The sequence below is a fragment of the Prinia subflava genome, chromosome Z (assembly GCF_021018805.1).
Source record: "Prinia subflava isolate CZ2003 ecotype Zambia chromosome Z, Cam_Psub_1.2, whole genome shotgun sequence".
Lineage (NCBI taxonomy): Eukaryota > Metazoa > Chordata > Aves > Passeriformes > Cisticolidae > Prinia > Prinia subflava.
In genome coordinates, this window is record NC_086283.1 from 52,916,638 (window position 1) to 52,988,726 (window position 72,089).

Sequence of the window (72,089 nt, forward strand, 5' to 3'; positions counted from 1 at the left end):
TGAAATAAAGAGACTGGCCTGCCTGCCCATCCTTTGGAGCCATGTGTCATGGCAGAGCTCCATTTTCATAGACTCCTTCTGCTGGTCCCATGCCATCATTGACCTGGCCATTCTCAACCACATGGAACCATGCCAGTTCTGCAAGCTTGGCCTGAGGACAGTAATGAAGCTGGGGATGGTCTTCCACCAGGATAACCACTGGAGCTTCCCTCAGGAGTGGACCCAAAGCAGGGATGCTTGCTGGAAACATCAAGGACAGGACAGCGTAACTGTGATGTGGAGGTGCACCCCAGCAGCCTCCCAGACATGACTGGACAATGATGTGCTGCTCCTGGAGATCACCCACACCCTCCCATAGACACAGATGCTGTCTGGGTGCAACTTAAAGCCACAGCAGGAGCTGGTACAGTGGAGAGAGGTACTGGGAGCCTGTGGAGGTGGCCATAGAGTCAAGCTGGAGCTCCTGAGGGGCAGTGTCCCCTCAGAGCTGCTGCAGGCAGATGTGAGATAGGATGTGAGAACTAGGCCGCAGATAGGGAGGTTACCCCACCGTGTAAGCCCTTCTGTAAGCCCCTGTACTGGCAGAGCTGGACCTAGAAGAAGATTAATAGAACCTAAATGTCATTAATCCTGAAGATCCAGTGAATGTGGGGTCAGGAGCCCCCTGGATTACCCCAATCCTATCCAAAATGTTAAAAATTATTTGTTTTATCTAGCCTTGGCATTATGATTCTTCCATCCATCCCACAGAATGGGGATGCACCATCCTCAGTGCCTGACCCCAGAGGGGACTGAGCAGTGCTGAAACCCACCTAACGGGGAAGTTGGGGTATCTGGTAGTCCAGTGAGTTTGCTGTCATCTGGAGAATTAGATGGGCTGGAGAACTGGGTGGTGGATACCACCATGAACAGTGACATCCATTCAGGTCAGTGTTGGTTTCATGGTTGGATTTGGTGGTGTATTAGTCTCCTTGAAAGGGTAATTCCAATTATAAGTGCTCAGCAGTGGTAACTGGAGCTGAGGACATGGGAGTGTGAGTGGATAAGAAGCTCAACATGACTCAAAAATGAGCACTTGCAGCCCAGAAAGCCAATCACACCCTGGGTTGCATCCAAAGCAGCATGGGCAGCATAGTCAAGGGAGATGGTTCTTTCCCTCTGCACTTCCCTCTTGAGACTCCCACCGCAGTACTGCATTCAGATGGATCGTTAAGAATATTGCATTCACAAAATATGATAGCCTATTCTATGCTTGGAGTTCTGTTCCTTTACACCTTGAGTTTAGCTAATCTCATTACAGTGTAAGTCAAAAACATTTTTTTGTTTGTCTTCACCAGTCACTCATCTTGCCTTTGCAATTCTATATAAACACAGAAGGACCACTATATATTTGGGAGATAAAAAATCATCATGTCATGAGTGTTTAAAAGGGTCTACTTCTGAAGAATTAAGGAAACACAGAATATATGAGTGAGAGAGAGAAAGAGAGAAAGAGGAGAAATCATTGACTGATGGGATGAGTTCATCTTCATTGTTACTGATGAAAACCTAGCAGAGAGTGACTAAGTCTGTTTTTTACTAAAATGATTCATAACTCCTTTTATCATTTGCATAGAAATAAGTGGTGATTAGGATCTTGTTCAAGATCTATATTAGGAAATTAACAGCTTTGGCAATTATCCTGTAACAAATTTTCTTACTCTTCTATAAGCACTCTCATGAGATGGAAACAGATTCTTTTCAGTATGAGAGTCTTTACCAAAGGCATGTCAGTCTGGAGGCGTTAGTAATGTCTTTTCTGTTTAATGGTGTATCAATGTTTCCTTCTTAAAGAATAGTATTGTAGCAGTCAAAGAAGAGTTGTGCTACTTAGCTGCTGAGGCAATTTTATGACATGATACCTGTTAAAGTCACCCTCTAAATGTCCCCTTTTGATAAACAAACAGTTCAATTCCCTGTCCGTACAAAGTCTCTTCTGTTGAAAGTAAGCTAAGTAAGCTATGAGTAATGATCTCTTGAGATCCCTCTGGCTGGTAGCATAACTTTCTGCCCTACCTTCCAGATCATTCATCAGAGAATCATAGAACAGCTTGGGCTACATCATCTAGTTCCAACCCCCAGCCACAGACAGGGATGTCACCCACTAGAACAGATTGCTCAGAGCCCCATACAACCTGGCCTTGAATACTTCCAGGGTTGGGTATCCATTTCCCTAGGAAACACATCTCAGTGCCTCTCACCACTCAATGAGTAGAGAATTTCTTCCTAACAACTAGATCAGTCTGTCCTCTTTTAGTTTAACACCATCTTCTCTTGTTCTTCTATTAGTACCTGTCCATGTAAAAAGCTACTGTTCCCTCTTTTTTATAAGCCTCATTTAGGTACTGGAAGGTCTCAATAAAGTCTCCCAGGAGCCTTCTCTTTTCCAGGCTGAACTACCCCAACTCTCTCATCCTGTCTTCATAGGAGAGGTCCATCTCACTGTCTGCTTATCCAGGCCGTACTTCAACAACTTCTCTATGAAGGTTGGAGACTGAGGTTTTGTTTTTAAAATAAGGCTAATATGCTGGTTTGCTTGTAGCCCATTAACGGCCTTAAAAATTGAAGGGGACAGAGGCACTTAACTGCACTAACTTTACCCTGTGCTGTTGTTAATATATTGTATGCTATGTAAATCATCTCCTATACTGTAAAGGGTTTAGCAGTTTGTATTTTCCATAATAATTCTTGTCATTTTCAACTGCTGTAGCACACCAGTCACAAGCCAGAAAGTGAATCCTGATACAAATGGATGTCAACTGTTAACAACTATTGCTGTACATGCTTTTCAATAAAACAGATGCATTTGTTTGTACTTTTAACTTCTAGGAGCAAAAAAAGACACTGGAATTAATATAACTAAGCTTAAGCTTAAGCAAGTACTTACTAGCTTAAGCAAGTAATAGAAAATATTCCAATTTTGTTCATATTAGTTCTACTATTGAATGAAATTCTCAAATGAAGCCATAATGATTCATTAAAGAACAATAAGAGTTAAAGGAGAAGTTCTCTTTCTGTCACATTGGTCTACCTTTCCCCCTTTGAAGTGAATCAGCTTGTCTAATGACCTAAAATGATTCAATAACCCAGACCTTTTCTTTACCAAAATGTATCTTTTCCCTACACTCTATAAATAGATCTTGAAAAATATACCAGTTATCTTAAGACCCGATCCTGCTCTTCTCAGCCCCTCTGGGATTGCATTTGATGTCTTGCACATAATAAAAGAGGAAAAAAATGCTGTCATGAAAGAATTTATTAAAGTTATTGGGGGCTACTCCTGCATCTCCCATTTCTGTAGGCTAGAAGTTGCTACTGTCTCTACTGCTACAAATTGAATTGCAGAAGGTAAATGTGCCAGCACCTTAAAGAAAAAAAATGAAGTAACTGAAGAAAATGTATCTTCAATACATATAGTGTATAATAGGTCACCTGAAACCTCTTCTTTTGCCTTTTATAAGTACCTTAAATACTTTAGGAACCCTTTTAATTTTGCTTAGATATGACTGAGAGTGGTTTTTTGGTAGTGGTATATTTGCTGACAGTCAGCTTCAGACACAGAGCATTAGACCTAACATGTATAGATTTTTAGAGATCTGTCAAAGCAGTAAGTGCACTCTTCTTAACTCTTCCTGTGGCTCAGCTGAAGTTTTTCCCTCTATCAATTCTTTGCCCCTATTCACATTTGCATAGTAAGTTTTCAATTATTTTGGCATCATTCCACATTTGGAGGAAAAGGCCAGAGCAAAAATGGTTAATGTTACCCCAAAAGAATTAAGTTTGGTATTCTGTGAAAGAAGAGAAAATTGGATTTGTGTTCCTTCTCACCTCCTATTCAAATGATGGAAGTTCTAAAACTGAGGTGTTTGTTAGATTAGAACTTAAGCTCCCTAATTTATGTGTCAGAATCACCTAAAATACTATCCAACAATCTTTTAAACAGAAATTTATAACAAAATAAATTTCTTTAACCAAACAATCTGTCACTAACTAGAGTTTAATATGTACTCTATTGGAAGTGAATGTGGTAGGAGGGAGAATCAGCTCCCTCAAGGCTCTCTTTTAAAACAGTAAGGGATAATAATTAAAGCAGGCAGCCATAAGCAGTAAGACACAGGCACAAATCTGACCTACACTATAAGGAAAGTAGTATCAATGAAACACTGGAACATGGGAATGTTCATTTCAGTAGGATTATGTGATCAAGCACCTTGTGAAAGGGGATGGCAAGGAAAGTGACAAGTGACAAAAGTGACAAGTAAACATAATCATAATGGAAGCAGAGTCAAGAAGTAAACCTGGCCAACACACTAACTGATGGGCTACCAAGGAACTACAGCAAGAGGAGCTTTGCAGCTGACAGGAGTGAAAACCCGAGGATCCAGGAAGCTGGAAGGCTAGTGGGACTGTACAAACCGAGGGAGATCTGTGCAGCAGAAGGGGACTGGGAAGGAATGAAGGGAAGGTAGGCAAAAACATTATAAAATGGACTAGTCAAATGCAAAATGGGACAGTCAATTAAGTTTTATGACTAAGACCTGCATGTGATCACTGCACACCATCCTATCTTCTTAAATCATTTAACTACGTCTCTGCATAATATCACTTATCCTGTGTCTGTTAGTACTGCAAGGGCTAACAGCTTCGTGTCACTCTATGTGAATGAGTAGCTCGGCATCATCAGCTGGAGCAGGACCACAGTACAAAGTGCATGTGCTTGGTGCTGGCTGCTGGAAGGGGCTGAGTGTCTGTACATCTCCCCAAGAAGAGTGTGTCTGCATCCTCTGTCTGTATCATTTGATTGCAAATCATAAACAGGACAGTCCTTAACAATATGTCTGCTGTGAATCGTTTTATTCATTGTCCCCAGGACATCAGAACCTCAGTATTTAGTTAATATTGGAATAGTTCATGCTAGTAAAATCTTCTTCCAGATAAGTGTGAATTATTGAGTGCTCCCTTGCTTACCATCATATTTGTGATTCTCTAAGCATGCCTGCCTTTGTATGACGAACACAATTTGATTGTATTTGAGGTAAGAGAAGTTATTTTACAAATTTGTTTTAGTGATACTTTAATATAACACGGGAAGAAGTTTCAAGTGGATTGAATGAGGACAGACACAACCTTTTTTTATTATGCTTCGCCTTTAAGAACTTGAAGTCCTGACAAATACAATTACCTTCATGGATGACTGTAGTGAGTTTTATTTGTATTAAAGACTTTTATTATACATTGCTGCCAAATTAAACTGCTATGTTTGCCAACCATAATTCACACTTGACTTCTTAATTTCTGGTAGCTACACAAATAACTGATTTTTGGTCTTTAAAACAAATAAGACTTCTTCTGAGTTCAGCAGTATGATTCAAAAATAATATGTTAATACTAAATTTGCATATTATATGAAATTAATTTCTAGGAGTATCATTAAGATGCCTCATAGGACCAATTTTTTCTTTCAGTAGCCTGAAATCAAATTTTTTTTTAAATCTAGCTTAACTCTTTGCTCAAAATCCTAAGAATAGATGTATCAAGAAAAATATAATTCTTTAGATTTGTGGGAAAAAATTCTTTCCATCTTAATGGTTTTCCATTCCAATGTTTGGATTTGCAAAATAGAATAATAAATGGGAGGTATTACTTCACCTTGTGTATGAGGTGTATCTAAGACTACGTTGTTCCATCTCCTTGAGCCTCTGTTCATCTGCACTCTTCGTGAGTCCACAGTACAGTTCTGTACTTATTTACAGTCCTGCTGACTCCAACCCTAACTTCCCTTAACCCATGAGTGGGGTACTTGTCCTAGGTTCTTATCTCAGACATAAATCCTGGTGGTGTGTTTGACTTAAAAAATAGATGGTAGTGAGAGATTAGCTATATTAGTACTTACGTTGCTCTTTAGAGGATCAAATATTTCAATTTTCAAATAAAGTTTTATTTTTGGAGTTTTGGCTCGAGCCAATGAATGAGTACCTTTTCATTTGTTGGCTTGCTTTACGAATGGAAACCGATCTCTTTAGCTTTTACACCAACAGAGATAATTTTCAGTTTGGGAATTTTACATGTATTACTGAAGATATTATTCTACCTATGAGTACATTTTTTTCTTATTGTAGTAAGTTTCCTAGAAGGAGACTGTATTATGAATCAAATGGTATTGTGAAAACAATCTTTGTTTTACATGTCTACATATATAACCCCATACTCAGATGTAAAAATGTGTAAATTTAAAAATTAGAAGTATATCTGTTATGTATAATAGGAATATATGCATATTTTTACATATATTTTTATATAAACGTTGTGGATACCCATGAGTTAGAAATGTTGATTGAAATGCCACACTATTCAGGGTATGCTTCTTATTAATTTAATAGATATTTTATTTTAAGACTCACAAAGAGAGGCTTTTTTCTGTCCATTTCATCTTACTACCAAAACTGTCTGCAAACAGAAAACAAGGATACCCATTATTTTTTAAACTGCTGACAGCAATGCAACACACACATGCTGGCTATCAGAAATGAACACCATTCTGTATCAAAATGTGAAACTCCAGTAAAATAATCTCAGACCAGGTAAAAATACTATCTTACCAAAGAAAACAGATTATCTATTCAGAAAATTAACATCATTTGATATTTTTGATAGTTTTGCATATTTTCTTCTCCTTCAGACTGTAAAACAGTATGTAATGACTAGAGCTGGAATGCAAATGTTTTGTTTCTCTCTTCATATATAAGTTTTTTTAATAGGGAGCTTCATATTTTATGACCTTTTTAAGCTTACAGCATTATGCTGAGTCATGGAGTCTTTGTTGTTATTTATGTTCAGCTGGAGATTAAATTTCCTGTTTGTAATGATTAAAAAGTAAACTCCCAAAAAGCATTTGAAATATTTCAGAGGCAGTTCCATTTGCCAATCTGTACACTGTTTCCAAGTTTCTAAATAGAATCTGTTCGTTTGCACCCAATTCTGAATATGGATTTTAAAAATAATAACCAAAAAGTGTTAATGTAAATTAAATCCATCTTTATAGATTTATAATGAGCAAATCCATATATGTCTTAAAGTTCATGTAAAAACACGTATCTTCTCAAAATGTAAAGCAACATGGAAGGGTATGTGTCATCCTCCCATGCTGAACTTTGTATGGTAAAAACCTAGGGCTATATATGCTTATTTTAATTAATTACTATAATTTAAAATAGCTTAAATTATTTTAAATATATCTTTAAAACCAATTCAGTGAATTTAAAGCTTAAAAATTGCTATTTTTATTTTTTATTCTTGCCTCTGCATTTTTATAATACTAGTAAAAGAGAGAAAACAGATACTATTTTCAGGTGTGAAGATGACTGACCCCAAACTAATATGCTATCCTGACAGAGAACCTCTGCTCCTTTATGTTAATATTTTATTCCATTAGAGAAAAAAATATCCAAAAAATTAAACCTGCATTCAGGTAAAACCTTTAAAAAATGAAATTTTCATTTAATAGTGCATCTAAAAAAAATTCCATTGTAAATAGCAGAGAAGAAAATCTAAATTTAGGAGTAATTGGTAGATTAAAAATGCTGGACTGGTCCTGAGAAAAGGAGACTCAGGTTGCATGATCAATTGAGATAATCTGAATTGCTGTCCTGCAAAAAATAAAGCAGAGCATCCCTTCTCTGAAGACTTCTATCCTGAGCCCAATTCCATATCACATAATTTGAATCAACTGTACGTATATCTGCACTGTTGTCAGACATGGAAGAAGAACTGCGAGTCTTCTGAACCAGCAGTTCCACCCCATGAACAGAGAAGTCAGGTGTTCTGTACTGCTGAAGCCACCAGACCATCAGTACTCAAGCAAGATCTATCAACAAACCCCGAGTACATCCCACATGAGATCCTGTCACACCCTTAAATTGCAATGTAAAAACAACCTTAGCCTCTCAGTGTCCCAGTTACAGACACCGTAGCTTTTCTGTATACGTAAGTAGTATAGTACAGAGCAGCTGACTTTACCAGGAAAGTTTGCTGCAAAAGCAAAGTGCATCCATCATTCGTGGCAGAGCTTTTAAACTCTGTTAGGACACAGTTTAATCAATGACTTTTCCAGTTGCAGATTTAATTTGGAAGCATGTCATACCAGGGAGCAGAGCTAAACTTACACGGGAAAGGTTTTTTTTAACAAAATAAGTAACATGGAAACCAACATTTGAGCTAATTGTGAAAGTAAGTTACCAATACTAAGAGTAAATTCATTAGGTCATAGCAATGGAGGGGATACAATTTAAATTAAAAAAAAGGTAATATTAACTGGAGACTACACAAAAACATTTTATAATTGTTTCTATGATTATGTTCCTTTAGAAATACTAACTTGGAATAATACTTGTATTTTGTGCCTGAGGTGGGAGGTGGGTTCATAAACAGTGGTGTGCAAGCAACTATTCAGAACACTGAAGGAAAAAAAAAGTCATAACATTGACAGAACTGTTGATAGAGAAGTAATAAAACTTCAGCAGAACTTTGTAAAGTTGAAACTTCTAAAGTTGAAAGTTTACAACAGATTTAGTATAGATGCATCACAAATTGAGTGGTTTTGTCAATATAATTTTCTTGCTATGTAAATTTCTTATTCTGAATTTTTAAATTAACATTTCATTCTCGTTTTCAGTCTACCAAACCTTTTTTTTAAGACATAAAATTTATTATTTTCATTAAGACAGATAATAAAATAAATAAAAGAATTTACTTCCATGTAATAAGCAGGTGAAAATATTTAATAGATCATTTCTGAAAAAAAACCCAAGCCCCAAATAGAAGACTGCAAATTTAAGGAAAAAAAAAAAAAAAAGAAGACTGTAAGAAGGAAAGTGAGATATAATCATTAGAAATAACTTAAACCTGAAATAAAAAAGGCAAATTCAATATTCTCACAAAGAGCCAAGTAACTTGCTTTAGGAGGCAATATGTTCATGAAAGCCTGAAAAATGTATTGTCACTGAGGAAATCAAGATGAGATTTTTTTTCCCAGTTTGAAGATGTCATGCATCTACACAGTCACAATTCACTTACTTTTTATGCAAGAGATTAAAGAAGCAGCAGAAGTGTTGCAAATCAGCATTCCCAGTAGTATGATAATAATATGCAATCTTTTAGCAATAATTTTGCAAAGAATATGTACAGCATACTAGAAATTCTTGTCTAATGGATGCTTTATATGCATGGATATAAATGTACACGGTTGTGTTTCACCAAAAATTCAGTAATATAGTTGACTCTCTAATAATCCTATCCTAATAATAAATGCAAATTTGGAATTATGCTGCTTCTTTTTAAGAAGACTATTGATACATTTTCTATCATTTCAAATGTCAATCAAAAAGAAAATTTATCCTCAATTACACATGAAAACCAATGTTTCAGTTTGTAGATGGATCAAAGAGCTAGTCTTTTAAGACTGCTTACATTTCAATAAAACAGATGTCAAAAGCATAATGTATCATGTATTTCATAAAAGAAACTTTGAAAGTAAGATCTCAAATTACCTTAGAATTTTACTGTGACTAATTCTATATTTTCTCTAAAGAAAGAAATATATTTCACCCTTTAATTTGGGCACATGATTTAAGCACCGCATCCCTTCTTTTCTTGAATGCAGATTGGTGTTTTGGTAGGGTACTTCTGCAATTTTTCTTTCCCAGGGGAAATAAAAAGAGAAAATGTTTTAGGAAAGCCGATATGAACCATACCACAGGGAAAGTATTTCCCTATGGCTGCAGTCAGTACTTATCCCAGTGATTAACAACCGCAATGCCCAGTTCTTTGTAGGCATGAATGAAGGCATCACAGGTGCTGAAAGGCAAACAAGGTACCTCTATGTGCACCATTAGTTATAAGCAAATAGAAATAAGTATGCATGATGTCTTGATTTACAATCCAGATCTTAGACAAGGAAGTACAAGTACAAGTACTTAGACAAGTAGAATTTAGTGCAAAGGAAGATTTGAATGTGAGGCTAGTAATGAGGATGGAGTATAGGCTGCAGTGAGGGAAGCTTAGGATGCCAGACTGAATTTCCAGAAAGTTGATCATTCATCTGTCTAATCACAAGTTTTTGGGGCTTCCCAACTTTAAGTCACTTAGACTATCTCAGCACTATAGTGAACCCTTAGATGGGGCATGGCAAGGATATGTTCACATCTGTGCCAAAGAATAATTGCTAAAGGAGAAAGAAACAAAAGAAAACCCAAATGACTAATGGGACAACAAGATGAAAAATTTTGAGAGATTTCAAGGATGACTTTGAACTAAGAAACAGAACAACTATTGTGAGTATATGTGTTCAATATGAGCTGGCTAAAGGCAAATAAGGGAAGAATAATAACAATTAATAGATTCTTACTTCAGCAAAACATGCTAGAAGATTTCTGAACTACAATGCAATGCCTCATATATTCAATGAGAAACAAAATATACAGGGACAAAATTGTACACAGATGTAGCCTCTTCCTCTAATGGAGATGGTTGCCTAGCTGCTGGTGCTGATGGATGAAGTAGGATGCATTATAATGTCCCTAAATGTAGTTTGCCACAATTTCTGAATAGCTTGGCTTAGCAATTAGGCAATATATTGAGCTTTGTTGTTGAGGCCAAAGACGTGTACACCAAACACTATTTTAGGAGTTATGTTTCATTTTGTTTCCACTACAAACCTCTACATCAAACCTCCACATCTGCCCTGTCAGCAGAAAGGAGTCTGACAACAATTCACTCTACACAAGAATGTAGGGGACTGATGCACAAGTGTAACAAAATATTACAGCCCAGATTTCTAGGCTGTTCATCAGATTAGTTGTTAATATAATCTATAATATTGCTTATGTCAACAATTCTGAATAAAGTAAAATTCAGGTTTTAAATTAATTTTTGAGTGGCTTCAGGGTGCCCTTTATGCTTAGGTTCATTGTGTGCAATTTCTGTTACCTGTATGTTCCCTGCACTTATAATATTTGTTACATTATAGGAAATGTTCACTCACACTGTATTTCAGTAGTTAATGTATGCCACCAACATTGTTTACTGAACATGAAGTACTGGCCCTTGCATATGAAAAATTATAAATTACATATTTACTCAAAAACTGGTGATTTTCTTCCTTATATCTGAGATATTGGTGCTTAATCTTCTATTGGTAAATTGTTTTATCCCTGCATTTCTTTATTCTTCAAAAATATGTACTGATCTCCTTTGCAATGTGGTGCAGTTTAAATTGATATTTTCCATATGTTTTAAGTAGATTATTTTACTCTAATTTATCTTCAGGAGTTTTTCTGCACTGACCTGGTACACCAAGTCCCTGCACTGTTGTTTCTGGGGCTTTCATTTCCATTTATCTTTGCTAGCCTCATCACTGTTGACACTTGTGTTGTATGTTAGTCAGACCAGATGATGCACCATCTTGAAGGATCCACCCTGTATGCCATCTACCTAATTAGAGAGACTCAAATTCTAAGGCAACAGCTTGCAGTGTCTGAGGGATCTTCTGTTACAGATACCACCACAAATCATTATTCAGAGTGACATTAATTAATTGGTCTCTTCCCAGGATTTACTCTTCTTTGGCAAAGACATCAGAGCATTTTATTTATATTAGCTCCCCCTCCTCTCCAGTCTATTATCAGCTTGACTTAGGAACCCTAAACTTTTATTATCCCTATGAAAGATAAATAATTTTATTGCTTTCTACTGAACTGTCAATCAATGCTTTGTCATGGGCTTGTGGCCCTTTTGTTGCTTGACTGCTTCCCCAAATCCAGTCATCACTGTTCATAACATATCTTGAAAGCTTTGGGATTTCCCCAGTGGAGCATTTACTCATTTTATGGCTGAATTATTTCTTTCTTGGAAGGGAGGCAAAGAACTTGTAACATAAACAAGTTTTCTCCTTCCTTTACAATGGAAGTGATGGTGAATGTCAGACTAATCACTAAATCTTTTCACTACACTTCTTTTCAAGTGTTCATTTTCAAAACTGCTCCAGTAATCATTATTTCTTAGTATTAAAAGTGCTATGAAAAACTGGAATATGTAAATCCTACTTTAGAACAGTAACAGAGAAGATTCAGTGATTTAATGTAACAGTTTCTCCATAGAGGAAGCACACATGAGCCTTCTCCACATCCAAGTCCCCCTCTTCCTTATGCCACCTCAAAAAGAAAAAAGAATTTACATTAGCCTCAAGAAGTGTATCAAGAGGAAAAAAAAAAAGAGGGTAAAAAAGTGCCAAAACATGTTGCAGCATAGAAATTTATGCCAATTAAGGAGGAAGTATTATACTGAAACATCTTAGTTTGCAATGGCCAAACTTAATTTGTTAATTTTATTGCGTACATTTAGAGTTAGTGTTAGATTTTACCTGTTCACTAGAAATTACTGCAACTTGATGGTTGATTTTAAAGCAACCTTTGGAAAACCGTGCCTTGTATCATGTTCCAGCTTCAAGGTTACTGTGAGAGACACAGAAATATACTATTTCAGCAGGAAGTAGAAAAATATTATAGGATATATATATCCTATATATAGGATAGGTGTCCTCTATATAGGTGATCCTATATATAGGTCACGGTGTCCATAATCTGAGTTCTGCTTCCAATTCATTGCTTATGGTGATCACTGATAGTGTAGATGCCATTTACAACCAAGGTAGCTGATATGCAAATATCAGGACATAATTTTAGGCCTTTCTCCTGAGTGCAATTACTGACTGACTAAGCAATGATGTGAGTTCTTAGAAAGTGTAGTTTTAGAATGTAATATTATTTCTAAAATTCAAAATTTTTGATTTGATTTGATTTATATTATTGTGGCCATTAAATTTATACTATATGAATAGTTAAAAATAACAGTCGAACTGATAGCATTTATTTACATCCACTTTGCTCATACAATCAGTTTCACGGTAAGAAACATTCTGTTGTTCAGCAGCAATTAAACCTTCCCAAACTGCCTTTTATGTGTTAAATTCTCTACCAAACAAATTTTGATCATATATTTTAGCATTTCTTTTTCAATCCATGCTTGAAAAGTTAAATTAATGTTAATTATTTTTTCTTATTTTATCATCAACTGGCATAAGGTAAGAACTTTAAAGTGGTAATTTCCCTCGCCTTATCCTTTCTCCAGAATTATTTGTGACTTTGAAAAGATCATCACTATTAATATTATCCAAAACAAAACAGTAAGTATGTTTTTTAATATTTTTCTCAAAATAATAAGTACAGTTTATTATTATTAATAATAACTTTTAACATACTCCTTTATAAAAATACCTATGAACTAATTTAGAGTGTCACATAGACAGAAAAAAACCCCACTCATGGTATTTTGGTTGAAATAATTTATATTGGGAAATAGGAAGTTCAAATTAAAATGTGAATATATTCATTTTTTGAAGGCCTGTTGCATGGTGTAGGTGTTCAATATATAATAAACTTGACCCACAGGAAACTTTGAGGGCAAAGTTGAACCAAAGTTTCCTTCATGACCCTTAAAATGCGTGGTGACTGTTTAAATGCATGGAGATGTCTCCTGTGAGTTAAGACATAACAGAGATTCTCCTCAGTGTCCATGGCAGTTGATCAGACCTCTAAATGCAGTTCCTGTTTCAAGGTGTAAAAATAAGGATTTTTTTTTCACACTGACAGATTTCTCAAAAGGGGAGAAAGGAAGTTCTCCCATTTCCCCAGAGTGTCTAAGCACCAGGCTACAGGCTCTACCCACTCTTCCCTTCTTGAGCTATATCACTATGCAGAACATCATGAGAAAAAGAGTAAAAAGAGCAAGACTACTCTAGCAGGATCTTGAATCTTTTGTTGCAAGTCCTGCACATGCTTTTGCCATCATCCGTATGATTAGTTTTCACCTGTGCTGTTCTGTTACTTACAATCTTTTCCTTTTAATTTATTTACTGTGTACTTACATACAAACTACTCTAAAATACTCAAATAACAAACTACTCCAAAATCTAGCAGATTATAGTGAAATTCACGTATAGCATGAGGGTCATAAATATCTAAATTTCTTACAACTGGATAAGCTAGACATTTTTTCTAGGCACTGAATTATCAATGCATGAGTATAGGGGAGTATTAGAGCACATTAAGAATCCAGTAGATGATAAAACAGACTAATTAAATAAGGTGTAGTATAAACATAAAGGTCTGTTTCAAGATACTAATTCTGAAATTGATCCAGATATGAAAACTAATAACAAAATTCTCAAGGAAAGCATTACAACAAAATTCTATTAAATACTGATTAGCAAAATTGAGAAGTCTGTGCACATCTTTTAAACATCCCTTTTTAATATATCCCTTGGACTTAATACATCCCTTGGATGTTAATACATCCCTTGGATTAGAGTGAAATGACATTGAATGATCAGTGCTTATATTTATATTTATGTGACAGATTTATTCTAGAACAATTTGGTTGAAATGGAAAGGAGGTATGTAGCCATTTTGCTTATTATCTAAGTTACATACAGAATAAAAGTATAAAGTTATCACTTAAGAAAATAGTGATAATAAGAAAAGAAAGAAAAAAAGAGAAAGAAATTAGTAGATAGTGGAGAAGAAAAGTATCACCACCCATGAATCTGGAAACAAGGCTTGATTGTCAAAATTTAGATGTGCATTGGTCGAAATGATGGTTGCAGTCTTGATTCTTTGGGGGTGGGGGAAACACACGTGACACAAAGACTTAATGTATGTTCAGGTTCAGGTGGGAATGCCCAGGTGCCTCTTCAGTGGCAGAGGGTATTACACTGTCTGTTGCAACACAGTGGATCATGCACAATAGTCTGGGGGCCCTTCAGCAGGTCTTAGAAGGCATTATAGACCATTAAAGACATAGCTGCTGCTTCTTCCATCAGTGCAGTTGAACCTGTTATGCCTAATTGGAAGGGACCAATACTGGAATTGGACTGGAATAATAAAAGACAGAGTAAAAACAGGATTGAGAGCAAAAGAAAAGAAAAACACAGAATATTAGCCAGATGCTAAGACTATCTGATGCCTTAAAGGTAACCTTTACTTTTTTTTTTTTTTAATGAAAGAGAACAGCTATCAGGAGGATACAGAAAATGATACAAAAAAGGTTTCAAGAGAGCTCTAATGCAACTAAAAACAATACTGATAAATGAATATAAAAGCAGACTCAATCTGTGGTTCAAAAGTGACTATCAGTCTAATCATCTAGTGTTATCTTCTCTGTACTCCGTATATATGCTCCCACTTAAACACAATTAGCCAAATGCTCACTTTTGAACATTTGAGATCTCCAATAAACTTGTTTAGCAATTACACTGCAGAGAGCAGTTAGGTGTTCCATATATTCAGCACTGAAAACTTAGAAAATTCTTGGTTTTGGTCACTGTTAAAATCTTCATTGTCTTTCACAGATATACAGCAAATATGCCAAATGGATCAGAGCACCCTAAGCACCATATACTGTTGAAGATTACTGCAGATTTTGTGCCACATAGTAAAGCATTATGATATGGTCAAAACAAGTATTCACAATTTAACTAGATATGACAAGGAAAAAAGAGTCACTGTTTACTGTAGTATTGCATTATCCCTTGGTATAGCTCTGTAGTTTGCAGCCATTTAGAAAAAGCACAAATGAAAGGTTGCTAATCAGATCCTTAGAAGAGAGCAATCTCTAAGTCTAAATTGAATGTCTTTTGAAGATTATTTCCTGATGACAAATAAATAGTGAATCTATACTCTCAGGCCTAGAGGAGATATGACTGAGACATATGAACAAACAGTCAAGATACCTTTGAAACATCTTTGGAACTTCTATGTCAGAGAATTTCTCTGGACAATAGCATGGGTTATAGTTACTTGAGGTTTCACTAGGTTAATTGCATACATGACTGCACAACTCAGAATACAAGTTGGAGTCAGTAAGTATATAGCCATATAACTTTATATAGCCATATATATAGTCTATGCTTACTCTCTAGTTCCAATTTAATTTTTGGAAATTATTTTTAAAAAAATTCAAAAATCAAGAATGATTCAAAGACTTCACACAAACTCGTAATTTGTTATTGCACTAATGGTGCTTTTATGGTTTAGTATTAGTATAATTTCAGTGACAGAATTAAATATAAACAGACCTATATAGACAAATTAAACTGCTTCATTCATCCTTTCCAGGCAGACAAAAGTTTGTATGCTGTAGGAGGATAGCTTATATCATAAGGTAGAGCTATCCGCAAAACTGGGCCTCAAACCAGGCCTCAGGCCTGGTCTAGCAGGCCTCAGTACATTCCACATACGCAGCACAAATAACCTTATCTGTTACTGGAAATATGTTAAGGTAGGAGTGCTGCTAGCATAGTACAGTTACTGGGAAGACACGGTGGCTACCTTAAACTGCAATAGCTTACATACTTCTGTATGTTCATTGCCTATCAGAATGAACCTGTTCTTGTAAACTATTCTGTCTGTATAAAACCCAACATCTCGCGGAATAAAGTAGGAGAACCTGTGATATAACCATATTGGTTTGGACCCTCAATACTCTAGTCCCCGGTCTTACCAGAGCTCAGCTTCAGTATGCCACTTCTACTCTTCAAGAAACCCTCAAACAGTTAATTTTGAAAACAGTTACAAAGTTTAAAAATAGCTGAGAGTGGCCATGTTCATCAAGAATTTCAATCTAGTATTGAAAGCTCCTTTTTATGTCCAAACAATTTATGTGAACTACCTTTCATGAACATCTTTTTTAATTAAACTCTAATTGCTTGGGTACTTCAAAGTTATATCCCTGACCTAAAATTAATTCATTGTTTATATTCGTTAAGCTCATTGGAAGCCCGGGAGGCTTCATGATCTCTTCTCACTGTCTAAACAGAATCATTGAATTACTCACATTGAATTTTATCTTAGTTAGGAAAGGAGAACCCAGTATAAGCAATAGCAAAGCTTCATTCAGAACACAAAGCTGCCTAGATTAAAACAAAAGAGTAAAATTTAAGGAGCTAGTAAGTGTACTTAAGGTCATGTTTAAGACAATTAAGATACAAACTTACAGGGTGAGAAGATAGCCGTAAAAGTATGTGATTGAACCATAGTCTACCTTTAGTATAATTGGGAATTTCTTGGGACATTATGGCTTCTATTACATAGATTCATTTTCTTAATCTTGTAAATTTCAGACATGATTTCATGGGTAGATCAATGAAAGATGCATAAAACTGACATTTTCCAAAACTGTGATCTGAACTACCCTTGTATTGCTCTGTACAACAGAATATTATTCATATATATGAATATATTATATTCATTGTGCAAATATGTCTGTAAAAATATCAATTCAAAATACTTATTCAGAATACTTTTCATATTGGTTACATTTCCTATTTGTAAAGCTTTATGGTCAAACATTAGCAAAGTCTTTCAAAATCAATCTGAATCATAATTTAACCTTTGTGATTTGAAAACACTTCCTAAGAGAATAATATCTCAAGTCGTATGTGAATGGGCTTAGAATGGTAAGACCTCTGGATTTTCTAATACCAAAATTTAATCAAATGAAGTTTGTCAACTCTTAATAGTAACCAAAGAAACAAGACCAGTATAGTGTTAATACTCTCTAGAAAATACAAAGAAAAATGTAACCACATTCATATTCAGAAATACAGTTATTGCAGAAGCATTCTCCAGTCTCTGAGTTCTGTGTCCCTCCAGGAATACTTAAGGGTTGGCATTCACATATTTGACAAACACAGTGTGTAAAAATCAAAGCAGTCTAGAAAGCACGATAGAGGAGAAAGAAGGATACCATCTTACCCTGCATAAGTTTTTATAGAAGGAAGCTTTTACAAGTTGAAGGAAAAAAAAAAAAGGTAGGAGGAAGAATTTGAGTACAATATCTCAATTACAAGAAGACATTTCAAGTGCTTGTTAGCAACAGTAATGTTGCTATGGAAAACACCTTATTCTATCATGTTTTTAACACCATATCAATATCAACTAAGGCTTAAGAGACAACACATTTCATGCCATGATGAATACGTCTTTATACAGAATATTTCACTCAGCATGATTCTAAGGCAGACACAGATGCTACAAAGAATGGAATAGAAAAAAGGGAAAAAAATGCAATCTCAAAAGAGGAATCAATCTGCAGTCTTGGGTAATGAACATCAGGATCTCTAGATGCCTTGCTGATGACTTTAGCCTCCAAGATTTTACTTCTCCACTGAGGCCTAAGCAGTCTTTGAGCTGCTGTCATGGGTTGGCACTGGCCAGATGTTAATGCACCCATGAATATATGTTTTTTCTCTAACAACTCCTGTGGGATATGATCAGGAACAGAGCAGAGCAGGCTTAAATCTTGAAAACAAAAAAAAAACCCACCAAAACTTTATTAATTACATAAGAACAGGGACAGAAATACTCTTAAACACACACAGAAACAGAAATAAAAACTTCTTAGAACATTTCTTCTCCCAGTCTCTACCTCCCCACCCATCACTTTTCCCAGACCAACCTTTGGGTTTTAGATCAAACAATCACCAATCAAAAAATACTAATCTTCAATTCAGCAAGGGAGAGAGGAGTCTCTCTGGCACCACAGACTGTTCTCCAGAACACACAGGTCCACTCCTTATGTGTTCCCATGTCACCCGTGGCACCGCCCAGAGAAGTCGGGTGACTCTCTCTTTTTCCTATGTCCAGCGCTCTCACCGCTGTCTCATAGGCCAAAACTACATACAGGGCTTTTTAAGGATGCTGCATGCCGAGCTCTCCCCTTTTTCCCCAGGGGCTGGGGTTCCAGGAGCAGGTCTGCCCTGAGGGCAGAGGGCGCCACCTCACCCTCCCCCTCTTTTCTCTGCTCGCTCCACTCTTCAAGTGCCAGTCACTGTAGCAAAAGCAAGGGCAGCTGCATCCACCCAAAAATGCAGTTTATGTTCAAAAGAGACTTAAGTTCAGTCCATGGCTGACATTATGCAAGAGAAGTCCAGCTCAGAAGGCTACTCCTCTCATCTTCCATCGGGTTCCTTCCAATCATGCTTTATCATCTCAGTCTCAGGCCGCTTCTCTCTCTCCGAAACCACCAGTCATGAGAATCAATGTCTAAGAAAAGTTTCTTTCTGCTACACAAGGGTTAACAGTTTTTTCTCGGCAGGGTGCAGGCTCAGGCACTCCCAGGCTCCACAACTCCCACGTGGCTGGGCACCTTCTCCCGGAGTTTGGGGGTGGAGGGGGTGAGCACACACGGAGGGCACTTCCACAGTTTTCCACCCCTCCATCCTGGACGGGGCAGCTCAGTTCCAGTCCTGTCCCCTCTCTTCTCCCCCCCCCGGGGCTCCGGCTTACCTGAGCCGACCACGTGTTTCCCCTCCCCCACCCAGCCTCGTGGCTGGGCAGGGGAAGGAGGCCTGACACGTCCCTCTGCTGAAACCAGGATCTGAAAAGAGGCCAAACCCCCTAGACTCCTGCTTTTAACTCTTTGTGTCCTCAGAGGCGTGTCCAAACCTCCGAGTGACCAATCCAGGTGCCAGCAGAAAAGCTGATCACTGATTGGACTGCCCACATCCCCCTGGAAAAAATTCACCTCGCCCGCAACCACGACAGCTGCTCGTTAGAAAGGACACAAACTGACCACAGTAGAGAAAAAAACACAGAAGCTTCCAAGCTTTCCAACAGCGCTTCCAAGACTATTTGGAAAAGAATTCAGCTTAAAGAGCTGAGATACTGTCTGTTGTATTAATTTGTTTAAATTTGTATCTCACACATTTTTAAAATTGTAAGGTTTTTTCCAAAACTTTGTTTGCCAATGGGTTTGAAAATCGCTTCCAGCACAGCTAATCTAGTTGAATGGAGAATTGTATATTAGAAAAGTGAACTTTCAAGCTTAGTCTAGAAATGTATACTAAAGATCTGTACCCAGCTCTCTTGCTGTGAGCAAGATTAGGCTGTATCACATAACAAGTTTCTGGGAAAAAAATACAAGTCTGTAGCAGTAATGCTACAACTCCACATGGAGACCTCAAGTCCAGATAAATATATCCGTAGATGAACTACTATCCTTATTCAAGTTTTTATGAGATGTAGCCCATCTCTAAAACAGTGTCAGTATAAAAGTAGCTGAAGGACTCCTCTAATTGTGTTCAAGCACACGTATGTCCACTCTATAGTTGTGTATAATTAAAAAGGAAGGGATAGTCCTCTAATCTGACATCTGAGATAATAACAAATACTTGGTACTGCTGGAATAAGGTCTTTAATCTCAGTCTACCAAATCACAATGATTTTTCACTCCAAATGAGAAGAAGGAATGAAGAAAAAAAAAGAGATATATGAGGAAGTGAAATGTCCTATGTATGAATAGGCTCTTTGAACTCTTTTTTTTTCCACTGTAGTATATATCCGAATAAAGTGTAATAAATTACAACCTAACCTAAAGTAAGTTGTTTAACTCTTTGAAACACATATAAGTTATATTTCTCTAAGACTTTGGATGGTGGATAAAATTATAACAATACACACTCACTTTTACTTACACTATGGACAACAAGCTAAAGAAGTATTTCTTTAAGCTCCCAAACTATTCTGGAGGCACAAATGAAACTCAGGTTGTAATCTAGTTATTTCTAAATAAATGGCAGTAATACAAAGTGGGCCTTATTTATTATTAAATACACATGGTCTTGAAATCCTTGCTAATAAAAGAACAGTTGAGTAAAAATTGTTCTAAGTATACCACCTATGCAAAAAAACATTCATGTTTAAGAGCAAATTATGAATTCTTCTTAGACTGAGGGGGGGAAGTGGTTCTAAGGTTTAATTTATGCTTTTTCCTGAAATAACTTTTACAAGAAGCTCTCATGATCAAGATGGGCTGGTTGTTCAAAGACAAGCAATATACTTTGCCAGACAAATAACAAATTTGTGATGAGTAATACTCAAGTTATAGAGAGATATAGAAAGACAAATTATGAATACTCCATATCCCAGAAAAAGCCTGTGAAAACTTTACTTTTTGTTATCATCAGCCTTCTCTCTGAAGGAGGCTGTTTCAAGGAAAATAAAACTTTCAGTCATGTCATTGCAGAACAGAAATTTTCAAAGCTTCCATGTTTACACAGAAAACCAGAACCCTTGTTTTCTAGCCAACCTTACTAAGAAGAACACTGATGAAAGAGAAAGTGGTAGATCTGAAACATTCTGACAACAATATTTGTGATATTTTTGCATTGGACTGTAGTGTGATAAAACAGTCAGCAAAGAACTTTGCTATTATTCTTTATCTCTGAGTTTAAGTACTTATCTATGTTCTGTAAAACTTCATATCAGCAGATATTTCAAAGTGTTATATATGTATGCTTTATGCTTTGGAAAGAGACTTTTTTAGAAAGCAGCCTCCAGTTATGAATAGTTGTAAATTACTTCAAAAACTGGCAGTTAACAAATGGTATTTTTTATATATATATATATATATATATATATATATATGTATATATAACTTGATATGAAAGTTTGGTTTCAAGTATGTACTTCTGGTCTTGAAGAGCTATTAAGCACAATTTCCTAGCTAGGGGGAACCAGGCCTGAGTATATGAGGAAATCAGCTTACATTTCACCAGATTCAATTACAAAATAGAAGAAAGATGAGCTGAGGGAAAATGATCACTTTTGTAAAACCCAGTTGCTCTGTATTTACTTTACAAACTGACTCCCTTGAAGGGGGTCTTGATAGGTCTCAAAGCTGCACAAATAAAAGATGTTAAGCTTTCAAAGCAACAGAATCTAATTGAAGGAAAGATATGAAACCCATAAAATAAACTACTCATCAAGAAATGATCCATTTATGGCTGACCTAAGTGGTAGAACAAAGTTTATGTAAATTCAGTTGTGTTATTTTTAGAATGAGCCCTCCACCAGTGTGCATGAGCCTTAAGGGCAGTATTAAGAAAAAGCCACCTAGTGCTTCAGAAATATTATTTTCATAGTCTTTACAAGTAGGACAACAAAGCAAATACACAGAAGGAGACTAACTTATTCATGTGTTTCAAAGAGCTGTTTTTTCAAAGAAACAATATGTGTTTCTCACATCTCCCACTGAACCAAACAAGAACAGTTTACAATCTCAGTAAATAATATTTATTCCCTGTAGGTACATTGGAAACTTCAAAAGAGCATGAGAAAATACGTGGCATAATCACAGTTGGAAGGGATTTTAGAAGATACAGAAGACACAGCATGCCACCTATCACCAGTCAACATCCAGCTACATTTTAAGAAGTTAGGAAGTGTTTACACCTGGGTAAAGATGATTAGTGTCCTAGAATATGCAAAAGAGCTTTTTACTTTCATAATCCATTTGTAGATGAAGTGAAAAATTATCTGTGCACCATTTTTTGACACTATTAATTGGAAAAAAAGCTGAATATATATAAAAGTTCTTTTTTTTTAAACTTCTAGAGTTGTAAAACTTAGAGGTAAGCAGATAGTTGCCAGTATGTAAACATGTGCATAATTCTGACCAATGCTTCAATGTAAAGACAAATTCTCACTATTATAAAGTATTTTATACTTCAGAACTGAATGACTGTATTTTCAAATTATAGCCAAAATGTAGCTTCAGATTCTAAATTGTAAGAGCCTGAATGAGAGATGTGGGACAACAGGTGGCTCTTCAAAATGCTGTTTATTGCATGGACCAAGTTATAGCATTCGTGGGTCGTGGGTAACAGAGCCAAGCCTAAAGCTGCCAGCTACAGCATATAGACATGCCTGAAGCCACTTTAGCTCTGGTTACAATGCTTTATTATAGTTTTCTCTGCTGAGCATCTTAATACATAGCAACCAATCAGCATCATACACAATACCTTTACATTTACCTACAGCCTATCATAACTACTATCATTACCATATTATGTTATAGTTTAGGCTTAAAGTTTTTCTGTTTTCTTGCAGTGGAAAATCCTTAGAATTTGTTTCTACTTGGTAAAAATGAAAAACATGCTTTTTCTTTGCTTATGGTATCTTTTGCTTTTCTTAAGGCTTATTTCTGTTTGCAAAAAACATCTTCTTTGTTTGTGGTTAATATATCCTTTGCTCTGGCCATAAAACCTCTTTCCAACTTGACTTAATCTTTGTCCAGTAACAACTGGCTCAGCAATTCTAACTTTAGACATCTTTTATACTTCTATATCAAAACTTGCTTTCATTTCTATTCCACTTTCAGGTTCCACATTCAGAGAGCCTTCTGCTAAGCCTACATATCTGTAAAGCTTTCTTGTCAAACTTTCATCCTTCCTAACATTAAATCATCAAGTTACAAATACTTTGAACCAAACCCACCAAATAGTGTAGTTTCCAGAAGGACAAATCCTCCTAAGGTTGATGTAGTCAGTTTTAGCTCTTTAACTTACACATCCTGGAATCATGAGACACACTATCCCACCTAGTCTTAAGGGATTATCATTAAAGCAAGTTAATCAAACCTTGTGAAAAGTTTAAGATGCAAAGGAAATTAGCTGATAATCAGACCACAGAGCGAAACTTTTTGCAAGGTTTCTGTATGCAAAATAATACCTTACAAGCTCCTTTTAAATTTGGATCTAAGAACACAAATCACAAGGAGAGTCTTCCCCTTTCATTTACTCTAATAATTCATATTTTCTGACAACATTAGATGGACACTCCAGTTGAAGGTGTACACCTTGATATTTATGCCTTAAATTTCACATGCTAAACTGAAAACTCAGCGTTAGGTTTTGAGGACAAAAATATAGAATATTTTTAAGGTCTGAACTCTTCAGCCTGAGTGAGATTTGCATGCATATTTCACAGTACCACAGTCAAAACTGGTTGCAGGTGGCAACACAGTTGCCAGCCTCCAGGATAGTGATCAGCTTAAATGACCCCCAGCTGCAATATCTGTTTTAGTAATACCATGTCTACATATCAAAGACTGAAATACTAACTTCATTTAAAGAAAATATTACAAAGTTACTCATAAATTTTACTATAGTGTTTTGTCTTATATGAAGACTCCAAAGATTCTTGTGGGTCATATTCTTTTCTCCTATGGTCATTTTCCTTTTAGTAAATTTTCACAAGTTTTTTCTTGGCTTTCCCCCAAAATTTTCTTCTTCAGCTTAGTGGGTTGGGTTGTGGTTTTTTGTATGAGAAGCAAGTTACATTTGCTTTGTAATTTTTCTTAAATTACTATGAACACATCCTATGGCTGAAAACTTTCTGTTTCAAGTACATTATATACATTTTCCCTACAATGAAGAACAGATATGCACACATACTATGTATGCCTTGTATGTGTAGAACTGCATGTGGAATTGCGACAGATTTTTCAAAATTTCTAACATCCACAATGGCCAATGGATGTCAATGAAGTCAAGAGTTTCTCAGAAAAATATTTCTTATGTTCTACAGATATCAGCAGGTTATTGATATATAATAATATCTGATAAAGAATAAAATATAAAAAATATGCACAGATAATAGTGCAGAGGTGCAATTTAGGCTTCCAGGGAGCACTGTCCTATTATCTCTTCTCTTATATGTATTGATGTCCCAAACATGCGAGTGCGATTTTTTGAAAGACAGGTGTCTGCCAAGGAAGGTGGGAACCTCCCTTGGAATGGAGAATATGACCTTTCCATCCCTCCAAGTTTTGATAACTTTGAAATTAAGGGGCCTTCAGGCAAAAGTATTTGAAAAGTAATAACCATTTGTGAGAGTTGGGGCCCGAGGGTCCCTGGTTTTGCCTCACGACCTTCGTCAAGGTACTCTGTCAAGAAAGGGACTGTGTGCAAGGGGCTCGGGCCTAAGCCATAGTGTGCATGTGTACCAAGCACTGAACTGCAGGTGTGTCCACCGGACCAGAGCTGGTTCCCATGGGAACTTGTACGAAGACAATGGACGGCTGGACAGCCTGTGCTTACCTGCGGCCAGGCCCAGACCTGCTTGTCCCAGACCTGCCTGATCTGAATGGTTGCACCTGATTCCCAGAGCAACGGGGCTCCTCACAATGACTCTTGGGTGCTCCCCCCACGTTGGCCAGGTGCCCCCCACTTTTGCCTGTGTTGGCCAGGTGCCCCCAGCTTCTGAAATGGCTATAAAACCTTCCCCCTGTGACTCACACTTCGAGATCTCCCCACGGACAAAAGACGGATCCATTGGCCAGACGCCACGCCACGAGGACGTCGCTCTGCCGTTGGTAGCTATATTCCCCTGCCCCCCTTTCCTTGGTCTGTATCCTATTTTTCCTTTCTCATTCCCTCTATTGCAAGTGTTGTTGGCACTCAATAAAGGTGCATTTGTTGTATGATTAAACTATTGTCCCCTCGAGTACTTTTTGCACTCTGAGATCACAGGAACCTATCACGATTCCTGCTTGGATCATGACACCATTCTTTACTAGTGGTAGGCTAGTATAGTCCAGCAGGCAGGGGATGCAGGGCTATAGTGTTGCAGAGTAAAGTCAGAGCAGTGGCAAAGGAACAGCAAGGGGCTGGGCAGTGGCAGCCTGGCTCCCGAACGCGGAAGAGAGGCTCCCGTGGCAGGGAGGGAAGAGGCTTTGGGATGCCAGAGTTTCCCCTGAGACACTCCAGCAGATGGCAAAGGGTCCCCTATTTGGTGAGGCTGGGTGTTAATGAGATCCCAGTGCAATGGCCGCTTTTACCAGCAGAGCTCCACTCATGGTAGAAGACAGCAGGAGATGGAACCCTGCAGTGATGGTGAATTCTCTCCCACTGTGCCACAGCCTCTCTCCCCTCCCAATGCTGAGAGTACAAGAGAGCCAGGAGCTGCACCCAAGCCCTTTTCCCCAGCCCGATTCTCCTGGTATCTCTTCCCTTCCCAGAGAAACCCCCAGGTAAAGAAAGAGTGGCCAGCTGGATCCCTCCCTTCCACTGCGGCCACTTCTCCTATCTCTCCTAAGTACCCGGTCGCTATTGTCTCCTAGCAACACGTATGGGAGAAAATTCCCTGAAAGAAACAAAGGAAGAATCCTAAACCCCAACACAGGGCTTTCTACTTGAGGACTTTGTGGCAATTCTGATGAATGTTCTGTCTGTAAGAAAACTTTTATTTGATGTATGTGGCAGTATCAATCATAACTACATAACTACAAAACTTATAAAAGAGTTAAAGAATGGACTAAGCATGTTATTAACAATGACATGCAAATTTATGATGTGTGTGACTTAGCTTTCTAGACTAATAATTAAATTTGATTTTTTAAAATAACACTCCAAAGGATATCAGAACTTAAACAGGTCTCTTTTTCATAGGTATGAATGAATGTGTATATGTATGTGTGTATATATATATATACACAAACTATAGACACTAATTTTGTGGCAATATCTTCTTTTCCTCTTTCTTCTTTATTTCTGTTGACTGTTTTATTGCAAGAAGTACATGTTGTGATAGTTATTAGGAGAAATACAGTGAGAAACATTGATACCTGCCAAGATTCTATCCATCATATGCTGTGAATAGGCAGGATCACTCTACTGATGTAATCAAACATCACTAGAAAATATTTATGTGCCTGATTCTGTTGTACTCAGTTGTGTCAATCAGAGATCCTCATATTAAAAGAATTAACTGTCTCAGTTGCTCTTGAGAGACCACTAATAATTAGAACAGGTTGTTTTATTGATTTTTTTTTTTAGATTTTCCAAAGGACATGTTATTAAAAGCCCAACTCTAGTTTTACTGAAGTTAATGGAAGAGAGTTCTGATTTGAAAGGTAGTAGGCTGAATCCTAAACCAGCTTCACTTTACAGCTCTAAGACCTGTTTTTTTGGTTTTGTTGGGGTTTTTTTCTGTAGCTAGGGAAAAATCATTCAATCAACTGTAAATATTGATGCTGCTTTTATAAAAGGTCTACTGTAACAATTGGAATCTTCTGACCAGTTAGCAAATCACAATTCCATTCGTGCCCAATAGTTGGTCATCAGACTGAAAATTCCTCCCCCTGCCTTAACACTAGCCCTGCTTAATTTTTGTGTTTATATTGTGCTGCTTATGACTGAATAAAAAGGTACAGACTCTTCACCATATATGTTTGTCAGATCATGAACCACACATTATTACTATGTATGTGCCAAATGACATATACTGAGGTGACCATCAGTTTATACCTCAGTTCTTCTTTTCCATTTTTGATACATGAAATTTAATCCTACCTACCTTTTTTCAAAATAGCTGTGTGTAAAATGTAGAAAATATTTGCAGCTTTCCTTGTTTTTAAGCTCTTTCACTATGTTGCACAGTATATGTTTACACACGTATAAAAAATACACACAACCATCAGTGTGTATGTAAAATAAACAATAAGAAGGAAAATTCTTTGCTGTTATGCTAGATTGCTGTATGCCTAAGTATGTCTATTTCAGTAATACAAATACTATCCTATACTCAGGGAGTACAGTGTTATTAGAAATCACAACACAATAAATTGCCTGTTTGCTGAAGAAGAGCTATGACATAAAGCATTTCATTTATTAAAAAAAAAAAATGAAATAGGAAGTTATAAAGACAAGAATATCCATGAAGAAAAGTCCTAAAGAAACGATCTCTTAAAAAAGAAGTTAACAACATTAGACTGAGATTGCAGCTGTGGCAGGTAGAGTGCTCCATAATTGCTGCCTAAGTTTCCAATTCAGATACAAGTTTCAGTTTGTAGCTGTTGAATAATAACAGAGAAGGGTAAATGTTGTTGGTTTTTCTTATCTAGTGACTGAATTGAAGTGCTCTGTAATCACTAGGTTACACATCCTCAGTTACTGCAAACAACAAAGCTACACTGACAGAAGAATTACACCATATCATTAGCAAAAGATGTAGGTCATATTGAATCACAAAATTAATAACGCTTGCAAATTTATACCATGTAGATTTATATAAACATGATTTTACACAAATTCAGATTTTTATGAAAGCTATTGACATGAAGAGATTATGAAAAACGAAGACTATCTGACAACACAGTGGAGTCGTATATATTCTCATGAATTTCTAACTAGTTTACAAACATGAAAATTAAGTGGGGTTAAGAAGTTATGTTGTCCTTAGCTGAAAAAATCTTTAATCTAGTTCCTGGCATGATCTAATTTGGCATTTGATAAAATATAGAAAAAAAATCTTGCATTTCTCTTCATAGCCAAAACCAGTAAAACAGATGGTTATTAATGGTGTTTTTATCTCTACCCTGATTTTTTTTCTATAATTCCATAATACTGGAATAAAAATTCATTTTAAGATCTTCTAATTCCTATATGTCACTTTCAAATGTACAAACAGATGTAGTGGAACTGAAATGACTGCACCCTCTATGAAGACATTTTCTCTGAAATGTGCTCAAATATAGGTGGTCAAGATATTGGAGCACACAAGCTATTCAAGTCTAACATGAATAAACCTAATACAGGTTGAATAAATTCTGAAGAAAATTGTGCATGTCCATACCTAGGTTTCTCTATAAATAGCTGATCTTGTGACAGTCATTTTAATTAATTAGAACAAATAATTGCTTTTATATAGGACAGTTAATAGGAGGGCAGAAATTCCATACTTAAAATAGCAAGCATCTTCCTCTGAATATTTTCAAATCTATATCTGTGATTTTTGTGTATTTTTTAAACAAATGTCTTCATCTGTCTCACATTATCAAGAATAGCTTTTATGAAACACAAGTTTTACTTTCACATGCTTTTGTTGTTGAAACACCTGTACTTTGAGGTATTTGTGTTAGTGATTGGTTTGTCTCCTGTCACTAATTGTTGTAGACTACTTTCTTGGAGCCACTACATTAGCAGTCTGACAGGATATACAAGATGTTCACTGTAGTGGTAACACATCATTAGGTGCGGGAAAAAAGATGATGGTAGCAGATGGAAAATTAAATCAGTCACTTATTTTCTTACTTAATAAATAAAAATATAAACTGAAATTAAATAATTACCTTTTTGGGAGGTTGACTCTAGTCTATGTTTGACCCAACATGTACAAGTGTTGACTCAAGATCATCACTCCCTGAAGATCACTTTGGATCTTCCACTATTTTATATATATATATAAATTTATATATTTATTTTAATTTAAACTATTTATTTATATATATAAATGGAGGCTTATTCCTTCATTTGAATTTGAAGAGAATGAGTGATCCACACATACGGCTGTGATGTATTTTCAAAAAAAAGGTACTGCATATTTAATTTCATTTCCCTGCAAAGAGAGTGACAAGTACAAACTTCAAGCCAGACAGCAGGCAGGTACTCTTCACAAATTAGCAGAGTGTGTTCACAAAGATTTTTCAAGTTACAGCTAAGAATCAGATACGTCAAATAATGTTTTTACTACAGAGTGTTTATTTTCCAGCATGTCATAGGCTATGAATTTGTCTAAATAATTTTATGTGCTGTCAGTTTATGTGCTGGTACAACACACACATATACTATACTTCTGTATAGTAGACAGAAACTCTTTTTTCATCATCTTTACTCTTTGTCTTACTGAAGAAAAACTTTCTTCTATTTACTGAGAACTGAATCACAAACAAAAGATGACAGCTGACCTGGTAGGTCACATACTCATTTCCAGTTATAAAAGACAATCATGGAGATGCCAAAGTTATCTCTTCGTTAAGCTAAGGGTCAGTAATCTCTGAATACATGCTACCCACTCTCCTACTTTTCCCTGCTGTATGATATCAATAAGATGGCTACTGCCCCAGGAATTTTACATCCTCTAAAGGACTACATAATGCTAATAAGGTAAAAAAAAACAAACCAAAATAAAACAAAATAACAAACAAAACCAAAAATAAAAGTAAAAAAAAAAAAAGCAACCACACACCAAGACAAATCAAACCATAAAAAAAAAAGGTGTAATACATAATCTCAAAGGGATGGAAAACTTCCATGATCCTCTTACTCTGACCTCCATGGACTGGAGTATGTCCCAGACCAGGTACGTGTATAAAGTGAAGGAATTTCAAGAAGCTCATTACAACAGATGAAATTAAAACCTGCAAGAACCTTTGGATGCAGCAAAGATTGAGTTCATTCCAGCTTCATAACTCACATTTCATTCATTTCATAACTCTGCTACAGAAAGAGATTAGGGCAACTAAACACTAGGAGCTGACATAGAGATCCTCCCAATCTGCCTGCATAATGCTGCAGTATCTGTGACAGCTGCTAAAGGGTATGTACAGAAGCATGCTTAGCAACCACTGCACAACAGATCACTCCAAAATTCTACCTCTGAGAAAACATGAATTTCCAGTTCAGATAGAGGCTTCATTTTATAGGTGTTGAACAGTAACACAGAACATGGCAGGACTAAAAAGATCAGACCATGAGTAAATCATCACTCTGTCTATCAGGCAATTAATTTGAAACAAATTAATAAAGGCAAAAATAAATTGCAAGATATGCTTTTAATTAGAGGAATTTTTATCAAATCCCTTAAGAATCTTCTACCAAATAGTTCCTGCTTAAGTGAGTACTCCTCCTACAAAATCATAATTCCCAGAAAATGTTAACAGCAAAGTTCAGTAGAAAGGGGAAAATATCTATTGAAGCCATAACAAAATGTGATCATGAAGTTCTATGCCAAATTACAATGCAGCACATCAATCAAAACCTATTTTGATAATTTGCTTAGAACAGCAAACATGTTAAATTTTATTGCTGAAAGTCCCCTATAAAGAATGGGGAATGGAGGGACAGAGCAGGTGTATGCATATTAAATAACAGTGAAAGGCATCTGGCAGCAATCCACACCAGTAAATGAGAGCATGTAAAGTCAGTTATTTTCACATGCGTTAGCAAAAAATAATATTTCCTCAGAAAAGGAAATATATTTTTTTTTACCCCAGTCTATTGTGGTGTCTTAGCACAAAGGAAACCACGAAAAAAATTGTTACAGACATTTTCCATGCAGTCTTGTGGAGGGGAGACTTCCAGTGTAGTGGTTTTTTTACCAGTACTATCTAGCCTTTGTAATGCTTCACACATAAACTGCATACAGATGCTCACTTGTAAGACACCTAGATCTGGAGATGCCTAGATTTGGAAATAGCTTATGAAGGTGCAGGAATGTTCTTCCTGACATAGCACAAATGTTGAAAATGCATAGCACAAATGTGCCTGTGTGGGCCTGACAGCTGATTGCCCTGGGGCTGCGCTCTCCACTCACAAGGTGTTAAGCTTGTGCTCTGTGAATTTATTCTCCCCCAGCCCAAGTTGTTACTTAATCTTCATCAAGAGCAATGTAGGGTCTCTGCCAGGGCCTCATTCAGGGTGTGGTGGTCTTCTCTGCTGCATTTTTAATACAGTTTTGCTCTTAAAGGCAAAAGTTCTTCATGAAGATGTTTAAGTCATAAACCATAATATTTCAGTTTCTGACCCCTGCCCAGGCACAAATGGACAATTGATGAAATACATCATGTGGGAGCACAAACAGAAACATTTCTGAACCTATGATATTATACATTTTAAATCATATATTAATTAAAAAATCTTTGACCTGATAGTTTTTCTCTTTGGGGACTCATGTACTGGCATGCCTAAGAAGAGCTGGTAAAGAAAATTAAATTTCCAGAAAGTGAAAATAAGTGCTACAAAACAAAAGGAAAGTTGATATTTCATTAGTTACTACTATATGGCAAAACTGTTAGATTTATGTCAGATTCCTAGAAAAAGACTTTTAGTATCAGGAAAAAAGGTATCTCAAGGCAGTCACATCATTCATCATGTAAAAAATAAACTGTCTCTCTAATCTTCATATTTCTGTCATTTTTCATGAGATGATCTAAGGATTTTTGTGTTTTCTAAATTTATATAATATCTTTCAGCATTATGTTTGAAACATTATTCTTCTTCCCAAAAGCATGATTAAAAGATACTCTATCTATGTGGTTCTATTCAGATTTAGCATGATAAAAACTGGTTTTACTCAATACTCAGTTTGATGGTCACTGGCATGAGTTGATTTGGGGCACCAAGGTTGGAAGTAGCCTGGGCTGCAATGACCATGCACTGTGGAGTTTTCAGTTCTGAGGAATATGAGTCAGATAAGGAGTTGGGTTAGGTCTCTAAGCTTTATGAAAGCAGACTTCCAGCTCTTAAGGGAGATAGACAGTAGGACCCCCTGGAAGACTTCCCTCAGAGACAAAGGAGCAAAACAGAGCTGGAAGATCTTTAAGGAAGTCTTCCATAAAGTGCAAGAGCTAGTGATTCCCAGGAACAAGAAACTGGGCAAGGAAGGCAAGAGATGAAGTCTGGCTATGTAGAGATGGAGTGAGGAAAGCCAAGATGAAACCCAAACTGAACTTGGCAAGGTGTACAAAGGGTAACAGGAAGGCCTTATAGGTACTTTGGCATATTAAAGTGTCCAGATCTGGAAGAACGATACCTAAGTATCCTTAGTTTCCTGTCAGACCTAGAAAGTTGTAGCCAAATTAAAATACAGAAAAGAAAAATAAAAAAGGTATTCTCCCCCTGACAAAGAACAGTAAACTGATAAAAATGAATGAGGGCGAGGACAAAGTACTCAATAACTTGGACTCAGTGTTCAAGGAACTTCTATTCCTGTGTCTCCCTGGGGGATGGACAGAAAGATGGGTACTGGGGAACAAAGCTCCCTCCCACGCAAAGATCAGATTTGTTCCCCAGTCACCTGAGGGACGTGAATGTGCATAATAGTACAGGACCCAGTGAGATGCACCAGGGTTCTGAGGGCATTGGCTGAGTAGTTGCAAAGCCACTCTCTGCATTTGAAAATTTATGGCAGTAGGCTGAAGTCCAGGTGACTGGAAAAAAAGAAATATTGTACCCATCTTTAAGAAGGGTAGAAAGATAGACCCTGAAAATTAGCAAGCTGTCAGCCTCACCTCTGTGCTTGGGAAGCTCGAAGAACAGATCCTCCTACAAGCTACGTTAAGGCACAAGAAGGACAATGCAGTGATTCAGGACAGTCAGCAAGCATAGCTTCACCAAAGGAAAGTCCTTCCTGACCAGCCCAGTGATCATTTATAATGGAGTGACTCCATCAGTGGACCAGGGAAAGGCTACACATGTAATTTATCTGTCATTTATCCTGTAATTTCCAGGACTTATGTAAAACCTTTGACACCATCCCCCACAACACTGAATTAGAGATAAAGATGGATTCAGTGGATGGACTGTTAGACAGACAAGGAAGTGGTTGGATGGTTGCATTCAGAGGGTAGTGATCAACATCTAAGTGCAAGGTGCTGCTCAAGAGTTGAGGTAACCACTGGTATCAACACAGTCTGGGGGATGAAAAGAGCAAGAGCTGCCATGCCAAAAAGGACTTGAAGATGCTGGTGGATAAGAGGCTGGACATGAGCTGGCAAAGTGCACTGGCCAGTCATACCTGGGGCTTCTCTGTCTCTTGCTGAATTTTCATTCACTGCATTTCTCTAATGGATTGAAGGATGTGACTCCAACAGTCTATTTCTTTCTCACACTCCCTGATAATCCTCAGGCTCTCTCTTTTCTCTTAAAGTTTAGCCACTAGGCTGAGCAGATCATCCGCCTAAGTCACACTGCACACAGGTGTCATCTGGGCTGTACATCTGTATTAATGCCAGGCTCAAGCAGTCCCTGCCTGCAGCTGAAGACTTGGACACCTTCATTCTTCTGAGGGAGCTCCATGCTACTGCTAGCACTGGCTTTTGATCGTGTGGAAATCATTACTCAGTCTGTTCTGGCAGGGAAAGCAAAAACCTCCGGGTGTGTTTGTCTCAGGAGCCAGGAGAGCGGTTGCAGCCTCTTAGGTGAACTGTCCTGCAAAGTGCTGTACCATGGGCTTCAGACACACACTCTGGGTTTGTCACACTCCCTGAAGATGTTCAAATGTCCCACAAGAGCTTCCAGGTCTGAACAGAGCTCTGGACTGCTGCATGGGTGTCCCTGAGCAAACTAATTCTCATTCCCAGACTTAACCTTTGTCAGCACTGCTAATTCTGCTGCCACTGCCGCTCCACTGGCTGGGTAGGTTGCTCTCCAGTGATTTCATTATTACAGAAAAACTGAGAAAGTTTTAGTGTTGAAACAAACCAGTATGGGAAGAAGACAAACCAGTTAGCTTAACCAAGTATTTTGCATTGGGTCTTCAGGAATTACAGTTGTAAAAACAAGATGACATATGTCCTGTTTCTTAGTTTCTTGCACCTTATGTAGCTTCAACAAAATAATGGGAAAACAAATGGGATAGATAGGATGTATCAGGATGTACAGCACTCCTTTGGCTTATTCAAGTGTCCAGATCTGGAAGAACGATACCTAAGTATCCTCAGTTTCCTGTCAGACCTAGAAAGCTGTAGCCAAATTAAAATACTCACCTTAAAATACAAATTTTGTTGCTGCCTTGAAATGTTTCACACATAATTGGGGACATTTTCATTTTAAGTGAAATTTAATGCAGAAATTTGCCCACTTGTCCTATTCAAACAAACACACATCACAGATATTTTTTCTTTTATGTACCATATATGACAAAAGCCACATCTTCACCTATTTTTAAAACCTATTTTTTTAAACTTATCACTTACATGTTAGTTTGAAAGTGTAGATGAAGTGTTTGCCATGACTTAAACCCTTTTTTATTCTCAGTGAAAATGTTTCTTCTGAATCCTCTTTAAATTCTAATGTTTATTGACAATGTTATGTAGTATCAATTAACAATTTTATAGTAATTATAATATGAATTTTTTCTTGTTTAATGACTACATTTCCCTAAATTTAAATTTATTACAAGCTAACTCAACTAATAGTGGAAACTTTAACTACTAATGAATATTTTATGTATTACAAATAATTAATATGGATATAATTTAGAAAGCCAGTCTTATCTTCATTAATGTCTTACAGAGAATCTTTCCAGAAACTTTTTACAATGCAGAATTGAATTATTAGCATAAAGATGCATTTTTAAAGGTAGAAAATTTCTAGAAAAATTAACCAAAAATGATCAAATTTTATGTTATTTCTTCTTAATAGCTAGCTATGTGATTTGAAGCCTGTCCAGGGCTTTATTTGTCCTTGAAAGTTCACTTAGTTCTCAGAAAAGAGAGAATACAGTAATCTTGCCCTTTTACTACTGTACAACTAACTTTATGCACTTACAAAATGCAAAGCAAGAAATTTAAATAATGACAAAGACTGTGAGTCTGTAATAACCTCTCATATTCAGGTGACCTTCTTTGTTTTAAAACACTCCAGTCTCTTCTACATTCTCTCTGTTCAGAAAAAAAAAAAACAACCAACCAACAAAAAAAAAAAAAAAAAAAACAAAAAACAAAAAAAAAAAAAAAAAAAAAAAAAAAAAAAAAAAAAAACAAAAAAAAAAACCAACCCAAAAAAACCAATTCTTGAAAGATTAGTCAATATTTCCAAGGGGATTTATGAAAGAGATCATTGCTGTTGTGTTGCGTTTGCATGGCCAAGTTTTGGTAGCAGGGTCTGCAGGAGTGGCTTCTATGAGAAGTTGCTGGAAGCTTCCTCCGTGTCTGGCAGAGCCAGTCCTAGCAGCTCCAAAGATGGATGTGCCACTGGTCATGAGTGGAGGTCATTCCATTTAGGAATGATGGTAACACTCCTGATAGTATATTTAAGAAGAGAAATAACCAAGTTATTGCACAGTTGTAATTGAGGCTAAAGAAGAGCACAATGAGACCATGCAAGAGGAACAACTCAGGACAAGGTCAGTCGAGAAGGAGAGGGAGGAGGTGCTCCAGGTGCTTGAGCTGGGGTTCCCCTATAGCCAGTGGTGCAGATCATGGTGAAGCATGTCCCTGTAGCCCATGGAGGACAGCAGGGATGATGAGATCAGCCCACAGCCCACAGAGGAGCCCACGCCAGAGTGGATGGATGCCTGAGAGGAGGCTGTGAGGCCATCAAAGTCCATGGAGAGAGGAGCCCAGCTGGAACAGCCTGTTCTTGAAGAACTCTGGCCCATGGAAGACTGACCCACACTACAAGAGTCTGGGAAGAGCTGTTGCCAAGGGATGGACTCACGCTGCAGCAGTTCACTTGAAGCTGTTGCTCATGAGATAGACTCACATTAGACAAGTTCACAACACAGTGTCTGGTGGGAGGGACCCACACTGAAACAGGGAAAGGACTCCCTGCTCTGAGCAGTGGTAGAAACAAATGGCAACAACTCTCATTCCCTGTCTTCCTGCTTAAGTGGGGGAGGAGGTAGAGCTGGGAAAGAGATACAGTGGGGTGTAAGGTGTTCTGAGCATGTTATTGTACTTCTCATTATCCTGCTCTCATTTTGTTAGTAATAAATTCAGTTAATATCTCTAATTTGAGCCTGTTTTGCCCATGATGTTATTTGGTGAGTGGTCTCTCCTGATCATCATCTCAACTCCTTTGTTATATTTTCTCTCCCTGAACAGCTGCAGAGGAGAGCGGTAAAAAGGCTTTGGTGGGTGCCTGGTATCCAGCCAAAATCAACATACCACATATTTTTGAAAAATAATTAAACCTATTATTATAGCACCTCTGAAAGACAAAACCTAGATTAGATTTGGGTAGAAAAGTCCAAAATGGTCTGTTCACAGCAGCAAAGAGTTCAACAGTACAGCAGAATAAATATAAGGACTTTCAGCTGAGCCATGTGTTGCTCAGGCAGAAGAGCAGCAGTTACACAAATATTTTAGTCTAATCACATTTTTCAAAGGAAAGTTGTTATATGGATGTAAACTTCCAGTATATGGGTAATTCTACAACTGCCAATGAAAGTAAAACATGAAAATTGGAAAAATGTTGAAAGGATACATCATCACTATATATCTTCAACATGATCAAAAGCAGTGCTTTGTGAAGTTTGGTTCCTAAAACTACTCAGAATGACAGAGAAATGATTGAGGCAAACAACAAGAAACTTCATAAAAGTGAGGCACAAAATTACTAAGATGACATTTGGATGAACTCTGTATAGAAAAGAAGCAGTCACAACTTTTCTCTTGAAATAAAATTGATATTGATGATTGTCCTAATTTCACTGAAAATCCTTTAACTGTCCAAAATGCAAAACATACACAACCTGATTTCTTGTCATCTGACAAGAATGTGTTTAGGAATTTTGTCTTTTCTTTTTTTACAGGAATCTGTAGGACAGTCTTCATGGCATAGAATTTTGGTAGTAGTTCTATCAGAAAATGTGAGTGAAATGGCAAACTGTGGGACACTTAATATTCATGCAGAAATAGTATTGAGCGAAACACTATGGAAAACCTTCTAATTCTGAAATTCTAGACTTGCTCAACACCATCAAAGCAAAGAATAATTCACAAGGTATGATGAAGTACTAATAAAGTGATAAATTATAGTAAAATTATTAAACTTTGCTATGGTATTGAAAACAGAAACTGCTAAAACCCACATATTTAATGTACACCAGGAAAACATCAAATTCCAAGGAAAATTGGAGCTTATGTCTAAATAATAATAAACCAGTGTCCAGTGTGATTCCGTACATTGTAAAATAAGAAAGCAATTTTGATAAATAATGAGATGTATCCAATTTCTGCAGAATATTTTAGGGCCACCAATAAGCATACTTAAAGAAGAACAACAGCAAATGCATGAGGTACTTACATACATTTTAAACTGGCAGTTAAGAGAACAGCACAGATGAAATGAAAATCAACTGTAAAACATATTTGATCAGAAAGAAAAAGCCAAACAGAGCCTGGCTGCCAGGCTCTCTTTCCTTCTGTTCCTTCACACTTGCAGCTCAGAAGATTGCTTTGGAAGTACATTTTTCAATGTTCACCTTTCAACACATAGGATGTTGAAAAGAACCAGGAATTGGATGCGCATATGATTCAAAGGGGAAATACTGCACAACTAGCACTTTGAAGAGACATTGAGTTTGACACTGATTCAACAGCCTCCAGGCTTTATTTATAATGCAAAAGATATTTTAGGAATATTCTTCTCTATACTCAGCATGTTACCCTCCATCTCCCAAGGTTGTTCTTCACCAACCAAGGTCTTATTCTCATCTTCCAGCTGAAGATTTATCTAACTGTTACTCTCCCAGTCTCCTGCCATTTCCACCTTCCATTCATAGCTGTGGAAATGCATGCCCTTGCTTTGGTAATGCTTATCACTTTCTCTTCTCCTTTCTATCTGATAGCCAACTCTGTCTACATAGAAAGAGATACATCTATATATTTTTCATACCTATAAAGACACAATTCAATAATTTATGCCAACATAATATGGATACACTTGGGGATTTTTATATTTATGCAAATTTTTGTCAGATATCCTAATTTAAATTATAACTTTTTTATGAAAAGTCTGACATTGTTTTGTAAACTGTTGTCTGCTCCTGTTGTACTGCACTCCTAAATCTTGCAAATGCTGTATGCTACATAAAACTCTACAGGTAAAAACTGATGCTTTGACTATTTTGTGACTTCATGTATTCACCAAGTAAAATAACTTCTTTTTTGTCTCTTCCTTTCTCAAAGATTTCACTATTTTGCCACTGTAGAAGTACCTGATACACAAATGGCATAACAGTGATATTCAAGATGTTCAAGAACAAAGATTCTTCACACTTGCACTTCTTCAAAACACAACAGCTGAGGAAAAGGTTTCAGAAATTCCCCCCATAGTATTTTTCAAAAATGAGATTAAGCCATCAGTTATTCCAAAGTAATACTAGGAATAGATGGTCTTGTGTTCGGTGTGATTTTATTTCAAAGGTAGTAATTTCCTGTAATATTTTTGATGTGAGAAGATTGATTTAAAATAATTGATTTTCTGACACTTTTTCAAATGACAAAGTCAGAATAAAGCATATTTCTGCACTGTACATCTGATATTATGACTTCTTCTCTTTCGGTGTATTCATTTAAAAAAAAAAAAGGTAAATGTACAATGAGATGCACTTTTATTTTTGTTGACACAACTTACAAAAGTTATTTAATGCTTGGTTTAGCATTATATCAGTACTTAAAAATGCCTTAAGACTTATAATCATAGAGTGGTTTGAGATGGAATGGATCATCACGGATCATCTAATTGCAACTCCTCTGTCATGGACACAGGCATTTTGCACTAATTATGTTTGCACCAAGGTCCTTCCAATCTGAATTTGAACACTTTCAATGATGCAGTCCATAATGTCTCTGGGCAACCTGCTCCTGTGCCTCACATGCCATAGAATTTTTTTCTATTTATTTCTATACTTATTCTATATATTTCTATTTTCTAATAATAGAAAACATCTTCCTTATGCACAAGCTAAATCTAAATCGCTTGTCTTACCACTGGTAAAGAGTGTTCTGGTTCTGGTGATTCTAGTAAAGTCTTCATCTTTTTTCCAAGACACCTTACCTATTGGAACACTGCAATAAATTCTCCCTAGGCTACTTTTGTTGAGTCTGAACAATCCCAATTTTCTCAGCTACTCTTCACAGAAGAGCTGTTGCAGCCCTGTGATCATTTTTGTGACCCTTCTCTGGGCCCACTCAAACAGGTTCATGGCTTTATTGTGCTGGGAAACCCAGATGTGGATGCCAGACTTCCTGTGGGATCTCACAAGAATGGAATAAAGGGGCAAATCCCCTCCCTCACTGTGCTGCTCATGCTTCTTTTGACGCAGGTCAGGAGTCTCGTGTCCAATTTTTCATGCACTAGTATCCCCAAGTTCTTGTCTGCAGGGCTGTCCTCAATAAAGTCATCCCTCAGTTTATATTGATGAATCAATTATATAAGTTTTATAATTCCCAAAATTGGCCTACCATAATACAAAATGTAATATTTATACAAAATTTTATATAATGATCTAATGTTTAATATTCAAATGTCACTTCCTCTAAGCTCATGAATGTTGCATTCCTAAGGTCAAGAAAGTGAAAAAAAGGGACAGAAGACCTACAGAGGTGAACATGGGACTCCTGTCAAAAGGCATTCTGTTAATTTCTGTGATGTAGTTATGTTGTTTGATGGATGTGATTTTACTAGATCATTCAACCTAGATCATTCAAATCTGACTTACAAACAACCAAAAGAGTTGTTCACAAACATTTCTTTCACACTGAATAAGTAGGGTGTGCAATAGTTCACTCAGCTGGACAAGCTGGATATGCAAGCAATGCAAGATATCAATATCTGTAAATTGAGACAGCAATCCCAAATCAAACCAACCTCCCCTCCAACCCCAAACCTACAGAATCATGGAACTCTACTCTCAGAAAAGACCTCCAGGATTGGTTCTAAACATTAATCTTATCAATGTTGCACTCATTTTAAGACCAGAAGGAAATTAAACTTCAAATAAGCCAGAGCCACACCACTGCCTCTCCTTCCTCACCTGTCCCTTCTGAAGAGCTTGTAGCCATCCACTGCAACACTCCAGTCACAAGAGTCATCCCACAACATTTATGTGATACTTAGTTATTTATGTTTTCCCTAAGGAGAGACAAAAGCAAGATTTCTTTGCACCACAGGAGTATTAGGCAAACCATTCTACCAGTCATCTGGCCTGCAGGTGATATTCCCTGACGTAAATCGTGCTTTCTGAGGTGCCAGCAAATAGATATGTTACCAACTGAATGTAGTCCCATATCAGAAGATCCCCATCCCAGCTGGATGTTCAGAAATATGCAGAACAACTTAACCACCCAATCACTCTGGACCTTTGCAATCATACATGTTCAAGCAGAATAGGTTGAAGACAATAAGAGAGCTATGCCTGATACTGTTAAATTCTGCAGCATGGAGAAATGTTTAAAATAACAACTGGTAACTACTAGAGCAATTTCAAAACCAGTTAAAATGCTTAACTTCAGATGCATAAATTATGTCTGCCAGAGACTCTATATATCTCTTTGTATCTAAACAAAAAGCAGGGTTAAAAACCTAGGAATTGTAAGCTAGAGTGATAGGAAGCTGCATTGTATAACTTACTTAGAAATTAATTTAAAATTATGAAGTCTTCATCCTTGGTTTTGATTTTATTAGATGGAATTGTCACATTTGGTCTCTGTGCCGAACATAAACTCCTTAAATCTTACAGGATGAGAAGAGCACATCAGAGTATCTGTTCAAACTAAATGATTGTTACCACAAATTTCTGATAAATTGTTCAACAAAGAACAATTTATCAGAAAATGTGTCTCATTTTGGGTTTTCCCTCACTTTTTATGGTCTGATTTTGCTCTATGAATTTTATGATAGCTTTACAAACTCAGATCTAAAATTATCATTTGCTCTATCTTCTAGCAGAGTGCTTAGGAACATTTTAGTTTTCATGTTGCACTTATTGTTAAAATAAATTATACTTTTTCAGCTTTCAATAGTTTTAAAGACCTTCAATCTTGTAACCTGTAGCATTCTCCTTCCCAATTAAAATGAGACTAATATTTCATATCCATCCTTTATACAAAACAGAACACAAACAAACAAACAAAAAAAGGCAAACACCAAACAGGCTTGTTAAAATGAACTAGATTTCATTATGGACTACATTCATTCTGGCTGCTGTAGTGATTTTTTTGTTGTTATTAATGAAGACCAAACAGATTGTGGGACATGGCACGTGTTTTGATATAATATGATATAATGTATGCCAAGAATATGTATTAGCCAAGGATACTTGACCTTCACTTCTACAAACTCCTGTTAGAAAAGAAGAAAACAATAATGTCCTCCCAGAACACCATTATACTGATATAACTTTCCCAGCTGAAGCTGGAGAAGAGAGAAATCTGACTTTTCTCTCAGAATCTATATGAAGGATTTCTGGTTCTGTGAACATGCATGATTAGTAATTCCCCTATCTCTCTTTCTGCAGTCTTTAAAACCTCTTTATCTTTACATATATGCTTTATGATGATTTTGAACACAAAGTCATTGGAATATATGTTACTAAGCCCACCGGAATACTTGTTTTTATGAGCTCACACATACACCTTTATGTATAATTACTTTACTGACCTATTTCAGTGGAACTGGAGTAGCTACTGCCTAAGCTGATATATTAAACATAGAAACAAAACACTTTGCACTCAGGAGCAGACTTCTTTCTGAGATGTTAAGCTTTTCACTATTGCTAGCAATGGACCACTAGGGAGAGATAAATCTTCACAGACTTCCTGCAACATATGTGATTCTAAAATTCAGTTCTCAAGGGATAAAAAATTAGGAAACTTACTTAAAAAAAAAAAAAAAAAAAAACTATAAGAATGAAATCTTTAACAATATTAGGAAGACAACCTATAAGTAGCCTACAAATAACACAGGTCAGCGGAATCCACTACAGGGAAAAAAAAAAAAAAACAAAAGAAAGATTAACTCAATATGGCTAAACAGCAGGGCAAGGAAGATTAGAGAATAGAGGCTATGCTTCAGGAGTAAAAAACCTGTTAATAGGGCCAACTCATCAAACTGTAAAACGAACAGAGAATAGAATATTGTTGCGGAAACAGCAAATTTTTTTCTGAGTTAACTGCACAAGAAATCTGGAATATTTGGAAAATTCCAATGATGGCAACCCTTCCCCATGAGAGCTCATATCCATAAGGTGACCATCAAGGGAAGAGACCATTCAGAGATACTGTAATTAATGGTATCTCAACTTCCAATAAGAATTAGCAATAGGCTCAGCAGCTTCTCTTTCAGCTGACATCTGGCAATCTTGATTAATTATATTTTATTTTACCAGATTTATTGCAGAATGGTTGGACTCCAACCATCTTTTCCAACCTAAATGATTCTCTGAGTCTGTGTTAGAATGCCCTTTCTTCTTATAAGGTTATAATGGGCATCATGATGGTAATCTTGTCTGTTGAAAGATGTTGGTTTAAATCATCATCTCTAATGTAAAACTTCCAAAAATCATTAATAAAAGAGTGTTTTCCATGCTTCAGTTGAAGCACCAACAACTCTTAGTTAAAGAGAATTTTCAGCTACCACTGTATTTGCACTAGTGTTTTACATCAACAATTGTGAATCGTATAGGATTATATCTCCAGTAGCTAGGCAATTGCAAGCTCTTCAGTATAACAGGATTTATAACAGGGGGTGGAGGGGGCAGTTTGTCAGAACGTCAGAACAAAACCATTCAAGTCTTTTCTTACTGTGTTCTGGACTTTGCTCATTATACTTCCAATCAGAAAAAATATTTCTGTGCACAACCTATGTCCTGAACTTGGTACCGGAAGGCCCAAGTAGGTTTGAGTGCATGAACTTCACCTAACTATCACAAGCAAAATACACTTACTCTGTTCTATGGGCCTTATTCTGTTCCATGACTAGATATTTCTCCACCTGAGACATGTTCAGAGGGTTTCACCAGGAGGTACTTGAAATAAAGATTAAAATATTTTCCTAATTCTATTGTCTCTCCAACCAAAGAGGCTGTGTAAGGCCCACAAGGGAATCTGCATTAAAAAACTTCATAAGGTAATCTCACATTTTCCTGAAAGTAAAGGCAATGAGAATCCAAACCACAAGTCTTAAAAGTCTCAGTATTGGATAGATGGCACTTAGAACTTTGCAGCTATTTCCTTAAATCCTTGAAACATGGAATCACGTAAAACTAAACCAAAACCCACCAACACCTGACTTAATTATTAACAGAAAACTTTTTCTGATTGGATGCTATGGTATTACACTATGATACGCAACTTCTAACTAGAACTTCCTAGGTTTCCTTACTGTGTCTTTTTTTCTGATACTAGATAGTAAGATGGTTACCCATTAACTAAGTTTTTTGTTGGTGATTTGATGGACCTGCATGTTTTAAGAGAAAGAATGCAAAAGGAAGGAGAAGAGGGAACCACCTAATTAATTTCAAGGATTTTAACAAGTCCTAATCTTATTTGGGATCCACTCCAAGAACCATCTAAAAAATAGAAAGAATTATTGAATTCAGTCATAGCTAAATAAAGGCTTTTAAATATAGATCTTGACACTACTTTAATTATGGATCTTTTCTAGCACCTCCATGCAAAATAACACTTCTGTAAAATGGCTTTGTCAAGAAAACACTTTCTGCTTTTTGATATACAATGACAAGCAACAATTAACATAATTACTCCTGGTTCTCATTATATAATTATGCAATTTATTGTAAAAGTAATTAAAATATTGCAATTTAATAAATTGGAGATGCAAAATATATCTAATTTATATGCATAACTGCACTATATTTTTATTGCCCTTGTAGTTAACTAAATTTTACTATAAATTGCAATAGGTTTACTTGTTCACACAGACTTATTCACAACACTGTCAAATATCTCAAATATTATTTACACTGAGCAATCATACGACTATTTTAGAGAACCTTATATATAACAACTATTTACAATTCCTCCATAAGTTAGTCTGAAAGTTATGTATAAATTAATACAGAATTCCAATACCCACTGTTACATTTAAGCAGTTTCTACACATAAATTATTTGTATTACCTCTCCAAGTTTGGTGTAATTTATGGTTATAAGCTTACCTATTTTGCTGTGTTTCATCTTGTGTGGGATAATTTATATTTCAGTGTATCTATGGTTTTCTTCAAGTGCAATATCTTAGGATATCAACTTCAGAGGTCATAGTATGAAAAAGTTTTAGTTTACCTGGTCTAATCTCTTTGATGACCATTTCTAATAAATTTTAAAATAGTATGATCTTCTGTAAACTAATGCATAGTCCAATTACAAGATTAATTTAGTGGACTCTTGTGTTTGATTCATTAGATTTTAGATTCAATGTCAATTTTTCTTTGATTTATACTTACTGAAATTTCCTAGTTATCCGTCTTGAATGAGGACATATTCAGTCTTTATTTCCTGTAATGAGTTCACTCTCCCAAATGAAAACAGACAACAATTTAACTTATTTAATAAATGTGTAGGATTTTTAAGTATTCTGGACAATGTAATCCACAATTTAGGCAACTAAATCAGTTTTTGACTCTCAGAATTTGCACACTGGTTAGACCACGAATCTATTTTTTTGTATTTCTCATCTGCAATGTATATGATCCGATCTATAAAGAAAAAAAAATTAAAATCCCTTATTGTATTCAGTACTGTGTATAAGTAAAATCTAAGTCTAAGACTGTAAATAGGTCTTGTCTTCATCATCATCCACTCTTCAAATATTTTTGTGCTATTCTCAGATTCAGTTATTCCACATCTACTTCAAACAACTTGATGAAAAAGAAATTTGGAATCAACCTCAGCAAAAATACGTACAGGAAAATTGATATGATTACTTTTTGAGATCTGAATTTGAAATAGAAGAAAAAATATAAACTTAAATTTCTAAGGAAAGGAAAAAACTCCACCTTTGCTGTCTTTATACTGGTCGGTAAGAAATTTTGTTGTTTCTACACTACAAAGACACATGTTGAATTGTAAGATTTTCTCATTGTCAGCTTATGAATTTCCAACTATATATAGTTGGAAGATCTGTATAGGTCAGCATATCTAAATATACTATACAATACAATTTTGGAGTAAGTTATTTTTGTTTAAGTCAAAGTGGAGAACTATACAAATGGCTATAAATAGATAGATATTGATCCATTGCTCTGTACGCTATAAAAATAATGAAAACCAGTACTTTAATTCCTCATATTGTAGCCTGTGACAGTGTTTTACAGTCAGAAATATTGATCTGAATATGAAAATATTCAGTAAAATCAGTTCACATTTTTCCACTTATTTTCCAACTTTATTGTAATATTCTGCATCTTTATCCCTACAGGTACCTCTCTTATTGTTGTCATGACAATGATGTGTTTCAATACAGCAATTATAGAATTAAACCTATACACTGCTTTATTAATCATTTGTTCCATATTGTTAACACAGACTTGTGAAATGGAAATTAAATAGAAAAACAATTAACAAATGTATCTTTTAATGTCATGGTTTAACATAGCTTGGCTTTTAGTTAAAGAGAAAAATCATCAGTTGTGGAAGAAATTCTCTGCGAGGACTGCTAACAGCTACCTTTGGACCCAACAGCTGGCTAGTTTGAATATTGACAACCGACTGAACCACTAAGAAAGCTAAACACGCCTCTCTGAAGACACATATAAAAACAAACAAATTGCAGAGAGGAATCTCTCTCTTGCTTTCTCTGGCTGCTGCTCGGCAGGGATCACATGGCCATCCACAGGCCCAGGAAAAATATTAATTCTTTTACTAAACAGATGAAACTTGCAAACATCAATCCTCTCTCGAGTGAGAGAAAAGGGTGAAGACACGTAGAGAAACAACATGAAGACACCAGGGTCAGCAAAGAAGGAGTCAAATCCCAGATGGGAGGAGAATGAGGAGATGCCTTTAGGATTGTGCTGAAATTTTTTTTTTGCAAGGTGATGGTGATGGACTCTAATACCCTGAAATATCCCTGTAATTCATGAATAAACATGGGGGGGTAGAGTGTTCAAACTGTAGACAAGGCCAAAGGCATCCATGCTGAAGCAAGCAAATGCTGAAGTAGCTGTGATCCAAATGAAAAGCTTAAACAGAGAGATACAAAAGTGATGAAGACCCTTTGCTCCCAGGGAAGAAGAAAACCTCTGTTCCCAGAGATGAAAATGATCTCAGAGATAGATAAAGAGAATCATTTCTTTTGAACAGCTCATCCTTAAAATAGTACCCCATAAGCTGACATGGCTCATGAAGGCAGCTGTGGGAAGGCTGAAAGGCATGGGAAGAACTTTCACACTGCAAATAGATTTTCTTTTCCAAGGCAGCTGATTTGCTGGGACATTGAAGCCACAAAATAATTTTTTCTTGTGGAGAAGTCTCCATGGCATGGCAAGAGAGACTCCTCTCCCTAAACGAACTGATGAAAGACTATTTTAGAGGTGGTAAAGAGACTGAAAGTTCTAGATTTTGTCTATATTGTCAGTGGGAAAGAAAAGAGAGTGTAGGGGGAGAAGTATTCTGAAGGTTTATTCTGATTTCTTCTTATTTTTCTTTTAATTCTGTTAATAAAGTTTTCGTTATACCCTTTAAAGTTTATGCCTGCTTTGCTGTCCTATTAATCTTTGTCTCACAGAAGAAAAAGAGTAAATAATTCTAGTGGGTGTGTTGGCACTTGACCAACACTAATCCCACTATATTTAATTGGTGCATTGGCCGGGAAACTCAGATTGGCAAACCAAAACCATGACACTTAATTAGTGTTTCTGCCTGGTTTTGAACAAAACTGCCACAATGGTATAAACAGCATTCATAGTTCTCAGATTTTATGGAAAAAATATGCTACTGTAAGCTGTAAGGGTGTATTTTTTTTTTTTTTTACTCAGTTTCACCTATGGAAATGACATTATGACAATTTAGTATGAATTATGATGTCATCAACTTATTATCCATATTCCTATGTATCTGAATCATTTTAATACATAAAATTTATAGTAGTTTTTTAGTCACAATTTAAATGTGATTATTCAGTATTGTATGATTTTGTAATGTCAAACTTAATTAACGAGATCCAGCTTCTGTAAAGTCTAGTGACTGATCAATAAAATAACATAATCAAGGGCAAGTCTGCAGCATTGTAATTCTCAAGGCACTTGTACAGGTAGAGATTTATGTATGTGAAAGAAGATAAAAACAATCTTATATTCTCATAGCAGGTTTAGCAAAACTGGAAAGCTAAAGAGGACAAGCTAACAGAGAGACTATTTATGAGAGAGTGACCAGAGCACAGCGCTGTGAACCAAACATCAGACAAGATAGAGCCTCACAGAAATACTTCCAAAATAAAAATATATCTGTGTTTGATTAAAGAATAGGGTTTGTGAAGCTGGGCATGCAAACAATTAAAGGCGTAGGTGGCAAGCAAATACTATCTTATCTGCACAGACTAAACTGATGATCTTATTTGTGGCAGCTGTAAAATTACCTGTTGCTAATGCAGAGGAACTGTCTAGAATGTCAGATCCTTATGTACTCTTCTGATTTGAGTGGCTGGAAAATGGCAAATGCTGAACAAAATCTAAGCATTCTTTAGGTAGAATAAAGATTGTAATGATCACTTTCCACCTCGTTTTCACTGCTCAAAGAAAACGTTGACCTTCAAGAACAATAAAAACGATTGAAAAGCCTTGCTTTTCATGTACTTTCTTGAAATGTCAGAGGTGAAGTAACTGTTTGAGAAACAGAAATTAAATGCAAAATGATTTTTGAAAGCAATAGAAACACAATGAGACTTTACAACTTAAATATCCAATCTACAATGCATTGGAAGTACTAAAACCATGGTGATAAATTCTTCAAACTGATGATACTGCCGATGTATTATATATTTTAAATACAATCATCACTTATGATTAACTTTAATGCATAACTCATTCCATATTTACTCCTGATTTCTGAGAATTATTTATCTTATTTTCTACTCTTATTTTTTTAAACATAAAAGTGGTAAAAGTATAAAATTAAAGTAATTACTTAGAAAGAGTTGTGAATAAAAAAGAAGACAAAATCTGGGAAAACCTGAAAATTAAAACAGAGCACTTTTCTGCTATAATTTAAAATTACAGACACACACAAAAAATCTAATCCTGGTTAAAAAATTTCTAAACACTGCAATACGTGATTATCAAAGTATCATAATCCTAGTAAATACTTAAAAAAGAATAACACAAGGCATGTAAATTAATTGTTCCCTTTGTACTGACATTTAAATGTTATCTTATTATGTTTGGTTTTAGTTCTTTCTAATGAGAAAATGTAAAATTCTCTTCTTTTAGCTGTACTTTGTTGATTTTACCTGCTTCTCTTCAGCAGTAGAATTTCTGGAGTTCAGTTTAAGAATTTCTCTGGCTGGTTGTGACTTTTTTTTGTTCAAAGACCAAAGTGAAAAGGAGAACTCTTATTCCTCCTTACCGTTCTCTCTGTGTACTAAAACTTTATTGTAGTTGAAGTCTGTTCATTTTTAAAACAGTGAATGAAAACAGGTTGAACTGTGCTTAAAATTGGTGTTTTCCAGTCTAAGCATAAATGTTTGGTCTTGAGAACATTTATATACTATTTCTTCTGAGGTAGAGGAAGACCTCGAGCAGTGGACTTCCGTTAATATGTTTCTTTCATTTCTCTCTTCCCTCAATGTAATTCTCCCAGCTCCAACCATATTTTCCCCCTACTGGTTCTACAATGTTGCAAAGAAGTACATTTGAAACATAAACTAAAGAGGAAGATAAAACACCAATTACTTGCCTATTGAAAATTTAAAAATCACCTATGACTGATGCTGAACAGAGAATCCAATATGAGAAAATTCATATGCTGTTCAGACCTAGCTATTTTTCATACTAAGTCAAAATTGTATGTTGTCTTGCAGGTGATTTGAGAGAAACTTGCTTTGCATTTAAATGACAAATGTAGAATGTACACCTTTCATAATTCAACACTTGCTTTGATACTTTACCATAAAATACAAAGAAGGGGTTAAGAAAAAACAGAGAAGTTGTATTGGGTTTAATTGCCAAGGTGTTGGCAGTGGGGCGGGAGGGCTGCAGGGATGGTCTGTGAGGAGTGTCTGGTGCTACGCAGTGCGGGACACAGACAACTACAGCTGGCTCCAAAGGAGGCACTGCAAGTCTCAGCTGGGACCCTCACCCAAGTTTGTCTGTATGAAAATATCAGCAAATCCCTGACCATTAGTGTGAGGAATGAAGGGAAAAAAAAGATTCTGAGAAAGAGCCCTGAAGGCTCCAAAGTCAGACGAAGTAGGTGAGGAAGAACTTCAGACCCTGGAGCAGGTACCCATACTGCAGCCACTGGAGTACCTCATGTCAGACCAGGTGGATATTTCCTAAGGTGCTCCTGTCTGTGAAAGGCACCTGCTGAAGCAGGGGAAAAGTGTAAGAAGGAAAGATCAACAGAGAGGAAGTGGTATAAACTGACCACAGACTCAATTTCCCATCCTCCTGTGCTGTGTGGAGGAGGGAAGATGGAGAAGCTGGGAATGAAAAAGAAGCTGAGAAGAAGTAGGGGGTGAGAGGGAGCTATCAGGTTTTGGGTTTGATCCTTTTCACCTGACTCAAGTTTTAGTTTATAATAAATTAAATCAGTCCTGCGAAGTTCAGTTTGTTATCCCTGTCAGAGCAACAAGTAAAGGACCTTTCTGTCATTACTTTGACTTGTCAAAGGTTTCGATCACATTTCCTACCCCTGTCCCTCTGAGGAGAGGGAGTGAGAACAAGCTGAGTGGGGGTTTGGAAGCCAGCCAGCAAAAAAGGCTTCTTAGATAAAAACTCCTATTATCTATGTGTACATGAAAATTCTACTAAAATAGATCATTAAAAAGTATAGAAATCCCTAAATAGATCTAGTACAGGTTTAATAGAACTATGTAATATTGGTTTGAACAAAATATTTCATCCTACCCATTCTATATTATGATTTTAAATAGCAAAAATATAATCCAAATTATTTTTAACATTTACATACTTTGTGTTATTTACCAGGAAACAGCACCTGAATTCCAATGCTATTAATATGTAGAGGAAGTTTTCGACAACATGCTTATGTAGTGAAAATTTTCAACAATATGCTTTCTTGCATCAATTATATGAAAAGGAAGGAAATGTCCAGTCTTTCACAACCTATTGTAATTACCTTGAATATTTGTTGATTTGGTAGTTTATTTTGTTAGATGTTATTATTTACCAATAAACAAATAACAAATAAATAACAATAAACAATAAATAAATAATATTAAAAATATTAGATATTTTCAGAGAGAATGAGGAAGAATTTCCTTTTTAACACTGCTACCCAGAATGACTCTGAATGAAATCTCTGCAATACCACTTTTCTATGTTTTGGAAGGGAAATGAAGCCAGAAAACATAACCTCCACAATACAAAACAAAGTCCTACAATTTCCCCCAAGATTCACATTTTGAGATAAATTAATATTTACTTCATTTGGACCACTACTTTTGTTCACAGCTAGCTGCTGTTAATGAGAAAAAGACATAGTGAGCCCTTTAAAAAGTAAAGAGATACATTTCCCAGTTTTGGAAGTTAAGCTCAGATAAGTTAGACTTTAACTGCAGCTATCACCAGTATTTTTTACTCAGTATAAACTTTTATCTAATATTTGCTTTCATTATTCATTTTGCATGTTTCCTGGTAGTGTGACTAGGAAGTGTTAAATTTGATTTTAGATAAAATTTTCAGTAAATGCAGCTGCATTTGCTGGCTAAGAGTCTGCTCATCAACACACATGCTTTAGTACCCCACAAAAATAAATGTGCAAGGACACTCCATCATATATTTTCAGCTACACCTCACTGCTCAGCTCTACCAATTCAGATAAATTGATTGCTAACATAAAAACATACAAAGATTTTACTTAGCATTTGTATCTCCCTTTCAAAATTTCTAACTACTTCTGCACTATCTTTTCTTTACAGATCAGTCAATTTTCTGGCAATATGGCAAGGCATTTTCAAACAGTGTAATGAAATCTTACACCCTTCCTTGTTCAACATGATTCCACATACAACTGGCCCTCAGAAGATTTCTATCTATGTGCAATAAAATTGAAGATTTTGCAATTTAGAGGGGTTTTCTTGCAGTTCTTTTCCCCATGTTCAGTTTTTGCTATGGTGTAAGGAAACCCCAAGTGACTCACACAATTCGTGCAAGGGTGGGTTGACCAAGGGTGTGTCCACTACCCTGGCCCTCAGCTGCAAAGGGATGAAATAATGAAAGGCTCATGTGTCAAAATAAGGATAAGGAGAGATTGGTCACCAGCAATTGTGACCTAAGTTAATTGTCATGGGCAAGACAAGAGATTGGTCACCAGCAGTTTCTCTAGGTTGATTGTCAAATCAGAATAGGGTAATAGAGAAATATAAAATGAAATTTTATAAAAACATATCCGTCAGCACTCCCTTCTCCCTGGGTTCCAGTTCTATATCTCCTCCTCACTGTGGCCCAGGACTGCAAAGAAGGGGATCAGTTCATCATACATTGTTTCTGCTGCTCCTTCCTCCTGAAAGGGAGGACTTGTTACACTTTTCCTCTGCTTCAGCATGGGGTCCTTCCCACAGGACATATTCCTCCACAAACTCCTGTGATGTCAGTCTATCCCATAAGCTGCAGTTTTACATCAAGTGGTCCAGCCTGGGTCTTGTCCGTGAGGCACAGGCTTCTACGAACCTCTGCAATGTGAGCTCCTCTCTCTGTAGCTCAAGGGTCCTGTCAGCAACCTGCTCCAGCATGGATTTCCCATAGGGTCATGTCCTTCACTGTACATCCACCTGCTTCAGCATGAGGTCCTCCACAAGACACAGGTGGATATCTGCTCCACTGTGGATCCCCGTGGGCAGCAGGCACACAGGCTGTGGAGGAACATCTGCTCTGCTACCTGGAGCAACTCCTGCCCCTTCCTCACTGACCTTGGCGTCTGAAGGGCTGTTGCTACCATGTGCTCTCACTCCTTCATTCTCTAGGTACTGTTTCCCTGCAAGTTCTCTTCTTTTTTGTCCTTCTTAAATGTTTCCAAAAAGCAGCTCCCATTGTTGTTAATGGGCTCAGCATTGTCCATCACTGGGTCTGCCTTGGAGCTGACTGGCACTGACTATATATACAGTAAAATCTTCTGATAGCTTCTCGGAGAAGCCACACATGCAGCATCCCACTTCCAAAACCCCAGTAAAAGTACCTATATTTAAACAGACATTTTGTACACTTTGTGGCTTCTCTGTGCCACATTCTGCAATCTCTTTTTCATATTGCATGACACCAAATATTTTGAGTATTTCATTATGGGAATGGAAGAGATGAAAGTACCATAGGAGAGTCCAGCTTGAATAGATAAGCATGAAGGTTTATTTAATTCTCTTGTCAACTGGCAAAAGGAAATATTCCTGATAACACTTGTTTCAGACTCTGTGCATTCGAAAAGTTTCCCTCCGACAATGACAAGGTTAACCTAATCTATCTTACCTTAAACTCATTAGACATTATCCACCTCAATATTTGTGTATCCAGACACTGTAGAAGCCTTGATTATCTATTTAGAAAAACAGTGTGAAGCATCACCAGTGTGTCATTGACCTTTCATATGGTACATTCTCACATCTCCTTTCACAGAGATGCTTAACAAGGAAGGCTTCAGCCAGTCTTGTCTCAACAGGATGTATTTGTGTACTGCTAGGCACAACTAGGTAAGAAACTCCAGCCTTATCCATGTTAATAGTCAAAGCAGTGCTTTGATTGGCATTAGGTAGCTTAGCAGTCTTATTGAAGAACTCCAAACCCCTGATAATCCCATGGGAAAGAACCCTGTGATGTAGTCAAACCTGTAAATGCTCTGAGTCATATTTCTCAATATTTAGTCATAAAATTAATAGAACTTTGGTCATTCATATTACATACAACTTAGAGGACAATACTTATATTTTTAATACATTGGTTGCTTTTGCTGGACTACTTCAATGTTCTACTGTTAAGCCACTTTTGAAAAATGTCACAATACAGGAGACTTTTGTCATTGATAATGGCTCATATTTCTCAGTGAAGGCAAGTTAATGCCTTTCTTTGAACTATAAACAGGCAAGAAGGTGCAGCAGTGACAGGTAACCTGAGAGAAATATGAAAACACTAACTGGATGTGCAGATGAATGCATGGCTTGGAAACCAAAATTTACCTTGTATGAATCTGAAACAGGATACTGAAGGAAACTAGGAAGACTTCTCTAAACCCAGAAGTGGTAAAGAGAAGACTGGAAAAAATGTTGGTCTTGATGAATAAGGCATGAAGCCCAGTGACCCAAGACACAGGAAAAGGCTGAAGTACTGGACATGTCGTTGTCTTTACAAACAACAGACTGAACATGAAAAATCCCAGACCAGAGGTGAACACTGTAGCACAGAAAATGTACCTTGGGTGAAAGAGGCTTGGCTCAGAAAGTACTTGACCATACTGGGTATACATACACCCATGGGCCCTGAGGGATGGGAATGCACCCACAAGTATTTAGTGAGCTGACTGGTGTTATCAAGAGACCACTTACAATATCTTTATCATGGCAAATGAGAAAGTTGCTGAAAGACTGGAGGAAAGCAAATGCCCCTCCCATCTTAGAAAAGTGTAAGAAGGAGCACCTAGGGAAGTACAGGCTGGATCTTTGGAAAGGAGCTCACATCACTAATATTGGATAAAAATTCCAGGTACACTTCCAGTCTGTTGAGACCAACAAAGATTCACATTCATAATGACAGCAGTGGGGGCATCTGCCTTCCTGGCTGGATAAGGATTTTGTCCGTGGTCTGTGTTTTCGATCCCTGCAGCTCAACGGCTGTCAGGGGTCAACACTCAGCACCCCTGTGATGGCTCTGGGGACAGGCTGTGACAGCCCCTCCCTCACTGCTTTCAGCAGCCACAGGATCTTATCCTCTGCATATTGTCCAGGGCTCTTACAATCATATACACATGCAGGGTCCAGCAGGTCTCATCACCCCACCACTCAGTATCCCGGACCTGTTCTCCTCCTTCCTATGCTCTCTGCCTCCATGCCCAAGGGCTCTGCTGTCCTGCCAATCTGCACTGCCCAGTCCAGACTCTCTACAGCAGCACATAATTCCCTCTCCTGCTGGGAGCCATGACTTGGTGCTGCTCTCTGCATCACCACCAGGCTGTGTCCTTGCAGGAGCCCAAAGGAGCTCAACAAGTTTGAAGTACAAAGATTTCATTTCACCTAAAGTGCTGCAACGTGTCCGTCATGTTCTCCCGCTTCTGAGTTCTACTGCTATCCAAATCCTTTGACAAGCTGCCAGGCTGCAGGTCCAGAAGACTTGTGCATCATCCATCTGCTACAGACACAGGTCATGCTGACACTCCAAGCCCTGCTGAGTCATCCTGCTGGTGCGTCTTACCATGGATAGCTTTTCTATGATATGACTCAGATCTTCAAGGAATCTCAAAGAGTGGTCTATAAATAAAATTTCAATAGCTGCCATACTTTGCAATGACATAAAAGTCAAAGTTTACTCAATTCTGTTCTTCCCATAAAGAGAAGTAAGTTTATATATTCAAAATCTATTGTTATTGGACAAAGCCCATTTTTATCGGACATTAATTAATAGTTAGAACTTAAATATAACATTTTCTGGAAACATTACACAAGTCCTGCTAGAAGATTTAATAAAAAATGTCAGAAATACTGTATCAAAAATATCGTAGCCAGCAGGACCAAGGAAGTGATTGGTGCTTTGTGCTCAGCACTGATGAGGTCACATGTTTGGGGTTAGATTTGTTTCTTTTTCACTTACAGAATTTTTTCCCATAAGTTGCTAGAGGACTAACTACTCAGTGCTTGACTAAAACAAAGAAGTGGCCAAAGGAGACGGCAGCACATGGCTACACCTGCTGTTTTTGGGTCTGGGAGTTTCCCTCAGAGAGGGGATATAACCCGAGTTTTGGGGGAAGTAAAACACAGGGTTGGAGGCAGCTTTGCTCTCCTGCTCTGGGCATTGGAGAGAGAATGGTCAGGCTGCTGCTTGCTGCAGGAGTTCACTGTTACCCCCCATCTGGTCTTGGAAAATCAACCACCACCTGCTCGTGTGCACTGGAACCCTGAGCTCACCTCCTCCTGCCCTGCTGGGCCAGCCCTGTCCCACCGCCACTGTTCCTTCGGGGCTGCTTTGAGGCTTTCTGCTACTCTGTAGCCCAGCACTGCCCTGACCTGCCAGGACACCCCTGCCACTCCAGCTACCTCCAACAGAGCTTCTGATACCTCTCATCCACCAGCCCAGGATTTTCCACCACTCCATCTTGGTGCTCTCAGAGTCCCAAGAGATCAAACTGCCCCAGGCTTTGTGAAACCAAAGCCCCTTGAGGTTCTTAGTTCTGTTTATTATTAATGCTGTAGTTGTTATTGTTTATTTGCATTGTTAGACACACTAGTAAAGGACTGTTATTCCTATCCCCATACCTCTGCCTGAAAGCTCTTTAATTTTCTAAATTATAATAATTTGGAAGGAGGGGATTTGAATTCTCCATCCTGAGGGGGTCCTGCCTCTCCCTAGAAGACACTTGTCTTTCAAACCAAGACACCACACCTCTAAATGCTGTGTTTGGTTCTGAGCCTTACATTTCAAGAAAGACATTGGGATGATGAAGGGTGTCCAGAGAAGGGAAACAGAGCTGGTGAAGGATCTAGAGAGTAAGTTATATGAGGAGGAACTGAGGGAATTGGAATTTAGTCTGGAGACAGGGAGACTCAGAGGAGGCCTCATTGCTCTCTACAACTATCAGAAAGGAGGGAGTAGATTATGGGGGGATGGTGGGGGGGTCATTTTTCTTCTCCCATTTTTCTTCTCAGATGACTGAGAACAAGTCAAGGAAATGGCCTCAAGCTGCACCAGGCCGGAGGTTCAAGTTGGACATCAGGAATAATCTCTTCCCTGACAGGGTTTCCAGGTATTGGAATGGGCTGCTTAGGGAGGTGATGAAGTCACCATTCCTGGAGGTGTTCAAGAAACAGCTGGCACCTAATGCCATGGTCTAGTTGAGCCGGTGCTCGTCAATCGAAGGTTCTACTCAATGATCACATATGTGTTTTCCAACCTAAATTATTCTGTTATTCCATGATTCTATGATAAAGGCCACCTCAGGTGCAGTTATATTTTATTACTTGTAGATCTACAAAATTGAAATTATTTACCTGCTTTAGTTAGTAGTAGAATAAAGTCTTGTTGTTAATTCTGTATAACATTTTTCAGTAGATTACACACTTGAAAGTGCCCAATGACACGATTTATTTCACTAAAGAAAGCCTTATTGTACCCAATGCCACCTGGGTTTTTCTCCATTGTAGTGTTTGTTCTTATGCCATTCATTTTGCATTAATACAAAATGTGCCAAAAGTAGAGCTAATTTATTAAAGAAATTAAGTAGAGAAATTGTTATTTAAAGTAAGGTTGCTTTTCCTTACATTATAATATACAATATGCCTAGTGATGTCAGCTGTATACCTGACTAATCTGTAATTCTGAGCAACTGCTGTATCACAGAATCATAGAATCATTTAGATTTAAAAAGACTTTTATGATCATTGAGTCCAGCTGTCCTCTTAGCAGGGCCAAACACACCCCTAGAAATAAAGATGAAGAGTAGAAACATGATTTATGCATATTTGGGTAGGATTTCATACAAAAACATTGTTTTATAGTGCAGTGACCTGCAATAAAAGCCTCATAACATTTTCTAACACTTTTTCCAAAAGCAAAAAGCAATAGAAACTTTGTGAAATGTAAAGATAATATACACATGTGCATTTAAACACAGTGAATTTACTTTCATGAGATCTGATTGTTATCAGATTACAGTGTATCATTCTACCATGGAAAAAGACAATAAATAAACCCTTCTAATGACCATGACCTTGCAGAGTCAAAAACTATATTGCTTGTTTGGAATGTTATTGCTAATATGACAGAATAGCAGATTTCTCCACTTTATTATGGTGAGAACAGTTTCCAATAAAGCAAGATTCATATTAACCTGATTTGCAAATCTCTCTAGAGTTCTGTATACCTTACAATGTTGTACATTACAGTTAGCGCAGCATCGCCTTAATATTTAAAAATAATCAAAAATAATTCAGACCACCTACAGAACTGAATATAAAGTAGTTCTCAAGTGCTGATACATATTAGTAAGAATGTTTATTTATACCCCAAAAAGCTGTCCTTAAAAATATTATCACAAAGAACATTTAAAGTGCTGGAAAATATGTACACACTAACTGATATACTTGAGTATAATGAGGACATGAATTCACTGGTTTACTGCACTTACCAAGAGTAAAGCTTCAGCATTAACATATTAATAAATAATTATAGTTGTTTCTAATGGAGACATTGCATTCTCACTGATAAATAATACATATTTTACATCATGGTGATAAAGCAATTTATTCATGTTACCACCATCCTCACATTACTTGCTGTTATATTCTGGGATAACAAGTGTCTTACTATTAGCTACTGAGTATTCAGAAGGACATCTTGAACCGTTTTATTTAAAATGTTTTAACTGCCTGTGAAAACCTCTCATGAAAATTACTATTGTGGCAAGTGTGGCAAAGCCTTTCATACTATGATCATATAGTTTTTCTTCATTTAACCCTTTCTTCAGGATATATGAAACTGATGTAGTTTCTAGGAGTGAAAAGAGTTAATAGAATCTCAAAAGTATATGTGTATTGGGACCAAAACTACATCACTATATTGATTCCTTCACACTGGATTGCTGGTAAGCAAAATTCATTTAAAATGGAAACATACAATTGCTAATATGCAGGATATGAATTTCTTTCTTAAAAAGGGTTTTGAGAATGAAACCATGATGCATGGGTGGATGGAATTGTGGAATTCCCTAACCTTAGAACTAATGACATGGATTGTGACACATTTTCTGTCAAAACCCAAGATATTTAAAAAATAAAAACAGAGGTAATATTTCCAGTTGCGATATATAGCCCACAGAGGATTTGGGAGTTTGCAGTCACTGAACTCATATGACAGTAAGTTTTCAGACTGCTGTTTCATCTCACAAGATTTCCATGAGGAACATCTTATGAGTGGATAGCAATTCTTAGAAGGCTTTAAGTTTCATCTTAAGATCAAAACTCGAAGTTTTAGACTCATCGCTTAAGTAATTGAAAGTTTGGCTCAGCTTCAGCAAGTACCAACATTGCTTCTTGCTGCTCCTATTTATGTATTTATGAAGCAATCCAGGTGTATTCTAAGCCTGGTGTCTATACTTCACTAAAAGTTGATCTTTGTTTTAGCAATATCTTGTTCAAGGTTAGAAATATATTAATCTTTAACAAAAGAAGATCTGAGATTTCATGGATTCTATGCACAGAAAATAGAGTGACAGTTATACCAAGCAAGTTTTATTTTGGTTTTGCATACCAGCATATAAGCAACCTAAAACTCAGTAAGTAATAAGAGAGAAAGACAACTGCTTCCCTTTCTCGTTTATTTTGTTATGTCAGTGTCCCTGTCATCCATTAACAAAATTAAGTTTTAGAACAGAACCAAGAATGGATAAAAATGCAGATCAAATGAAGTCTGAGTCACCCTGATTTCAATTAATATTTTGAAAAACAATGTTTGAAGATGTAAACAGCATCCAAAGATGTCACCTTAAGAATATAACTGACAAAATTGCTTTCTGTGTATTGTAAACAGCTATTTACTTTCAATTTAAGGCTAGTTTGTGCTAGGTTACTCTTGTCTCTTACATCAGCCTAACTCTGACTATTTCCAAAGGACTGAGGTTGCATCACAGCTACACAGTTCAGAGTTTTTCCATGTTTGCAGACTTCATCTTCAAATTGCTCTTTCCAGATAGTTGCTTATGGAAGCATTTAAACAGGCAATGGACTTCCATGAGTATGGAATGATAGATGAGTTATCTTGTTAAAGAAGAGAGATGCTCTTTCACAGGCAGAGATTGAGTAATGGTTCTCACAGAAATTTTGAAAGCTCTGCTAACCCTGCTCTGTTCTGTGCCATCATGCTCCAGGTTTACAGTTTCCTATTTCACTACCAGTTTATTTACTCAACAACAATTTCTGACATGTGTCTCCCATTGGCTGGCAGTCTTGTTAGTATCAAAGGTCTGCAGCAACACTAGCTAATATTGTCTTCAAAATGATGTCTGAGTCTTGCCAAACTTCACAGAGGCAAAGAGGTCAAAAACTTTCATGGATTCCCTTTAAATCAAGCATGATGCAGAACTTCAGCAAAATATTCTGTGTTTATTACAGTACCATCCATAGATGTTTTAAAAACTGTAGGGTTTTGGTTCTGTTTTAGATTATGCAGTTGATGTCCATACCAGTATAAATGATCATAAAACCGTAAGAACTTATGAGCATTTCAATTCCCTGGAACTTTGAAGGGCTTGTAGCACTGCATTTCTGGAAAGTTTTGGAACTAATGCACTAGAGCTGGTACTTGTAAACATGGTTCTGTGACTCTCCTTTTGTGATCTGGGACCTAAAGTGTTTATCTGATGATACTGTATACCAGAAGACTTCATACACAATCACCTAGAGGTGTCTTAATTCTTCAGGCCTTTGTGATGGTACATCTCTGGCTTGTTTTCTAATGGAAATGCACTCTATTTCTCCAGGTCCTGCTTTTTAAAGTCATCAAATCCCTGAATTATAAGAACCCTTCTGTAATGCAGTTACTTCAAGTTGTGCGTAATCCTGCATTAAGACAAATATATAAACTATTTCTCTGTATTATCTAAACCATACAGCATCATTCAAAATACTTAAGCAAAGAAACACAACAGATTCCCCAGCTTAACTGAGTTTACAACAGAAGAAATCTTCCCTTCCTGAAAAAGTGTCAGTCATGATTTCTACTTGGATGTAAGCATCTTCACTTCATGGAAATTGGATCTGATCTCTACAGATCCCACAGAGGGTCTAGAGTGATAATCACTCATGTCAAAAATCCATTTTTTAACCTTTCCCCCCTCCCCTTAGTTATAGGACATTCTGTTTCTCTTTTTAATTAAATTGTTTATCTGACATAGTTAATTATACATTTATCATATTAAGAGTACTTGTTTGCATTTCATCTCTCAAAAATGCCCCATTTTTTTCTAGGAGGTATAAAACTCCCTTTATTCCCTTTCTTTACTAATTAACATTCTTCATGTAATTTTTTTTCACCAGATCTTATACTCAGTAGCCATTTGCAGATTAGAAAAATATATGATCCAAGGATAAATATCTTCTGCCGTCTATCTAAAGCAATAAATTAAAACAAACAAAACAAACCAGACAAACCAAGCAAACAAGCAAAACAACAACAACAACAATAACAAAAAAATAATAATAATTAAAAAACAAAACAAACCAACCAACCAAAACAACAAAACAAAACAAAACAAAACAAAAAAAATAAAAAAAAAAGGGGGGAAAAAAAAAGGCAAGCCAAAACAGATGCTGAATATTCCATTCAGAAACTGACTCTGTGCTTCTCTTTCACTCATTATTAAGAGACAAGAAATAAAAATTATTCATGAGAAAGTTAAAAGGTTGTGGGATTTTCTGTCTCCCAACTAGAACATTTTCCTACAGTTCACCTTACAAATATGTGGAAGTGAAATAGTTGTTTATAGTTAAAGTTTCAGGCCTGAAATTCAAAAGATTTTGTGTTTTTTGCTACAAAGCATTAAATAAAACCCAATCAAACAAAAAACTCTAAGTACTTACAATCTGAAGTTACCCTGTAGATACTGTTCTAATGAGAAAATATAGGGTGTCAGTATAAAATAACATTTAAAAAACAAATAAAATTATTAAGTAGCTATCATCTTTATTTAAAAACTGCACTTCAGATGAATTTTTGAAGCCTTGTCTGAAATGTGCACAAACTTTCTTATTGTCTTAACACCAATTCTTGTTCATGCCTGAAATTTCCATCCCCTGGTCTGTGCTGCTCCAGTGCTTATAGTCAAATGCTTGTGCTTTCATGAATAGTGGAAGTAAAACACTCTGGTAAAGAAAAGTCAGTTCTTGTGAAATGCCTGTGATGGCTGTCAATATGTGCAGTGTTAGCCAGCCCTAGAAGCATTTCCCAGGCTTGAGGATTAACTCAGAGCAGGGAATATCCACCACAGGAAGGAAGTATAATGCCATACCTATTGGGCAGGGCCCACAGATTTCAATTCTCCAGGCTGAAAGCCATGTCTAAAAATGTCATACTAAAGGGACCTCTTAGAGTCAAAGAAGATGTACCCAAGAACTGAGACCTTATGGAATCTTGTGTAGAGCTTGGCAAAAGTAAAAGACTTTTGGCATAAGAAGTGTTCAACTATTAACCTCAAGTTGCAAAATGTGTGGAGAGAGGCGTGGCAGCTATAAACTCTCCACAACAGCATTTGAATTAGATCCACGGAGGTACACAACCTGAACCACTGCTCTAGTACTGCTCAGCATTGTGCTGACTATGTTAGTCAGATTATACTGAGAAGGGAATTCTGAATCCTAGGCTGTCTGTTCTGATTCTTCATATTCCATGAGAGGCTCTACTAGTTCAGAAGATCCTAAATGAGGGAGAAACAAGCTCAGCAGAGGGATCAGGTTCCAGTACCTCAGCAGTGTCAGACTCCAGCAAGTGAAACTTCTTGGTTCCTGCAAGTTGAAGAGAATGAAGGGGGTGATACATGCATGCCTTAGGGTGAGAATCTTGCTGAACTGCACAGAACTAGGAAGAAGCTTTGGCACAAGAATCTCACTGCAACAGGAAGACATTATTTCACAGCAAGTGCAGCAGGTAGATCAGCACCTGTCAAAAACTACATGTGAGTAGCAACAGTGCAATGTCTTGTCCTGCGGGTTAAGAGCTGATACAGAGGATTATGGGTATATATGGCATGGAAGAGTCTCCTGAGCTTTGTTCATCTGAATAGGGTGACATGACAATCACTTCATCCTTGTGTAGCAGAGGTTCAGAGAGTGGAAGAAGTAGTGATGGTTGAAGGAAAGCTTCTTCCATTAACTTCCACCAGGGTAACTTACACTAACTTCCAGCAGATATCTCCAGAGTGGGTGTGGGAAAAAAAAGGCCCAGTCTAGATCATGAAGCAGTGAGGATATAAGAAATGATCATATGTTAAATTTCAGCTGTAGTGGACAACCAGCACATGTCATGATACAGAAATGCTGGCAGGAATACAGAAATAAATTCTTACATTCTTATAATATAAGAATATATATATATATATATATTCTTACATTTATATATATATATTAATGTAAGAATTTGTATATGTATACTTTTCTTCGTATACATATTCATGTCTGTAGTAAAAATAGAAGTGAATCAGGCCAATCACTACTTAACAAATAAAAAAATATCAAAAAATCCCCCAGTTCCACCAAAGACAAGAAAACAAAACAAAAACCAGCTCCCCCCAAAAAAACCGCAACCCCCCCCCAAGAATAAAAAACAAAAAACCCCACAACAACAACAACAAATCAAAATAAAACTATAAAACCTACTGCTATATCCTAAACATTTGACTCAGACAAGAAGAAAAACAAAGCAAACCATGCAAGGAAAAGAGTAGAATAAACCTGAAATACTTTAGTTATGTTAATTTCTCTTGCTTGTAGCTTCAAGCATCTGTAACAATCTAGCAGTTAATACCGTTGAAAAAATATAACAATATGCAGGGAGAAAAAAAATTATCCATATATCCTGGGAAAAGAAAATTTCAACAATCAGATATTTTTATTGCCTTTTTTTCCACATTTTCCTTCTATAGCCAGCTTTCAGGCAATAAGGTAAGCTGACTGAGGGCAAACACAACATTTTTCAAACACTACTTCTTAGTATTTTTTTCACCTGATTCACACCTATAATTCTTTTGTTAACAACTTGAGCATGTTCATTCTTGTGTGTCATAAAATAAACTAACTATAAACAGCAGTCCCTGTCCCTGAAAACACGTCCCACATTCCGCTGCCTGCCTGGAGAATTGTTATGATACACAGAAGAGCATACACCTGGTTTACTGCACTGACAGGTGGTTGCTGTCTCATTTCTTTCCTTCCCAGTAGCAAACAGGACACTTCAGCTCCCTCTTGTAGCTAAAGGCCCCTTGGAGTTACACTAATGTTCAGTAAATTGCCATGAATAAATAGACTAAATTTCATCTATCGTAATAATTCTTCTTAAGATGAATGTGCCAATTACACAACCAACGAAAGCAATTGCTGCTGGGAAAACAGAATTCAGAACAATTAATATAATAAACCTATGCTTGGAAGTGTTAAAATCTTCAGTAACTGCTACTTTCAAGAAGAACCGCAATGCAGGAGGAATCCGTTTTATAAGCAGTACGTTTATAAAAATGGGCCGTATATTGAACCTTGGGCTGACTGAGAGTGCACAGGAAATCTGATTTAAATAACGATTACTTCTTCCATATTTTTTCTGTAGACAAACTTCTCCACTGATTCCCTATCACAGCTTCCCTTAACTGCTAGTCTAAAGTCACCATTTTCATGGTGGAAAGATATCATCTGCCCAGGAAACTACTCAAGTTACTTCTCTCATCAAATAGATTTAAAAAACCCACCAATAAACAATGAAGCAAACCAACCATCCAACCACCTACCTACCTACCTGCCTACCTACAAAAAAGCAAAAACCTGAACAAGCAGAAGAAAAAAAATAAACTTAGGTGCATACTCACAATGATCTTTTAAGAAAGGAAAATTATGCACATTTTCACATATAGCCTGCCACATATGCAGTCTCCCTGCATACCCTGATTTTGTTTCATTTGATGTTTTCTTTAATTTCTTTTCATGCTATGAGAGTATTATGGTCAATTGTTACAGATACAAATGTAGATATATATTTGTAACAAATTCTGAGATGTTCCTGGTAGATCTTGTCTACAGAGATCACTGTCACAATCTGAAAAATGTGTGTAATTAAATAAAAGAATTAATCTTTTCATTAATGTTTTTACTCAGGTGTTCTATTGAAGATAAGTAATGTATTTTCCAGTGTCCAATTTCCTGGTAAATTTTCATACTGGAAAGCCAGCATTTCTACTTTCACAATTTCAAATGTTAGATCTGACTAGCAAATAATAAGCATTTCTGATTATTTAGGCTAAAATTATAAATCAGGTAAACCACCTAAGTTACCAAAACTTGTGAAAAAAAAAAATGGTGAGTTGAAGTTGAATATTATTGAAGATAATATTTCCTTTACAATCCAGAAAAGGGAAATAAACTTTTTTTATTCTTATGACCCTTAAAATGTATTAGGGAAGTTACAGTCCTCCCTCTGAGCAACACAAATCCAGATCTTAGAAATTAGCTGATCCTTGAATTTTTCTTCAATTTGAAGTTCAGTCATGTACTGAACACGTATTCAAACCTAAGTATTCCACATTCCTTCATGTGAAGGAAACAAGATTTCATTTACAGTCCTTATCACTGTCTGCATTTCAATATATAAATAGCTATTGAATGAGGAATAAAGATTTCTGAGAATTTCAGTATGTAGAAAGACATCAAATACCATAATAACTACAATTAACTACAGGAAAAAGCAGAAGATTATTTTATCGGGTATGTATAATAGTTGCTACTGTAAAAGAAAGGTCAATAAAAATGTAGATTATCAATCTACAAGGTAGTACTCTAAATAAAATGCTAGCAAAACCTCTCTAAAACTAAAATTTCTGACAAAAAATGTATCTTGGAAAAATTTAAATATATATTGCTTTCCATGTAATTTTTAAAGCAAAGTGGAATCATTCAAAAAATGGAAATTGCATTTTGATGATTCTTTTTTTCTTCATCATCAGTTTTCAAAGATCAGCATTACATAATTTTCTGATATCTTATCAACAAATTGTACATTTCCTTTTTCATCTTCACGGGAAATGTTCATACAGCAATCCCTGTATGAGCAAAAATTGCGTGCTTATAAAATTCCTTTACCAAGTAAATTGTTCCAAGTTATAAAAGACCGTTGCATATTTGACAACTGGTATTCTGCATACATGCCAGTACATATTTACAGTAAGCCCTAGATATTCCTTTATTCTTATAAAATAATATACACCAATATTCAGAAAAGAATAAACTAGCATAGAACTAAAACCCAGTATATTAATATATATATATATATAATTCAGACACTTCTTCTGGTAAAACAGGTTAAGGAAAATATAAATCTTAAGAGCTAATGGAAATGTCTTTGTATTTTAAAAAATATAAATTTCCTTCATTTAGAGGGATGGCTATAAGAAGACCTTGCAAATTCTAAATTATGAACAATCACAGCAAATTTACGTAGATTTATAGATGGGCCCATACTACTTGTCAGGGATTAAAAAGCACACAGATAATATTTTTGCTAAAGAAATTCTCCAAGTTACAAACCACTGAAAATTACTTCATTAAGAAAATTACTTTATGATATGTACACTATATTGTGTTGTGTCCAGTTCCTCTCTGGATATCTTTTCAAACTCTCACCTCTAGCATTAGTCTCAGTCCTTCATTCAACCTTCACTCAATAAACTACAATTTGTCAGCACATCCAACTAAAGCTTAGCATCCTGCTGCTTCTGCCTTTTCCATCTTACTTCTTGACTGGCTCAGCACCTGAACTGTCACTAAACTGACTTCATTCCTTTAATGTGATTTCCACATTAACTGGAATAGCAACCACTGCATGCTGAGCAGTCTTCAATAATTTGAAATATTTTTCTCACTGTTATCTCATTGCATTCAAACAAAACTGCAGTTTTGTTTGAATGCAATGAACTGATAATACACATTTATTCTGGGAACGAGGGCAGTGTCCCATAATATTACTTGAGTCTTGCACTACTAAAAGAAGAGAATCATACCCACATACTAGTTATATTTAAGGCAAAGGAACCAGTGAACGCTTCTTGGCAAAAAAATCTCAGAATGGGTAAGGTTGGAAGGGACCTCAGTGGGTCATATTGTCCAACATCCCTGCTCAAGAAGAGTCATCCTAGGGTATATTGCAAGTGTTTTTCCAATGGAAGGGTCTTGGAAACTCTTGCTGCACTGAGTAATAAGATAATTTTTATGGAAAGATTTACAGATACTCAGTGACTCTTTCCTTTAGTAAAGGTTCTGTATCTGTAGGATACCTTTCATACTTCATCACATATCTAGCTGTAAGGTCATAGTGTATTGTGCTTTTACTTTATGTCTGACTGACCCTGTAAAACAAATATGTTCTGTATTCAAGTCTTGTGTTCTATTTTTTGTATCAAAGCAAATGAGATTCTTATGAGGATATTGTGATAATCATGGTAATCAGGTTAAAATCACTACCTTGTAATTTTTATTGCTGCAGATATCTCTTTACTTACTATATAATTATATTTCATCTGTAAGCTTTTCTTTAAGTCTTTCTAAGAACAAAAAATTTAACAATTCAGCAAATGAAAATGCCTAGAAGTTTTGTGGATGAAAAGATAAAGCAAGAACCACTAACAAATAACTCCTCCCTCACATCCTCAGTCATTGATTTTGTCAGTGTTGTCTCACAGGCTAATGTGTAAATCAAACGTGGCATAACCTTCCTTGAACTCACAGATTTATTTATATTGTATGGAGTTGACTTTTTTACATACTCATGGTTTGGTTGAATTCTGCCGCTCATAAATTACGTGTCTAATATTTCTTGGAAGGTCACAGTAGCAGGATATATATCCTGATCCTGCTCAGCAAACAAGACATGCAGAAAATAGCTATTTAATATAGAAAGCAGGAAGAAAAGATCAGACAGAATATGTTTTCCCACATCTTTCTATGAATTTGCTTAGTATCTTAATATCTTTAAGATATTTATCTCAGTATCTTAACAGAGTGTTAAAGGATTTATAAAAATTAACACCTGCAAAATCCCTCATGTATTTTTCAGTAGAAAACCCAGCATTTGCTAGTTAGCAAAGTAACTTCTAAGTCATGCTCCCTAATTTTAGAAATTTCAGTTCTCATACAAGTGAGGAACAAGAAACAATATTCAGAAATTATCCCTGGGAATAATCCAGGCTGCTGTCATGTGCTTGTAAAAGTTTTCCACTTCCTTGATTTATTTGTCATATACTTATGCCAAAATATGATGTCCAAAGTTTCACAATCTATTGTCAACTCCGACTTCAATATCTGTTCTAGATCCCAAGATCTCAGGTGCTCTACCAATCTTCTTTAAAATCACGGATGATTTGTCAATCATGCCCTTTTTTCCTCTCTTCTATATGGTTAGGAAACAATGTGAGGTGTCCTGATATTTCAGAAGTTATTTTAGGAATTATTTTTTAGAAAGAAAAGTGTACAAATTTGATTAGCCTTTACAGTCATCTCACAGATGTAGAGTAAATTAACATGCAAGTTTCACATTCTTACTTACATACAATGGCTGAGTTGGCAGAATTACATCTAAATCCTTCATTTCTTCCCCTTCTATCTGTTTGGCTAGCCTGCTGCCCCTTGGTGACAGTGAGATTTTCTCCCTTGAAGCCAATATTTTACTGGGCCTGTAGTAGAAGAATTTAAAATAAAACATATGCTCAGAATGTGAAAAAATAAAAAAAAATTATGAAAACCAGGAGAAAAATGCATTCGAGTGTGCACTAAGCCAGACTTGTTCACACGTCTGTGAGTTTCTTTGGTGTTTCCCCGAACTCATTCACATGTGAGATAGTCTAGAGTCTCTTGCAATTTGTTTTTGTCTGTATCCACCAACTCTTTGCTATATCAGCTGTGATAAGCTTCATCCTACCACTCATACAAAAACTTCAATATGCTTTTATTTTCACACTTCTAAATAAAAAATGGTTAGTCAACTATGTGGCCAAATTCCTTTCCATGTAAAACTGACTGATAAAGGTAAAATCAGATTCCTAACTCTAGCATTTAGTGAATAATCAGGATGAATCATTTCCATGATGTTTTTTCATTTTGTCTCTAAATTATGAATGGTCAGAGGACCTGTGACTGCATGCATAATTCAACTTAGGTCACTTTCTTCTTTTCTGTATTTTATCCTGAGAATAATTTTTTCATACTTATATATAACATTCTGTAAAATCTCCATCCATGTTCTGGATTTTTTTTTTGTAGTTATGTATAATTTCTTGGTAGCCAAGGATGACAAGACTTTGTGAGAATATTTTTTCCCACATAAAAGTTTCCTGTTCAATGAAATGTCTTACAAACCAGTGTCTTACCTGCTACTATTCCAACATGAAGTAAGACTGAAATGAAGTATTTGATCATGGAACTTTAAATGTCATAATATGATATGTCCTCATTAAATTTCAAAGTTACAGTTAGGTCACACACAAAGGTTGTCTAATAAATAGGGGCAGACTATGTCACCAAAAAGTCCAGACCCTGCACCATGGCAGGCTGGAGGGTGTCAGCATTGCTCAGAAGCAAGGTAGAAGAAGAGGGCCTGAAACCCAGATCAGGCATTACTGAAGTTTTGTGGCAGGTACTCAAATAAGAGCATGGCCTCTTCTTAAATTTCATCAAGGTTTTACTAAACCTAGACAAAACATTCTTTTTAAATTAAATCTCCAGGTTTTGGCAAGAAGCACTGTAGAAAGACAACTAACTTAAAGAGAAAATTTTGAATCAGATTTAGGTATGAACAGTGCATCCAATTCTGTATCGCCCTTGGGGCTAGTGTCTACACACTATAAGGGTCCAAACTTATCCAGTGTAATGTGTTCATATCTACAATGTTTTTTAAATGACCATACTGTTTGAAGAGCTCATGAGACTGCTGCGGTAGAGAAAGAGATTAAATAAAGCTGTATATTGACTAACATTCCCAAAGTTGAAATCATCTGTCATTTGGAATATTTCTTAAGATTCCCTCTTAGGAGAATTGTAATGATATTGAGAATCTCAGAACTATGGAGCACATATTATGCGTAATAATATGTGCAATAGTGCTAATGAGAATGTCTTAAAAAGTAATAATAAATTAGGGCATTACAAAAGTTTCAGATACTTAATAATAAATTTTAATAAATATTGTGCTAAAAGCAAACTGTATCATTAATTTATTTATCTTACAACAAGAGAGCTTTTAAAAGATAAAAAATTCAAGGTTTTGGAATATCTAGGTGTCATCTATATTTTTCTCCCACTTTGTAATAAGGATCAAAGCTGATAAAAAATTTTTAAAAGATCCTATACATCTTTTATTAAAACTCTTTCCTAATATGACTATTTTAATATATAAAATAGAATCCACTTCTTGTCAGACATTAGAACAAGAAGTTGTGCTAACTCAAAGATGGTATACATTTTTATTTCAAATTAATGTTGAAACAAGCTAAGTATTTATATTCTACGCTTAAACGCCTTTTTCTTTTCTCCTATGTTGTCATATTCTGCACTGTCAGAGCCTGTTTGCAGCTCTCAAATTTGCAGGGAAATGTCCTTTGTCAATTGAACTTTACTTTATGAGCTCATCAGAAATGAAAACAAACACAAGGGCAGAAGGGCTCAATCCCCTTCATAAAGGTTAGTCTAACGTGTATTTGCTTAATTCATGAGGTTTCTATCTCCCAAATTGTTTCCTGACTCCAACACAGAGTTTGTAATCTTCCAGTTCTTAACTAATGTGCAAACCTGTGAGCAAAACTGTAGCCTAGCTGAGGGTGAGACCACCTGTCCTTTTTCCTCACCAGGGTACAGGCATCCTGTGTATGACAGGGAACCACAAAAGCCACTGCACTCTTACTAGATCCAGCTCAAAAACTTATTTTTTGTCAGCTGACACATCTATGTCTTCCACCTTGGGAAGGTATGTCTCCACCATTACCACAAGTTAGTGGATTCTGAAGTAACTGTACAACAATCAACATACAGGAATGATGGCTTCAGGAGACAGAAAATTTCAGGTTACAGTGGCTGCATAATGACCCTCAGTCCTTCCCAGAAAACGTGTCCTATACACATTGTTGTCTCATGGATCTGATGGTGCACCCAACATGTATCAAGTTTTAGCGTGGGCTGTATTCAGCCAAAATATGAGCAGGAGCTGAATAAAGTCACGTGCACCAGTTCTTTATCACTGACTAGGCAATTGCATAAGTTTGACAGCATAAGGAACAGATTGCTTCTATGGTAGGTCAAAACCAAACCTGTTCCCCATAAATCCAAATTTATAACAGTAGAGTGTACATTCAGTACACTGCAACAGCAATTGTTTTCTACTTTACTACTAATCACAGTATCACAATATTTATTTTTAATGTTTTCTTGTACACAAATTAATTTTATTACAGTATTTTATAAATTTAGACTATTTAATATACAATATGATTTTTTGTTACAACTTTTCATTTTCTGCTATTTCAACTAGATTGGACAAACTGCACATATTGATGAAATTTTCTAAAAGCAACAGCATGTCTTAGATGTCTACAAATACACCTTGCTTAATACATTCCTTCGTACAAATGAAAAAATACAATTTGTGAAAATTTCAGACATGTAGGGGTCAAAAACCCACCCCAATTACCCTGTTTTCATATTGGTAACACCTGCAACTTGCTTGGAAAATATTCTAGCACTGGGGGCTTCTTTTGAAGGAAATCATTACAAGTAGCAAAATGGAGAAGTGTTGATGCATAAATTTGGCATATTTTTGAATCAGAAAATGCTGAAGCACCCACCAAAACCTTTCACTCGGAGTTTTTGGTCTTAGGTGAAATAGTGTCATGGGACAAAACCTACCTGAAGGCATTGTTCAGATAAAATAAGGCCTGGACTTTTTTTGCCTCTGTCTGATCATTTAGCTAATTCTGGTATTTACTGGAAAAGGAAAGAATCACAGGTAAGTGTTAATGAGGGAGTACTCCTTTAAAACATTACATCTAGCTGGCTATACTTGTTGAATTTTGTGTGAGAGAAATAAAATGAGAAATGCCACAGATGAACCACTAACACATACTTTACATCGCTGCAACATCCTCAGAATGGGAAACCAGAGGGTGACAACAACACATCAGGTAACAACAAACTATTTTAACTATGGGCAAAGTCAAAGATATTAGCATGGGCCCTTACACTTAGCAAGGTCATGGTGGCTTATGCCAACAGCTGAGTTAGAAAGCAATAAATGGTGGAGAACAGTCACCGCTCAGTACAACCATATCCACATCCACACAACAGCCATGCAAAGGCTGTCCAAGTCTGGAGTGTCTACACAGAAAAAACATACACTAGCAAGGTCTCAAATGTGTTCACTGACTGAAACACTGATTGTGTGTCCCCAACTCTGTGGTGCTGGTTTCAAAAGAACTTAGACCGGGGGGGCCTTTGCTTCTGTCAGTGTCTTTAAAACTATTTTATCTCCATGT

The 72,089-nt window shown here is 36.4% G+C and overlaps 1 long non-coding RNA gene across 2 annotated transcripts; it reads left to right on the forward strand.

The window, feature by feature from the left end:
* The first annotated feature begins 24,942 nt into the window (after positions 1–24,942).
* LOC134564052 (uncharacterized) lies at positions 24,943–47,403 on the forward strand. 2 transcript variants are annotated; one of them, XR_010083465.1, is made up of 3 exons: positions 24,943–25,305; positions 37,248–37,438; positions 45,287–47,403. It is a non-coding gene; the product is annotated as an uncharacterized LOC134564052 (long non-coding RNA). The 2 variants fall into 2 exon arrangements; XR_010083464.1 differs by lacking the exon at positions 45,287–47,403 and adding an exon at positions 38,626–38,959.
* Positions 47,404–72,089: the final 24,686 nt, after the last annotated feature.